The sequence below is a fragment of the Sminthopsis crassicaudata genome, chromosome 2 (assembly GCF_048593235.1).
Source record: "Sminthopsis crassicaudata isolate SCR6 chromosome 2, ASM4859323v1, whole genome shotgun sequence".
Taxonomy (NCBI): domain Eukaryota; kingdom Metazoa; phylum Chordata; class Mammalia; order Dasyuromorphia; family Dasyuridae; genus Sminthopsis; species Sminthopsis crassicaudata.
The window spans coordinates 523,392,903-523,446,539 of record NC_133618.1 but is presented as its reverse complement, the minus strand read 5'-3'; the positions used below and the strand labels follow the sequence as shown (position 1 = coordinate 523,446,539).

General features: G+C 36.1%; 1 protein-coding gene across 1 annotated transcript; it reads right to left on the bottom strand.

Moving 5' to 3' along the window:
- Window positions 1-9,051: 9,051 nt before the first annotated feature.
- TMOD2 (tropomodulin 2) lies at window positions 9,052-50,833 on the bottom strand. Its single transcript, XM_074294521.1, has 10 exons — window positions 50,643-50,833; window positions 43,640-43,822; window positions 40,648-40,804; window positions 37,675-37,797; window positions 34,806-34,892; window positions 31,909-32,039; window positions 25,011-25,118; window positions 24,291-24,434; window positions 18,476-18,620; window positions 9,052-10,650 (listed from the first exon to the last, which is right to left on the bottom strand). Exons 2-10 carry the CDS (start codon window positions 43,763-43,765, stop codon window positions 10,616-10,618), a joined length of 1,056 nt encoding a protein of 351 aa, XP_074150622.1. The 5' UTR covers window positions 43,766-43,822; window positions 50,643-50,833; the 3' UTR covers window positions 9,052-10,615.
- Between the last annotated feature and the right edge of the window lie 2,804 nt (window positions 50,834-53,637).

The following is a 53,637-nucleotide window of genomic DNA, read 5'->3' as shown; positions in this document are numbered from 1 at the left end:
CCCAATTGCCTAAGCAAAAAAAAAAAAAAAAAAAAAAAAAAGGAGTTTTGTCCGGGAAAAAGTACAAAGATTACCCTATCCCACCTAGCCCAGATACATTTATCAGGCAACAAACAAATCTACATCTATAATCTACAAATGAATAGGACCTGGACACCCTAAGGGCAACAGGAACTTGATTTGGATTGAGTGAGAAATTGGTCTCCACCTGGATCTCTGCCTTATTGTGGTGGAGAGGAATGTCCTCAAAGAGATGGGAGTGGATCATTTTGTCTCCTGGAGAACCTGTAGACAGGCCAAGAACAAAGAACCAAGAACCAAACTGATTGGAAAAGGAGTACAATAAGGCTATATCTCATCACTTTATAGAACTTACATGCAGAATAGATCATGCAAAATGCTGTATGAATCAAAAGCTGAATTAAGGTTGCTGAGAGAAATAGCAATAATCTCAGATATACAGATAAAACCACTCTGATAGCAGAAAGTGAAAAATTAGAAGCCTCTTAATGAGGGTGAAAAGGGAGAGTGTAAGATTTTGGCAATTTTGCCCATCACTTCCTAGCAAATAGAGGAAGAAAAAAGCTCAGTATCAGAGTTTATATTCTTGGGCTCAAAGGGTAGTGCATGCAGTTACTTCAGAATGAGAATATACTAAGAAATAGAGATTCCCTCCACAACAAAGGTCCAGATTAGTTAAAGTTATGATCTTTCCAGTAGCATTGTATAACTATGAGAGCTGTACTATAAGGAAATTTGAGCACTCCAGAGTCAATATTCTTGAATTTGTGGTGCTGGAGGAAACTTTTGAGAGTCCCTTGGACAGCAAGAAGTTAAAATCTTAAAAAAAGGTAATTCAAGCTATTCACTGAAAAGTCAAAAACTGGAGCTGAAGCTTAAATACTTTGGCAGCATAAAAAGATGGAACTCAGTGGAAAAGCCCCTGATGGTGGGAAAGATTGAAAGCAAAAAGAAAAGAAAATAGTAGGGGATGAGATGGATAGATAATATCATGGAAACAGTGAATATGAACTTGGATAGTTTTCAAGAGATAAAGGAGAATAGAAAGGTCTGGCATTTTGTGGTTCATGGGGTCATGAAGAATTTGAAATGGTTGAACAATGAACAATGACAATGTGGTCATGCTATTTGGGGCCTTTAGGAAACCACAAAGCTAGTTGGCACTGGAGATTTGAATGAGCAGTAAACAGCCAGGAAAAAGCAGCTTTGACCAAACCTCTGAGAAAGATCTTTTTGAATAGAAGAGAAATCTTAGCCTTGGCCTCCTTCCACCATCTTGGTTAAAGGAGAACCCTACCAGCGTCGAATGGCATGGGGGAATTGGTACTTCCCACCTTTCTGTCAGATCCAGCATCATCAGTCCTGGGGCAGTTGTGGCCTGCAGCAATGTCTGCATCAGGAGCCAACAACAGAACAGATGCAATATAGAAAGGCAGTTTTAAGGCTCTGAAAGGAGCCCAGTAGAAGTTTTGTAACATACTTAAAGGTAATTTCATAAATTCTCCACAGAGGGAAGCCAAATTATAAGTTAATTGCTCATTTACTCCATGAAGTCTCTAAGTCCGAACTCTTTTTTACTTTCCCTTATTTACATGCAAAAACAATTTTTAATATTCCTTTTGAAAACTCTGGGTTCCAGATTGTCTCCTTTCCTAACCCACCTCATTAAGAAGACAATTTAACACAGGTTATACATAGGTAGTCAGGCATAATAGTAGTGCTGTGAAGGAAAACATAGACCAAAAAAACAGACCATAAGAAAAACAAAATTTAAAAAAGTAAACTTCATTCTGTATGAAGACATCATCAATCCTTTCTCTGGGAATGGATAGCATTTTTCATTATAAGTCCTTCAGAGTGTCTTGGATTATTGTTGCTGAGAACTGAATAATATGTAGTTGGATGGATGGTTCATTACCCTTGATTCAGAATTGAACAGAAAGAATAGACCTGGCTAAATTTCATTTGGAAAATTGTGATGTACTTTAAATGACTCCAAGTTTTTCCCTAAAAGAAAAACATTGTTCTAAGTCATACTATTTGTCTGTGAAGCGTGGGACAGAACAATGATCTCTGAAAAATCAAAATTTTGAGTCATCCACAAGATGATAAAAGATTGTATAATGAAAATAAATTTGCTGCAGCATATTACCAATGGTGACTCACATGTTAAAAGTAGATGGAAAGATATACAAAAGATATGTAACCAGAAAAAGAAATGAACTAGTTGATGTCAAGAGCAAGGAATAAAATGGATATTCAACCTAAATATAAAAATTCATATCATAAAAAAAATCAGAGAAAAGTAGAAAGAATTGTATTTTATAATTATTGATAAGTGAAGCATTGTCAACTAATCAGGCAATAATCATAAGACATAAAAACTTTTGTACAAAGTAAATGTAGGTAGGATAAGAAAGGAAAATGCTGATTACGACCTAAGACTTTGTCTTACATTTCTCTGACAGAAATATCTGAGATACAGAGTATTTATGAATAAAGTTTCCCCCCTAAATTGCAAACAATTTCCTCAGAAGATAGTATATTCCCCTTTTTTGGTGAATTTCAGGCAAAGGCTAGAAAATCACATATGTGGTATGTCTTATTTAAGGAAGTGTGAATTGGGTAAGGTAGATATAAAAACAAAAATACCTTTCATTTATATAACACTTTACAATATACAAAGTACTTTTGTGTTAATTGTATGGAAGTGCCATGGTATCCCTTGGGACTCTGAATCCAACAATGTTTGCTTAAGGAAGATGTGATACAATAGGGGAAAATAGGCAATGACTCTCTGGAGTCAGCCTGCAATGCTCTTTCTCAGCTTCCTTTAATTCCCAACTTAAATCTCATTTTTCCGCAGGAAACCTTCTTTCTGTTAATTATTTCCTATTTGTCCCGTATAAGGCTTGCTTTGTATAGATTTACATGCTGTCTCTCCCTTTAGATTGTCTCTTTGAGAACAGGGATTGTCTTTTTCCTTTTTTTGTTATTTTCAACTACAGATACATATTAAGTACTTAATAAATGTTTATTGAATTGAATTCAGATGCCAACTTGATGTCTACTGTTTACCATCTGTTTAACTTTGGGCAAACTACTTAACCTCTCTGGGTTTCATCTGTAAAATGAATGCAAAACATGCCCTTTGAGGTTCCTTACAACTGAAAGCTATGATCCTATTTAGGTCTTGTAAGCTAGTAAAGGCAGAGAATTCCATTTCCACCTTCTTGTACCCCACATACTTATTATTCAAATAAGAAAACTGAAGTTCAGTGAAAGAAAATGATACAAAGTCATCCAACTAGTATGTAATAGGATTCTGATCTCTAGTTCCAGTCCTTTCTACACAGAAATCATTCCTGCCCTCAAGGAACTTATATGGACAATTAATTAACATACCATTTCACATTTTGTTATATACAAATACAAAGATAAGCCTTTATTCTCATATGGGCATTTTATTTGGGAAAAAAGAAGAAATAACATGAAATGATATATACAAAGATTATTGAGACACACCTGAACTTTTGTTTTATTTTTAAAGGATGTTAGTAACTCCAAATTTTCTTTTAGTTTTTATTTGGAACAAATAAATACAATATTAAACTTTTGATTGTAGAAAGACTTGGATCAATCAGTATTCATATTCTGTTTAGCATTGCCCTTGGTTAATGCCCTAATGAGTTATAAAAGTGTTAACCTGTTATAATTAATTAGAATTTTTCTTTTTAAGATAATTGATTTGATTTATGGATCAGTTATTTCAGTAGTATAGGCACTTTCTCCATGCCTCTTGTGTGGTTCTCATCTACTGTCTTTCATAAACCCTCCACAGTTCAAACCAATGATTTATTTCATTCTTTTTACATCATACATTTGTTCTCTAACCTTTGTTTAGTTTCAGGACTAATGGAAAAATGGCCTTTAACTCATTAATGACCAAAATCAGTTGTTTATGTAAGATGGGACAATATTATAACTGAATTAAGGAAAGTGAGATCCCATGGATTTTCCAAGAGTGAGCCAGCCCAACAAGAATACAATCACACATCATTACTTATGTAACGCCAGACAGTTCACCACAGTACCATTCCTTTGTTCTGGTCAAAAAAATAATAGATTTACATTGCCATATATCACAAAGCAACCAAACTGATTATACTATTACAGAACAGCATGCATATATTGATGGCTTAAGATGTGTCACATGTTTCTCTTGTTCTGATGAAGCAAATGAAATAGGACCGAAGGCTTGATTAAAAATAATTTCAGGAATAGTGTTACAGATTTTAAAGAAATTCATGCTGAAGAAAACAATTATTTGAAGTTGGAATAAATATATATATTTAAAATTAAAGATTGTCACTAGCAATATTTGGTTTGAAAACAAAGATTCCTTATAAGTATGTTTCATACACATACCATTTTCACTATATAGTTTATCTAGGCTTTCTTCCTTATTCCCTGCCCACCATCCCATAACCCTACCATAGTCAATGTGTGCTCAGGACTTGTAACATAATTGATATGGAAGAGAGATTATAGAATATGTTTAATTGTAATGGAAATTTTTCTTCTTACACAGTTTTAAATCTTTTCATACTGCCATACTATCTTCTAACTTGGAGAAAAATTACTTTTTTTTTTTTTTTCCCCATGCACATGATTTCCCTCTTGGCAATGTGCTTGTTAAAAATCCCTTCAAAGACTTGGTAAAAGTCATAGTAGAGGGTTAAAAGATCCATTTTCATTGAAAGAATGTCTCTTGGCCACTTTTAAAATTTTGTTTTCTTATCAAACTTTCAGAGTTCCTACTAAGAGGGAAATGATGCTGTATTAATGGATCAGGTTCTCCTAGATTCCCTTCTTTCCAGAGAAGCAAAGCAAATAATTAGAAATAATCAAATAAAAGCTGGAAAGAATTTAAATTCTATTTTAGTTCATTTAACAGGTAAGGGAAACTGAGACCCAGGCAATAGGCTGAAATGTGGTAATACTAGGATTAGAATTTGTGCCACCTTAATTATTAATCCTCTCATATAGTAACAAACATTTATTTCTGCTAGGAAAGGAATAAGAGGACCTATGCAAATAAACATGTTAGTGAGAAAGGTAGATTTGTTACAAAAATATAATGCATCTTAACTAAATACCATGCCACCTTGCATTTGTATAGCATTATTTTTAAAAGCATTTTCACATTATTTAGTGATAAAATATCTATTTAAAAGGGGAATTGTGTGAATAAATAAGGTGATTAGGAAATTAGACATCTTTGAAATAACTATACAAGCCAAGTAATGTAAGCACTATTATCTTCCTTTTATAAGTATGGAAAGAATATTTGCATTATTTTATATTTTGTTATCCATGCCACTGCTTCTCCCCTATTAGTGTGAATAGTTAATTATATATGCAGGAAACAGTAAGTATGAAAGCTTCATCCTTTTATTATTGATTGCACTGATGATTTGAACCCCAACTTAGAAGTAACTTTGTTTTCTGACTTGCAAATAATCACTATTTTCCCTTCTTTTTCATAGACTGGTGATGGAATACAGCTCTTAGGAGAGGGCTTTGGGTCATAAAGGTTCCTGATAATCTTGATGGTGGTAGAATACTATCACAACCAATGCTTGCCTGCTGGTGATAATGAAATGGCTGCTATGATAAGTGAAAACCTAATCTGATATAAAATAGTTAAAATTTTCCCTTTAGCACCAGAACTAGCACCTGTAATGAGGCTGCTGGGTAAGGAGAACTCCCTAGGAGCTTGATAACAAAAGGAGGGTAATAGTACCACATTACAGACTATTTTATGATTCTCCCTTCTCCTCAGGCCCTTTCTGTTCTTCTCCCTAACCCTGGGCCCCCGGAGCCAAATTCCTGTTATGGCAGTTTTCTTCCTTCATCTATTAGAATGGGGTTCATTCTAGGCAGATTGATTTTAATACCATATGGAAAACAAAACCAGATCAAGGATAGAAAAAGGAAGAAATGGAGGAAGTGAATATCTCCTTACCCTATTCACTCCTAGAAACCAATCACACTTGGGAGGAGTAGACAAGGCTGACAGGAGGATCAGGTGTACAATCACATGTAGGCCTTCTCTATTCAAAGTGACACAAATAATTATTTTAAAACCTCACAAAATATGTTTTATTTTTATTTTATTTATAATAAAACACATTACTGTATATATGTCTTAAAAGACTTCTCCCCCTAGAAAAACAATAGGATCTACTTATAGGCTTAATGTTAAATGACTAAAGTTACCAATTTCAACTTACCAAACAAAATCTTGACCTCAGATGAATTTATCCTCATCTATCTTGACTTTATTTAGCCTCAAAAATGGACAAATTCAGAGATTAGGAAGAGGCCCCACAAGTTGTAGAATAAGATAAGAGAGTTAAGAGCCTGACAAGATCTCAGAGATTATCTGATTCATTCCTTATTCACATCATAAATTTAATCTGCATTCCCAAAGATTGAACATTCAGTTCCCACTTTTGAGACCTACCATGATGGGGAATTCATTGTGGCAGCTGATTCTGATTTTGGACAACTTTAATTGTTGGAAAATGTTGGAAAGTGTTTCCTTATGTCTGAATTGAAATCAGCCTCCTTTGCAAATTCCCACCCATAGCAAAGTCTGTGTTTAGGAGCCGAGTCTAATTCTTCTTCCATGTGACAATGTTTCAGATATTTGAACCCAATTATCTTGCTATGCCCTCTTCCTTCCACCTTCCAAGTCTTAAATATTCCCAGTTTCTTTAAATAAATCATACCAGTTCCCTCTACTCTCACTTATTCAGGTCAACCATGCTCGATAAGTAATTCACAGTGTTTGGGCTCAAAATGAAACGATGTTGGGATTCAGTTTTTCCTTTTTTTCAGTGCCAATGAGTGAAAATGAGAAAAAGGAGCCTTTTGCATATTTTTGAAGGAGAAATGCTCGAGATCAGGTTGCAAATCTAAAGTTTGCTGTTCTTAGTCCCTTTTTCACTGATGGTGCAATAATAACTGTTTGTACAGCAGGCAGGAAATAGCTCAGTGGGGAGTGGAGTTGAACTGCTATTAAGTTTTGCCATTAGGCAATTAACCTTCAGTTCCTCCTCCTTCCCTTCAAATACCCCCAATCAGTTTTTTAAATATACAAAGCACAAAAATAAAGAGGTTCAAGGTTGAAGAAAAGGAAAGGAATGGGGGTGGGAGTGGTAGCTAACACCTTTTATCTCCTGCGAATGGATTCAAAACATGTCTTTAGAGACTTGCCAATTCACTAGCAGGAGGCCTAACTTTTGTTAAGAATTGGGTTCCTACATCTCCTTATCAAGTTTTGGTAAACTTCCTTTGGAAATGACACACCATTGTTTTTCCACATCTGGCATCTTACGAACTTAGGTGTTTTTGTTTTTGTTTTGTTTGTTTAGGAGGAAGCAACTGGAATATCTAAAGCAGGAAGATTTGCTAAGAGACCAGAAATTCTACAGAATTTTGATTATTTTCTCCTGTTTATTGTTATGTAAAATGGATGGCATAGTTATTATTAAGTATTTCTTTGCCATGTTCAACTTTTTTTGCTTACTGGTTATTTATATTTTTCATGATGGTTTTCTAGGTAAAGATCATTTTAATTATATCCTGAGTTGATATTTTGCTATAGAGTGTGATAAGGAGTAGAGGGGAAGTCTGAGGATAATCGACAATATAAAATTCAATTAATTTAAACACCCCACTTTCAGATAGGCAATTGGAGGATTTCCTGGAGGCCCAGAGCTTTATGAATTTTATGAATAATTTGTATCTTTAACCTTTTTAACTTTGCAGAGAAAAAAAGCTATATATGGCTTATCATAGGCTACCCCCCCCCCCCCATGAACTAATTGAACAAGGGGCCTTTGGGCTTTTCTATCACAACTTCTCTCCCCACCCTCTGCTCCTCCACACACAGGAGAGAGCCAAGGATCTTAAGTCAAGGTCACAATCTGAGTCAGTGCCTGGGTGAAGATAGGTGTGGTTGGGAAGAGTAGTCCACAGCTAAACTATCATCTATAGCAATACCTGCTGGGTATCAAGAATATAGCTAAATTTCAACTAAAATAAATGCAAAAAGGAGACATTAAAAATCAGTTGCATTATGGTGGGAACAATACAGAGTGTAGGTAAGGCACAATCCCTGCTCTCAGTCTGGTCGTTCTAAAGTGTTTCAACAAGTCCCCATTTCATATATCCCCCATTTCTACATCCGAAAGACTTACAAAGAAATCCACAAGTTCTTTTAAGACTAAATTGCAAGTTACTTGGGGGTGATGCTGTGTATTTCTGACAATGCTTAGAACATAGGAATTCAGACTGTTTTTTTTTTTTGTTTTTTTTTTTTTGAGGCTGGGGTTATGACTTGCCCAGGGTCACACAGCTAGGAAGTATTAAGTGTCTGAGACCAAATTTGAACTCGAGTCCTCCTGAATTCAAGGCTGGTGCTCTATCCACTGCGCCACCTAGCTGCCCCCTGGAATTCAGACTGTTAATCTGAATTTTTAAATAAGATCATCTTGCTAAAAATGCATTAGCTCATTGATTATAACTTGTTTCAGGGCTGCCTAGGGAATAAGTGTGTCTTTCTCAATTCTTCATTGATGAAAAGTTGGTCTGAGTGAAGATTGATTTTTGTTGTTATTTGTTTTGATTTTTGTATGAGGGTAGAACAAGGTGACAGCATATGATATGTGATCCATAGGAATTGAAAGGGATACAATGCTTTTAAGGTTTATTCACCTCACCTTAAAGAATTGAAATACAACTGCCTATAGTGTCTATAGATTTCAGCACATATGCCAACCATAACCGTCAATGTATAAATATTCTAGAAAAAATAATTTAGGCTGTTCTGAAGATCCAAATGTAGGTAAGGATAACAACACAAGACATAGTAATTAGAAATACTTCATTTTTTAAACAAAGACTGTACTAAATGTTGGTCTAGTAGTCTACAAATTAAGAGCTGTAACACAACATATATTCATTTTCTCATTAACTTATTTTAATGCTGCTGAGAAAAATTGGGTCTACATAGCAGAGATAATTGGCCATAGAATTTAACTTCTGAATTTGGTCTCTGTGTGTGCCAGCTGGTATACTTCAAGCTTAGTTGGGAAATAAGGAAAAATTAGGAAGAAAGGAAGGAAGGAATGAAAAGAAAAATAAAGTTAAGGAGAAAAATAGGAGAAATGGGAGACAGGAAAATATTAGAAGAAAAAAAAAAAAGAAATATGCATATAGAGAGGAGTTGCAGAATATCTCAGATACCACTAGGTAGCACCAATGCCCAAGGCTGCCTACTGTTGTTGCTGTAGCATGCTTTTTTCTTTCTTTTAGTACTGAATGATTAGGTTAAAAACTTGTGCAGATTCAATATCCAGTTAAGTCACTTGTATTCTCATAGGCTATGTTTGCACTATGAGAAACATTTGATGACAAGTGAAAAATCCAGTCTGAACTGGTTTGCAAATGAGGAGACCTTCTGTAGTGGGGAGACAAAACAGGTATACAGAACTGATCTGATTTTTTCACTTTTCATTCTTATTTTGGCACTATGTAGACAAAGCCACAGAGGTTTAAAATTAGTTCAAACAATGCATTTCAAAAGTGCAATTAAAAGAAAATCTTGATGAACAGTAGTATGGTGAATTTAAAATGAATTCAGAACTCCAAAAATCTCTTACCTTTTTGTTAAAATGTTAAAAACGATGTTTGAAAAATGCTAAAAACAGCCTTTCAAATGGTTATCATTGCTTGATAGTAAGAAACAATTTATGCTGGACAAGTAGTGAAAGGAGCTTTAATTAATTTCACTACCTGTTGATCTCTTAGCTAGTTAATATTATATTTTGGGCTGGTAAATACTTTGTAGTTATTTTCCTAAGGCTGTTAGAAAAGGTGATGCTCTTCCATATGTGATGATAATACTACTGGCCCGCCATAAGTAGGGTGTGTTCTTCCAATAATTTTCCAGTCCCACGGAATCCATCTATACTGTCACCCAATAGAGGGTTGGCAATACTGGCACATTTCTTTTGCTATGTCAGCAGAATGTCTCTGTGACAATTAGCCTAACTCAAAGCAGTGTATGTAAACAGAGCTAGGGCTTGATAAAAACAACTATACCTAAAAACATTACCTGATGTACTAAAATCCTCTTTGTGGATAAAAATGATCTTCTGTGGGAAGTAAAACACAGCTTGTTTACGCTGAATAAACTGGGCAAGAAATCTCTACATGAAGGCAGTTAATGTCATTCCTGATGGTTGCCACTCAACTAAAATCTATATCAATCCATTGTTCACTGTGCATGCCAGAATCACACATGATGAAAATAAAAATATGTGCACATTATTCATCAGAGGGAAATGATATCACACACAAACAAAATAAAGTTAACAGTATTAGTGGTGTGAATAAAGAGGGAGCAATTAACGGAAATGAACGACCTTTGTAAAAATGGTCTCGCTGGGGCAAGAGTTTAAGGTTGCAATCTTAACAGCTAGCTGCCTTAAGGCAGAGCGGCACTTCTCCGATGGCTGCGTTATCGCCGGTCACCTTCTACTCGTTTCTTGCGAACTGGCCAAAGAGAAATTAAAATAAATAAATAAAAAATAAGATTAAGAAGAATAAATTTACTATTGACAAAACATTTCAGACTTTAAATGCTCACACGCAAGAAAGTAGTTCCATATATATCCTACATATATTTAGAACATAGTGATCAAAACTCTCAATCATCTGCATCTATGGATGGGAATAGCATCATCTGAACATTTAAAAAAAATGGTCTTGGGATACATTTTGGCATTTATTCTTGAATTCTGGTAATGCAGAATGCTTCTTACTACATTTCCATTCAGCAGGAGCCAGAAGAAAGGGCTAGCTTCTCTATATTCTCGCTAAACTGCTCTCAACTCAATTTCGTTTTGCTTCCCACTTCAACATAGAGAAGATATATATATATATATATATATATATATATATATATATATATATATATGTAAAGGGATGGCATATTTCTGAGACTATGAGAACTAAGCTAAACTAAGCTAAGCTAAGCGAAGTTAAATGTTTTGTCCAAGCAAAGTAATAAAAAACAAGTCAAATCAAATCAAATGTGTGTTTTAAAGTCTTTTCCTAATAAGTATTCCCACCATTCTCCTAACTTTTACTGGGCTATGACTCATTATGTCAACTAAAGAGTTGTAAACAAAGTGATTCAGCCCCAAGACCACAGATCAAGGCTAAAACATAATTTTACTATACTATATACTATTGCTAAACTGTATAACTGTCTTTTACTCAACACGATATCAATAAAAGTAGCTTGTCTTAAGTTTCATGCTTATGACATCAGAATATTTAAATATCAAGTCAAGTCAATAAACATTTATTAAGCACCTACTATATCCCAGGCACTTTGCTAAGTGTTAGAACAAGGTTCTTAGACCCATAGACCAGGGGTCTATGAACTAATTAAATATAATAGATTTTCTTTGTTATTCTATGTATTTAAAGACATTGTTTTGAGAAGAGGTCCATGTGAGGGCTTCATCAGGCTACCAAAGGGGTCCATCATGACACCAAAAAAAAAAAAAAAAAAAAAAAAAGGTTACAAATATCTGATCTAGATGCAAATCTTACACAATTATCATTATGAGTGCTTGGAGTGGAAATTATAAAAGAGAAACTAGGATGATATTAACAACTCTTTCCCTTACTGTAATTACCTAGTGGACTTGTCACCAGGCACCAATTTTGACAGTTACATAATAAATTACTGTCATAGGGTCACTGAATATTTATTAGTGATCTTCTGAAAATTAAGCTTGATTAAAAAAACATTTGAATCAACAAAACAAAATATAGTTTAAAAGACTTTCTTACAATAAAGTGTTTTGTATATATGTGTAACCATCATACAAAGGTTTACTTAAGGGACATAATCACAGAGATAATTTAGTTTAATTATTCACTGATTATGTGTATTAAATAAAGTAAAAAAAAAAACCAGGGCATCTAATAAGTCTGTTCTGCCTATGGTGTCAAATTCAAATAGAAATAGATGGGGGAGCAAAGTGACTTAGGAAATCAGAAATTAATATTATCTATGTTGTGTTATATTTTTATGTTGTTACTCATTGACCAATTATATTTTAATCTGGTTTGGTGGAACTTGGAGTTAGGTCAGGCCTGAGGTTGACCCCTCTCTTGTAGAGGGTTTTTTGGTACCCAATGTACAAAAGAAACAAAGATTTCTTTGATGCTGAAGTCCAGCAGATGATCCTCCTTTCAGATAACATCGGTTGATTGCATTTAACTTTGGAACACTATGTGATTTTCTCAGTGAAATCTGCAGCTGTTCAGAAGAGATGAGCCTAGTAATTCCCAAGGAAAAAGCAAGGATGTAATACACTGTTTATACCATTGCAAGCAGATGTATTGACAATTCATTGAATTTGGAAATCAGGACATATATCTTGGATAGATCCTAAAGATTAATCATAACCTGGACTAGGATTGACTGAATAAGGGAAGGACTGCATGGTGTTTGTAAAACTGCATGGTACTTTTAAAGACCCCAAGTTGCTGTGATTTTACTAAAGGCATAAAGAGCTTTCTTTCTTTTCTACTGAAACCTCTATCTGATGTATATAGTCCCTAGTAATTTCAGATTGTAGATAACCTGCAAATTCAGACTGCTTACTTTTTGTAGAGCCACTTGTCTCAGTAAGTTCATCATCTACTTTTCTGGGGAAAAATAGTAGAACTCTTAAATAATTCTTTTTTTTTTTTTTGGATGAGACAATTGGGATTAAGTGACTTGCCCAAGGTCACACAGCTAGAAAGTATCTGAGATCAGATTTCAACTCAGGTCTCCTGACCTCAGGGCTGGTGCTCTATCCACTCAAATAATTCATAATAATAAAATTTTGGAGAGGCAGATCCATGCAGAGTAGATAACAAACCTATATGTTATCTGGTTTTTAAGATTTAGGATCGACAAATTCTGTGTATGCTGGGTACATTACATTCAACAATCTTCAAGGTAGGGTTATATCTTTTGGTAAGAGAAAATTGCTACATCTTTGGTCTATTACTGATTAAACAAATTAATATGTCCCTTGCAGGGAGGAAACACAAGCTAGGTTTGAAGCTAAGACTAGTCTGACCTGGGTTACATTATGGAATGTCATTTCCATTCATACCAATTTTTCAGCTTCTATCATAGACGTAGGATTCTTAAAAGGACCTTTAAGAATCCAAATACAGCCTTGCTCATTTTATTGTTAAAAACTGAGGTCTAAAGCTTAAGGTTAAAATGACTTGTCCAGGTCCCCAAAATAAAGTAGACCAGCCATAATTTCAAGCTGGATCCTCTGGTTCCAGACCAACACTTTCTACTCTAGCAGGCTGTCTCCTTTAAGGGAGCCAGAGTTAGACCACACCAAGGGAGCCATTTCTTCTATTGCTTGTGATAAAGGGCAGGACACTAAAAATTAAGTAAAAAATTTAGAATCCTAAGTGCCATCCTTCCGTGTCTTTTGAGAAACCTGCTATTCAAATTTGCCTCAACTTTTCTTTTTCTCTTTAAATTGTAGTCGGCCAACTTTATTCAAGGATTTTGAAAATGTGGAACAAACAACTAACTCTAGTCAAAATTACTTATTGTGAGGTTTAAAGAGACATACTGTTTCACTCTTTGAAACCAACTGTAGCTATAAAACTTCATCTACTTAGAGAGAGGCTAGGTTTCAAAATGCCTTACATGTAAATTTTTGCCTCAGGCTTCAATTAATACAGATTAAAAGAAGAAGAGAATGGCTAATCAACAATCTTTTGCTTTCAATCAGTAAGTTTAGTGCACACTTGGCAAATAAGGTTTTTTTTTGTTTGTTTGTTTTGTTTTTTTGTGAGGGCCCAACTATAAAGTGCAGATATTAACAGCATCTACCTTTCATTACCTACCAAATCAAACGAAGATAATATTTGTAAAGCATTTCGCATAGTAACTAGCATATAATAGGCACTATATAAATGCTTATCTTTCCCTTTCCCCCATGGAGCATGTCAGTTATCTATCAGTTACTCTTCCTACAGAATTATGGAATAACCAGATTCCAAAGAACAGTTGTTAGTGGTTCAATGATAATCTAGAAGGTCTCCAGGGGATTTCTCCAGAGATCTGTGCTTAATCCTGTGTTGCTTAACATTTCTATCAATGACTTAGAGGGAGGTAATTATATATGTGTGTGAGTATATTTATGTTTATGTACATATGTGTATATCTGCATATATACATATGTACATATATAATTTTCTCATCAGATTTGCAAATGACACAAAGTTAGGAGGGATAGCTAACACACTACATGACAGGATCAGGATCCAAAAAAGTCTTGACAAACCAGATTATTAGGCTGAATCTAATAAGATAAAACTCAGTAGCAATAAATATAAAGTTTTATACTCGGGTTCAAAAAAAATCAGTTTCCTAAATATAGAATGGAAGAAGCATGGTTAGACAGCAATTTGTCTGAAAAAAGTTCTGGTTTTTTTAATGGACTGCAAACAGTATAACACAGCAGTCAAAAATCTAAAGTGATTCTGAGTTGAATTATTCCAGGAATGAGGAGGTGAGAGTACTTCTATCTTCTATCCTGGCAAGGCCACATATAGAATACTGTGTGCACTTCTAGGCTGTAAGGACTTTGGTAGGGTCCAGAGGAGGGCAATCAATATGGTGAAAAGTCTTTCATTTGAGGACTGGTTGAAGTCACTGGGGATGTTTAACCTGGAGAAGAGAGCATTGACAGAAGGAAAGCATGATAGTTATCTTCAACAATTAGAGGGCTTCTACAATAAAGAGGAATGAGGTTTATTCTGTTTGGTTCCAAAAGACAGAACCAAAAGATATGAGTGGAAGCAGTAAGGTATCTTTAGTCTTAAGCTGAGGAAAAATGTCCTATGGTTCTTTTTAACAATGAGATGATTGAGGCCAGTCAGATGATCTTGTGATGAAGAAAGGAAACTGAGGGTGGATCACAAAAAGGAATTTTCATTTTTTGTTGTTGTTAACTTGCATTTTGTTTTCTTTCTCCTTTTTTCCCTTTTGATCTAATTTTTCTTGTGCAGCAAGATAATTGTATAAATATTTATATTTAACAATTTATAGTTAATTGTATAAATATTTATATTTAACATATGCTTTTTATTGGATTTAACATATATTTTTACTATGTTTAACATATATTGGATTACTTGCCATCTAGGGGAGGGGATAAAGGGAAGGGTGGAAAATTTGGAACACAAGATCTTGCAAGAATCAATGTTGAAATGTTATACTTGCATATTTTTGAAAAAAAACTTTAATAAAAAAAGGAAAAAGTCCTAATAATTAGAGTGGCTTAAAAATGATCTGACTTGTGAGAGAGGGTTACCCTTCACTAAGGGTTTCAAATAGAAGTCAGATGACCATTTGTTATTATTGTTCAGTCATTTTAGTCACATCTGATTATTCATGACCCTCTTTACAATATTGGCAGACATAATGAAGTCATTTGTATTTCCTTTCTCTAGCTCATTTTATAGATGAGGAAACTGAGAAAATAGGGTTAAGAGACTTGCTTAGGGTCACACAGCTAGTAAGTGTCTAAGGCTGGATTTGAACTCACAACATGAGTCTTCTTGATTCCTGGAGGCTCTGTGCACTATGGCGTCCCCAAGCTGCCTCACTATTTGCTAGGGGTATTATACTGGGGATGCTCTTCAGATATTATTTGGACTAGGTGATCACTGGTGATCTCATTCAACTTCCAATTCTGTGATTGTGTGAAGGAATCTTGTAGTACTTCCAAAGGAGTGCAAGATGTATTTAAGGCAATATTTTTATTCTAGCATAACAAACGCAACTTTAGAGTTAAATGGGGCTTCCTTGTCTTCTTTACACTATTCAGACAACTCTATGACTGTAGAGATATAGTCTACTCTAGAATATTGTTTACAAGAACCTGACTGCTCCCTTTTGGTGCCTTCATCAAGGTGGCCATGGAGATTTTTGAACAGATAGCAAAGCTACAGATGAGCTGATAATGATGGACAAGTGACTTGGAACAAGCAAGATTTTTATGGTTTCATTTTGTAACTGTAATGGTCATGCATGTGTGTTGTTACGAAAGTAGGCTGACTCAGAACTATGGTCTTGGCCACATGAAACATGCTTGAACTGATTCTGTGGCTTTAAAAAATAGATATTAGTCCAAGGAAAAATGGAAAAGTTACAGTTCTTAAAGAACACACTTCACTGACTGCTAGAGTCATTGCAGCAACTGTTGGTGTGAAAGTCAAACATTTCAAAGATCATTTCAAGTCCACCAAAAAACAGGATCATTTACACAGGACAAAGGAAAGTGCACTCTAAAATGAAGAACACCACCAAGAGCTAACAAAATATTGTTAAAAAAAAAACCTAGTCAAATAACCCTTAGAAAATAAGGACTTTCAGAGAAACCTGGCAATTGCAGGGGCTATTACAGATTCATCTATTGTGTTGTATAGGCTTCTTGAAGTTGGAAGAGGAAAAAACAAAGACTAGTCAGAAAAATCCAGTCCCTAAGTTTTATAAACAAAAAATGCTCACAGGCAAGACTGGAGAATAAAAATTGAGAAAAGGCTGATGAAATTCAAAGCGATACTAAAACCATTGTCAAAAGAAGTTTGAGCCTGTAAGATTGTAAAATCTGAGTATCTTTATCAAGATGCAAAAAAAAAAAATTGGCAGAGTTTTGACTTCAGTGGACCTAGAAGTCTTGTCCCCTTGAGAGAATGATGAACTCTGATGAATACATTTATGTACCAAGAAGAAGAATTGTTCCGAATTTATTCAAGTCAGTAGCTAGTTCAGTAGCTAGAGTGTTGGGTTTGCATCAGGAAGACTTGAGTTTCAATCCAGCATTGGATAGTTGTTAACTGTATAATCCTGAGCAAGTTACTTACTGTCTGCCTCAGTTTCCTTAATTGTAAAATGGGAATAATAAAAGTATCTACTTCACAGAGTTGTAAAGATAAAGTGAGATAATATTTGTAAAATTAATTAGCAAAGTACCTGGTTCATAGTAGGTATTACTTCCCTTTCCTTTCCCTTTTATATTTTCATGTAAACACATCAGGGACTATGAAGTTAAAATTCAAACATGTTTGCAAATTCCTGTTATTACCTTAAAAAAATTATCAGTGAGAATGCGGGGAATTCTGGATCTTATAGTTGATCTAAAATTGACTTTAATGTTAGCAGCTTTTTGATTCTCTAAAACTTCATGGATCAGGAACAAAAGTTATAACCCAATGAACTCTTCTTTTTCTTTACCATGGTTTATACTATGCTTTCCTTTTTACTTCCTTATGACATTACACACTGTTTTAAAAAACTATTTTGATTGCTAATCTATTCTAATTACACATCACAGAACATCAAGAGATAAGACCTAACTTTTTAAACAAAAACTGATTAACCTTACCAATTTTATATAAGATATATTTCAGATACTCAACAAGATTAAAGGAAAAAAGAGAGTAGAAATATTTCAGTGCTCATTAGCATCAAAGTTGTACTATACATCTCCAGCATTAAATGGAGAACAGGAGACTGCTTGGAAGATCTTACTAACGTTTTAGATACTTCTAAATTGAGTCTTCATGTGACTTTATAGTTTTGTTTGGTAATCTGTGAATTCCCCAGATTAGACATAGCTATATTCAAATGCAATACAAATATGAATAATAAAAGTCAAAATTTTTTATAACTTCCTATTCCTCTCTTTTGACACAGATAGCAAAGGATTATGTAAAAATGTTAATGATTATTTAAATTGATTCAATAAACATTTACTAAACATTTATGAGGTAAAATTAAATAAGAAATTAAAAAATAAATTAAGACAAAAAACAAAGGCTTTTTGATAAAAGGAGATGAAATTCTCATTTTGATGGAATGGTTTAAATTAGAAATTCTTAACCTTTAGACACTTTAGGGAAGCTTACAAATTCTTTCTCCAAATAATGTTTTGAAATGCATATAACACACTACATTGAATTACATGGGAAAACAATAATATTAAAATGGTAATCAAAATATTAGAAAAAACCACAAGTTCATGAGAACACTTGAATTAGATGAATCATAAGCATTGAGTACTGGGATAATTCTATTAGAAATGAATTTGAATTGTTACTAGATGAATCTGAAGATAATAGAAATGGTTATCCGTTAAATTATATATCTGAAATGTAAAGATGGAATTGTTTAAAATTGACCATCATGCTCTTAACATCCTATCATCCAGTAAATGCAAAGCATCTAAAAAGCAACACAATAACCATTGTTATAATTATGGTATTTTACCTAAATCGTTATTCTTTGTGATAGCAGCTGCTACCCTGGTTCTTGGACCTTGTTTTGTAAACTGGTAACCAAACTTGAGAATCACTGAGTTCTCTTCAAGCATCTGGGCAATTTCCATTTCTACAGCCGTTCCCAACTGCTGTCTCTAGTTTGTGAACCGACATGTACAAACATACATACATATATGAAGAAGACAAAACAAAAAAAGAAGGGGAAACATTTACTTTTGTAAGATATAATTCAAATCACTGATAAACTTAGCAAAAGTAGGTATATTTTGGTTTTTAAAAGAATAAAGGCAAAAAAATTGGTTAATTTGTCAATCCAACTGACAAAGATTCTGCTTTAGATAATATCATCTGGGTCATTCTCATCTGTAGCAAATTTAAAAGCGAAGATCAGTTAATGTGCACCTGCTATGGGACCTCTTGATCTTTTCAGATTAAAGAAATTGAGCAAATTATGAAGAAGGAAAAAGTGAAATGGAAAGAAAATTAAAACAAGGCTAATATTTGGTGCAGACAGGTGAAGTGACTTGCACAATGTCACATAACTAGTTAGCATCTGAGGACAGATTTGAATTCAGATGTCACTGACTCTAGTCCAATACTCCAAGATCCCACTGAATTTCCTTCATAGCTACTGAGCTTTCCCTCAAATGATTTTGCATTTTTAACTATTTACTAATACAATGAAAATTTCTCAAAGGCAGGAATTAATTTTAATTTTGTCTTTATAGGATTTTTATGTGTCTTATACGGAGTAGTTATTTAATAAGTGCATTTGGTTTGAATAATACTTATACTGAAGGTCACAGTTATAATCTGATTATCTTCTGATTGCTTGTCACAATTGGTTGCAAGTCCAGATGAATTACTTAATTGGACATCACAGAAATCACTCAACTTTTAAAAAAGTTGTCAGCATTTTTGGACTGAATTAAGAGGAAACATTTTTAGTATCGAGGAACAAGATACTTAGTGATGGGTTGGAGGAAATTAAAAATAGGAACTTTTTAAAAACTAAGGGTAACAAGCTACCTTTAAAAAGCTATGAAACAAATAACGAAAGGCCTATCTAGAGTCAGGTGTGTGTAAGTATGCGTGCATATGTGTGTATGTGTGTATTAAAAATATTGTCATTGTATTTTCTCCTCTAGCAACTAATATTTAAATGTGTAAATAAAGTTTTCCCAACATTGTTAGAAAGAATTTTAGAAGCAGTTTTTGGAAACGCCACAAGATGGAGACAGTACTCTGAAAAATGACTACTCACAGAAAATGTAGATTAATTCTGGTCTGAAAAGGTTGTGGGTCTCTCGCCACCACCCACCACCCTCTAAACCCATTTCTGTGTATTCACCTTCATTTTGTATCATTTTTTATCAACTTTTTTCAAAGTTTATTCATTTTCTTCACTTACAGGATTATAGCTTATTAAGGAACATATTATTAAATAATTTGGGTCATGAACACTAGGATTTCACTGCTGCTATTCAAAGCAAATCTACTGCCAATGATGTGAATATTCCATTTGGACAATATGCCACTTATGTTTATACAGTACCATGCAGTTTAACAAACATTTTCACATCCATTATATCATTTGATTTTCCCCATAACCTTATGAGGTAGTCAGGGCAGATATTATTCTTATTATAAGGAAACTAAATGTCGAAGAGGGCATGTGATCTGACTAAGATCAAACAACTAATAAGAGGCAAAGCTGAATCACACATCTAGATTTTCTGATTCCAACTTTAGGCTGGAGAATCATGCTGAGTCTCATTTACATAAAAATACTGTTACTTTCCTATTGAAAGTATTTTGTTCTGAATGTTTTCCAGTTATTAAAATGAGATTTTATCATGGCGCATAATCCTTTTGCAAATCTCTAGGTTTCATATTCTTGGCTCTGCCATTTAATTGAATTTAAGAAATTAATTTAATCTGAGCTTCAGTTTCCTCATCTATAAAATGGGGATGAGAATAATACTTGTATTATTTCATAGGTCTCTTGGGAGTAAGATTTTTTTCTAAACAGAAAAATAGAACATAAAGGTAAATTTATTTTTTAGAAAGGTTCCACTTCCTACCCTTAAATAGCAGCACTGAGATTCCAAGCCAGGTCCTCTGATTCCAAACCAGAGCTATTTCCACTTTACTACACTGTTTGATTAATCTATTATGTGCTCCCTTGAATTTTCTATTTTTCATAAGTGATGTGTGGTAGAATTATAATAAGTAGAGCCTTACTGATTCTAATTTATCTGGTGCATTATTTGTAAAGGGCTCTGGGCCATTGTCCAGTGTATTCTCAGTAGGTGTGTCTCTGGTACCTTTATCTACTATTTACCATGCTATATTAGTTTCAGTTTTCAATTATGCCTTTGGAACAAAATTACAGTGCAGTCCAATACTGGATTTCTGTACTCTAGTCTGGATTTCCGTAGCCTATTCTGGACTTCTGTATCTTATTCTGGATTTCTGAAATTCATTCTGATTTCTGTACCCCATCTGGATTTTTGCACTCTATTGACTTAGCCTAAGCTCTTCAACTAAACCAATAATACCCTTTCCTTCTTCTTGTTGTAAGGAGAGAGAAGTACAACAGGGAAGTCAACTATAAAAATTTGGTAAATCCATTCCAGGGTTTCTTAAAATGAACTATGAGCTTAATGACTTGAGAGGGATTTGAAGTGGCAAGTATAGACTGTGTGTTCATCTTTTCAAAGATCAAGTAATAGAAATTTTGAATGGTCCAGATTATTAGGTAGATTTTAAGAGAGGGGAACTTCAAAGTAATGGAGATTTTTGGGTATGGATTCTGGAATGGGGTTTTGAAATGACCTAAGGTACCTCACATGCACAAATGTAAATATAATTTGAAATAAACAGGTCTCAGATCTCTTAGCAATGTTTCTCTAGGGCTCTGAAAAAACCTCTCCCTGAATTTTTCATTACTTCATAATTGCTCTTAGCTTGTTCCATTTAAATATCCAGCTAATCTATTTCTTCCTTATCTTCTCTTTTACTTCTCTTAATAGCCTCCTTTCTTCTAATGTTGTCCCAGGTAGCAGCAAAAAACAAAATAGGGCTATGTATGGGCTAGCGTAGTAATTTATAGGAAACTACCCAAAGAAAGTCCCTAGCTCATAGTCCTGAATTTGACCAGACTGAATCTGAGAAGTTGGTTCCATGGGTATTCTAGGGAAGCAAATTGGAATTGGGCTAGAGGTGAGTGGGTCCAGTCTCAGTCCTAGAGCTGTACAAGTACACAAAGGAGGATTCTGCTTTGCCTATTTTCTTTTCCACTTCTTCCTACACCTTGAATGAATTCTACACAGTTCAGGAGGAAGGCTGAGGAATAAAGAAGTTTGAACTGAACTAGGCTGTTCAAGGCTCTCCTGAGCTGGGACAATACTGAGAAATGCTACAGAACCACACCACGGACATCCCTCCTCCCGAACTTGCCCTGCATCCTTGAGCCTAGCTGGGGCAGAAGCCAGATCTAGCAAAAGGTATTCAGGACACTTCCCGATTAGACCTTGCTCCCAAGATGGCACCCTGGTCTCTCTAGCAGATTTTCCTTGATGTCATTCCTCCCCCCCTCTCACTAATCTTTATTCTCTCCTTGTTTACTGGACATGTCCCCATCTCTCTCATCTTATTTGCAGCGTCCATGCCTGTTGAGTATCTTCTGGTATGTCTCCTCCATCCATCACTCCATAACAAGACCATCTCTAGTTGGTGACTCTACTTCTCTCCCTCATTTCTCCACTTTAAGCCAGCCATCTGGCTTCCGAGATTTGTATCCAAGTGAAATTGCTCTCTTCGAAGTTACCCAAGTTCTCTTAAATGCCAACCTGATGGACTTTTCTCAGCCTTCATTCCTCTCCTCTCTGTAGCCTTAGACACTCAATCAACCTCTTCCTTCTCCCAACTCTCTCCTTACCTGTCTGACTGTTTCTCAGTCTCTTTTTGGGAGGGTCTTCATCTAGGTGCTGCCCAGGAAACATAGGTATCCATTAAAATTCCGCTCTGAGCCTTTTTCTCTCCTTCTATATTAGCTTGCTTGATAATCTTATCAATTCTCCCTTCCTTCCTCAACACTCTCTAAGTTTTGGGGACCTCACTCTTTCTTGGTTCCCCTCCTCCTTAACTGCCCATTCCTTCATCTTTGCTGTAACTTTATCTAAAACACTCCCCCTAACTAGAAGTGTCCCACAAGGTTCTGTTCTGGTCTCCCTCTTCTTCTTCTATACTACTTCATTTGCCATCTTATCCCTCTCATGGATTCAATTACCATCTCTCTGATGGTGATTCTCAAATCTACCTTTCTTTCCCCCAATCTCTCTGCTGAACTCCAGTCTCCCATCTCCAACAGTTTTTCAGATATCTTGAATTAGATGTCCAGTAGACTCCTAGATGCAACATGTCTGAAACAGAACTCATTATCTTTCTCCTTACATTCTCCTTGTCTCCTAACTTCCTTTTTACTGTTCATAATAACACCATCCTCTCAAATTCTAAGACTCTCAAACCTAGGAATTATGCTCAACTTCTCACTATCTCTTACCCCTCTCCATAATGCAATCTACCGCCATAGCCTATTTTACTTTTGCAAAATCTCTCATCTATCTTTCCTTTGACATTGCTCTTACTCTAGGGCAGACCCTCATTACTTCACTCCTGGATAAATACTGGTGAGTTGGCTGTCTCAAGTCTCTTTCCACTCCAATCTATCCTCCATTCAGACACGAAAATGTTCCTGAAGTGCTACCCTATCACCCCCCCCTCCTGAAATAAACATTAATGACTCTCTATTGCCTCCAGAATCCAACAGAAAATCCTTTGCCATCATTCAAAGCCTTTTATAACCTAGAACCCTCCAACCTTTTTAGTCGTCTTACACTTTACTTCCTGACTTATAGTCTGCAATCTAGTGACACCAATCTCCTGGTTGTTCCTTAAAAAAGATACTTTACCTCTCATCTCTATTTTTTCTGGCTGTCATCCATATATGAAATGCTCTTCCTTCTCATCTTCAACTATTGGCTTCCTTCAGAGTTTCAACAAGAATCTCATCTGTAGAAAGCCCTACTCAATCCCTCTTTTTTTGTGTGTTGTACTTTTTTCTTTATTATAAAATTTAATCCCAATCCATCTTAATTCTGGGGTCTTTCTTCTGTTGATTATTTCCTATTTTTCTCATACTTGGCATTTCAGAACATATATATTTGCTTGTCCTCTCCCCCATTAGATTATAAATGGGAATTCTCTTTTGCCTCTTCTTGTAACACAAGCACTTAAATGTTCACTCACTGACTGTCTGAACTTAGAATAGGGATCTTAGGGCTTTTGTGACTCTGAATATTCTCTCCTCACAAAGTGGCAGGCACTGCCAGTCATATCAAGGAAAGGGGGAGATTAGACAGAGGAATTCATCAGGGAGTCAATTTATTAGGTCTGTTGGCTTGTACCTGTTCACCCTGGAACATGGTTTATACACATTGGAGATAATAGCAATATTTTACCAGGAAAAAGAAGCATTAAAAAAATAATATCTGAGTTCTTGGCTGTGAAAATTTTCTTTCTCTTTCTTGATTAGGGTAAGATTGTGGAAAGTTTAGAACAAAGTTGGACTGGGCTGGGTTGGGTCTGGGGCTCTGCCTTTAGGAGAAAATAATAACAATGGTTGCCCATTACTACTTGCCTTGTCTTTTCAAATGATTCCCCAATGCTAGCCTAATGAGTATTTTCTCCTCACAACATCATTCTCTGACAGCAGAAGTAGTTACAGGGTGGGAGCTTACCTGGTTGTCTATCTTGATCTCTGTCAGGGTCTCATTTTCTTTCAGGGCATCCACTACGGCCAGAATCCCAGTTCCAGTGATAAAGTTGGACTCAATATTTAAACTTTTCAATGTTTTGTTTACTTTTAACATATCTGCAAAAGCCTGAACATGTAGAGAAGAAGACTCTGTGAGCATTTCTTAAGGTTTCTGCCCAGAGCATTTAGCATATTGAATACAGACATTTGGTAACCCCTTCATCAAGAAAAATGTGGGTCTTCACAATCAATTCCCCAAATGGGGGAGCCTCCAGGGCCTCAAGAAATCTGGAAATGAGAGCATCTTTACAGCAAGGAAGATAAATTCTAAATACTTCTTTGAGCTTCCTATCTTATCTCTATGTTCCCTCCCTCTCAACTTTTTTTTTTTTTTTTTTTTGGCTGAGGCAATTGGGGTTAAGTGACTTGCCCAGGGTCACACAGCTAGGAAGTGTCATGTGTCTGAAGTCAGATTTGAACTTGGGTCCTCTTGAATTCAGGGCTGGTGCTCTATCCACTATATCAACTAGCTGCCCCCTTCTTTTTTTGTCTACATTCTGTATTAGGAAATTGTCTCTCCTTGAGGACAGAGATTGTTTTCCTGCTTGTATCTGATTCCTAGTACCCAGTACCTGGCACATGATAAGCATTTGTTTCTAATGAGGTGAGTTTTTAAAGTTACATTTTGAAGAGTGTTACTTACAATTGCCACAGGGTCATTGCTGCGGGTGGCAGCCAGGCTGAACTTTTTCACATGGGTGTTGGTCTCCAGAGCCTTTGCAAACTCCTTCAGGGTTGGAATTGGAATATTCTATGATGAGAAGGTTTAAGATTATCAGACAAGCATCCTGAATCTCAGACTCCTGACTTACAAAAGATCCCATTCATCTAAAGCACTAATTTCCAACTGCCCATTTGCACTCTATTATTCTTCTCTGGAAAAGGACCAACTTAAGGACAGATTGCACCAACTCTTTGACCTAATGATTCTTCCTTTCTATCACTTATCTCTTAAATATAGCCTATCATTCCTCTCTCCTTAATTAGCGAGTTCCTACATCTACTACTACTTCCACTGCTTATATCCAGTTAATTATAGAATAACTGATTTTAATGTTGGAAAAGACCCTAATTGCCATCCATTTCAAACCATTTCTGAAAAATAATTTCCTTTAATACAGTACTTAATAAATGGGCATCTAGCCTTGGCATCTGACCTTCTATTATGGAGTAAACCATTCTGTCATTGAATAGCTCTAATTGTGAGTTTTTCCTTATATCAAGCTTTCATTTGCTTATTTATAACTTTCACAAATTGTTCCTATTTCTGTTTTTCTGATGTCAGGGAGAACAGGTCTCATCTCTTTCTCCATGTGACAGTCCTTTAAATACTTAATAGAATTTCCCTCTAAATCTTCTCATCTTCAGGATGTAGCTATAGATATAAGTAGATATAGCTATACCATTTCCCTTAATCAATGAAGGAAGGAATCAGTGCTAACTGAAACTCAAACTTAGGAAGAGGTAAGGCATAAAATTGGGAACTCATATAAATCCTAGTTGACTACTTAATACATTCCTGCTCATCATTATCTAGGCACTTAATTGTGGTGATCAAAAATAAGTGTAGAACTCTGGAGTCCATCTTCCCAGGATCAGAGTATGGTAGGAGTATCAGCTCCTCATTCCTAGAAGCTAGATGAATGTTTTTTTTCTTTTTTAAACAATAGCTTTTTATTTTCAAAATATATGCAAAGATTTTTCAACATTCATCCTTGCAAAAACTTGTCTTCCAAATTTTTCCCTTCTTTCCCTTCACCCTCTCCCCTAGGCAGTAAATAATACAATATATATTAAACATGTACAATTCTTCTATACATATTTCATAATTATCATGCAGCACAAGAAAAATCAGATCAAAAAAGGGAAAAATGAGAAAGAAAACAAAATGAAAGCAAACAACAAAAAGTGAAGATACTATGCTGTGATCCATACTCAGTCCCCATAGTTCTCTCTCTGGGTGCAGATGGCTCTCTTCATCATTAGATCATTGGAACTAGTCTGAATCACCTCACTGTTGAAGAGAACCATGTCCATCAGAATTGATCATCGTATAGTCTTGTTGCCGTGTACAATGATCTCCTCGTTCTATTCACTTCACTCAGAATCAAGTCATGTAAGTCTCTCCAGACCTCTCTGAAATCATCCTGCTGATCATTTTTCATAGAACAATAACATTCCATAACATTCATATACTATAACTTATTTAGCTATTCTCCAACTGATGAGCATCCACTCAGTTTCCAGTTTCTTGCCACTACAAAAAGGGCTGCCATGAACATTTTTGCACATGTGGGTTCCTTTCCCTCCTTTAAGATCTCTTTGGGATAGAAGGCCAGTAGAAACACTGCAGGGTTAAAGAGTATGCACACTTTGATAGCCCTTTGGGCATAGTTCCAAATTGTTCTCCAAAATGGTTAGATCAGTTCCCAAATTTGCCAACAATATATTAGTGTCCGTTTTTCCACATCCCCTCCAACATTAGATGATTTTCTTAATAAAGTCTAAGTGTGGTCCTAATAATACATTTATATTAAAGAAAGAGAAGCTATAATTTTTTTCCAAAACATCAAGCTTTATAAAGAATCAGTATCATCAATCTCTAAAATCCTTGTAATTACTCAGAAATCCCTTTTAGAAAAGCCACAAGAATCTCATTCTTTATCTTCCTATAATTAAGACTATTTTCCCTCAGGTACTAGCTTTTAAGACAAATAAATCACTGAAGTTTACTGTTTTTCAGTTTTATCCAATGAGTTAACTTACTAATACTTTGACAGTATTGTTCCCTGGTACTTTTCATTGCCAACATATAGTATTTTAGCTATATTATGTATTAAAATGTCTTTTATTATGTTAATAATCCATAATGACATTATTTTTTTTAATTATAGCTTTTTATTTACAAGATATATGTATGGGTAATTTTATAGCACTAACAATTGCTAAGCCTTTTGTTCCAATTTTTCCCCTCCTTCCCCCCCACCCCCCTCCCCCAGATGGCAGGGTGACCAATACATGTTACATATGTTAAAGTATAAATTAAATGCAATATATGTACACATGTCCAAATAGTTATTTTGCTGTACAAAAACATTGGCTTTTGAAACAGTGTACATTTAGCCTATGAAGGAAATAAAAAATGCAGGCGGACAAAAATAGGGGTATTGGGAATTCTATGTAGTGGTTCATAATATGACATTATTTCTATAGAGGAATGTAGTCTGCATTCCAAATAATCAAATAATGTACAAACTTTTGGAATAGAATTCATTATATTGAGACCACCCAATGGTTATAACATATTAGGTGCTTAATATTTGTCAATTAATTGTCATACCATAAAAATTTGTATTGACAACTATATTTCCAGCTTCCATTCAATTAAAGTTTCATAGTGCAAGTCTGTCAGCTAATTTTCAGCTTCCATTTGGTTAAAGTTTCACAGGGCAAATTTATTTCTACTGGCCCTCAAGATGCCAAATCCCCATTGGTGTTATAGATGCAATTCTGGGCTCTATTGCCTAGAATGAATGAGCCTCCCAACATCTCAAAAGAAATATAGGTTGGTGAGTTTTTTTCCATTTATGATCAAAAGGATATTTTAAAATCAGGAAAAAATTGAACAACCTCTCCTAAAAGCAATGTATTTTACTGGGACATGATAATAAACGAAGATTGTAAAATCATAAATTTAGAGCTAAAAGGGCCTTTGAGCCCAATTATCTCATTTTTCAAATTATGAAATGGAATCTCAATGAGGTTAAATGATTAGTATAAGGTCACACAAAGCAGAAATGGGATTTGAAACTGAATTTTTGAAGAGGTTGGACAAGAGAGTCTTTGGAGTTCTTTCCACTCTGCATCTAGAATCATTTATCATTCTTTGAGTTCAAATCCATTATTTTTTCCACTGTATCACAATGTAGTTTGAAAAGTAAATTGTTTTAATTACTAATACCATCATGTGCATCTACAGCTCTGCTAGGGGCTTTAGCTATTTACAATTTAATTGATCTCATAACTATTTCTTAGTCCTCATTAGCACAATGTTCTTACATCTAGCTACCATTTGCCCCCAAACAAGCTTTGGGTCAAATGTGGGAATCTGTTTTGCTTGACTACACCTGTTTTTAACAGAGAAATTTGCTTTTCTTGCTTTCTGAGTAGAGGGTGGGGAAACAGGAAAGAAGAAGTGGATCTTCATATGAAAAAAATTTTTTTAATTAAAAAAAAAAAAGCTTTTGGCTCTAGAAAAAATTTAAGTGGGAGGAAGCTACATTAAACCTATACTTATTAGTGTAGAAGTGACCCTGTGACCTGAAATTGGCCTTACCATACTGGAAAAACAATGTATGGGGCTGAAGTTGGACTGACTATATTTGATATTTTGGAACCAGCCTAGCAAAATATAGAAAGATTCATTACCAGAAAGTTGGTTACCAGATGATTAATTTTTCAAACACTCATGAGATAATAAGGAACTTTGATCTGCACTGATGGAGGAAGTACTCTCACCGATCAAATTATGGAGTTTTGTTGAAGTAGCAAAGAAACATGAAAGATGGAGATAGATATGTTCAAATGAGGCTCTATTCGTACAAAATTCTTGTATATGACCTTGATGTCACATATTTTATCCAGCATGCCCGTTCTTTGGACAATTTTCTTTTAGAGTTAGAATAAAGAAATCTGAGAAAAGACGAACCAGGAAAGCACAGTCCTACCATACTTATGCAAAGACCAATAAACATACAAGGAGAAGGAATCATAAATTTTATGAAGTCACATCAATCTATTTTGTACAGAAAAGGAAGCTAATTGTAATCTTTGTAAAGCCTGATGAAAGACAGGAACCATTAATGGTTACCCTGAATGATTATGCAGATACTATAAAATGGGAAAAGAAATAGAAGGAGCAGCTAGGTGGTGTAGTGGTTAGCTCAGGAGTCAGGAGGCCCTGATTTCAAGTCTAGCTAGCTTTTGCTAGCTTTGTGATCCTGGGAAAGTCTAATTACCTCCCAAAAAGGTCATTAATAGAAAAAATTTTAATTTAGATTAAACTTAAAGTTATGTCGCTCATAATTGTTGTTGCTTTTTTAGAGACTCTGTTGTTAAACATTTACCACCATGCCACTTGAGTCAAAGCATTTTCCTACTCACATAGAGCTCACAGAGAAAGCTCAGACTCTACTCAATGTTGACTACTGCAATATTCTCCTAACTGTTCTTTTTCCCTCAAGTCTCTCCCCATTTTTATTTGTCCTCCACCCAGCTGTCAAATTAATATTTTTAAAGCACATATCATTTCACTTCCAAAAAGGCTCTACCTATGAGTTTTTAATCTCTTTTGTGTCATGGACCCTGATAATGCCTATGAACTCCTCATAATAATATTTTTATATGTGTAAAATTAAAAAGGAAAACAATTATACTAAATAGTGACACAAACACATGTATTTTAAACCAGGTTCACAGATCACAGTTTAAAGATCTCTGTAGATTTTTTTTCCTTTTGGATAAAAATATAAATTCCTCTATTTCGCATTTGAAGATCTTTACAATCTGTATCTACTTTCAAAAAGTCTACATATTCCCTCTTTTGGAATTCCTTCTGCTATTTCTATGTCTTTGGGACATAGGTAGCTTTCCATGCCTGGCATAATTCCCTCCTAATCTCTGCCTTTTAGAATTTTGACTTTAAGGGGCAATTCAAGGGCTACTTCCAACTTCACCCTTGTAGCAAGTACCCTCACATTCTCACCTTTCCAATTAGTTTTAAATTTACTTTGACACATTTTGAGCTTATAATGATAACTAGTGTTTATAGACAAACTTAATGTTTGAAAAGTGCTATAAAATATTATCTCATTATATCCTGACAACAATTCTGGGAAGTAGGTGCTATCCCCATTTTACAGATGAGGACACTGAGACAGAGAAGTCAGGCAGTCTCCCTGAATCCAAATCCAGGGTGCTATTCACCAACATGCTTATGACTTCCTGATATAGTCAACAGTAGACTGATCTTTGACACATATTGTGACCCTAGGGCCTAGGCAAATCATTTAACCTGTGTCTCAGGCAGTTGCCTAAAAGTGTAAATTACAGATGTTACTCATTTGCATTGATGAAGGGAATTTCCCTATAAGGAGTTATTTATACCTCCAAAAATTAAATGTTCAGATTTTTAAAAAAACAGATTTGTTTTTACTTAAGTCTGTAAATGCCATTTCCCCATAATAGGATGTGTGCTCCTTGAGGTATTTGACTTCTGTCTGTGTATCTCCATTGCCTACTAGTATTATCCCAAGCACACTGTGGTTTAACATTTGCTTATGAATTGAATAAGCACATATGTCTAATATATTCATTTGTTACACTTGACTATACTTGTTTGTTGGAGAAGGAGAGTCGGTGGGAAGTAACAATGAATTTTAATGGAGAAAATAAAACATTTTTTAAAAAATGAACTGAATGAGGAAGAGCCGATAGTCAAGAATGATTGATTCCAAGGCTGAAAAGTAGTTGTTTACTAGAAGGATAGCATATAAAAGAGTGAAAAGAATACTGACTTGGAAACCAAAGGCTCTGAATTAAAATCTCACTTCTGTTAATAATTCACATCCCCCTACAAAAGTTGTTTAAGGTCATTGGGCCTTGGTTTCTTTATCTATAAAAGGAGGGAATTAAAAGAGGGTCTCTGAGGTACCTTCCAGCCCTGGTTCTATCATCTTAATGGTGACATTCTCAACAAAAGCAGAGAAATTCAGAGGAGTAAAGGATGTTGGGGAAAATAAATCCAGCTCCATTTTGCACTTGTTGTGTGTGAAATGTCTCTGGAACACCCTGTAGAATTGTAAATCAGAGAGTTTGAAATGCAGGAGTAGAGAAAAATTAGGACAGTATATATTGATTTGGTAAGTCATCTGTACAAGAGGTCCCTATACTCCAATTTTACCATTTAAAATCCTTCCCTTCCTTCAGGGCCCATGAGAGATAGGGTAAGAAGGATAGATAATCCCTTCTGGTCCAGAGTACAATGCTTGAACTCTACTATGCTTGAACTCTGCCTGGTCCAAACCTAAAACCGTGGGATTTGACTATCTCTAAGTCGGCTTCCCAAAAAGGAAGGGCTGTCTTGCTATTGTTAATGAGAACACTCACACTGGTATACTTTGTGCTCTACTGGATTATGTTCTCTCACTCAGTGGGGATGTTTAGCTTCCCTGGGGTCTATTTCATCCTTCAACTTTCATGCGAGGCTGAATAATTTAGGCTAAGAATGGAGTCACCATCTAAATAAACACACATTTTAAGTTCCTTCTGTATTTAACTCAAGGACTGAGACTTCTTTCAAGGAACCGTGGGGACCACATCCCCCTTTTTTTCTTCATTTTACCAGCGCTTCTCACAGCACAGGGAAAACGAGAGGCATTTGAAATAGGTGTAAATTGATCAGCAAGCAGCTAACAGGTTATCTCCAGCACATTTCCAACCCTTACTGGTGCAGTCAAGTGACTGCTACTGTAATTAAATACCTTAATGTTGTTGAGGTTTACTTCCTGAAGGATGGGATCATTGGCTTTCAGCTGCTGCAAACTTACTTCCACATTTGTGGGATTGGGTGGTTCCTCAAATATTGGCTTGACCTTTTCACCTTTGACAACATCTAAAACACAAGTTAATATTGTTGTAGAATTTAAGTTCTATTCAATCATGTGTAATAGAATAATTTGCAGTCAAAGATAGTTTCCCAAAATGTCATTTCTATCATCAATTTCAGAAACCATGAAATCTAATATAAAAAATAATCCAGCTTTATTGGACAAGCAAATGAATTGTGTGGCTTTACTAATGATTAATTAATTTTGCCTGGTAATTATAACTTGGTATTTCTCACCTTCAACAGCTATGTTCAGATACAAGTATAGGAAGTAATCAGGTCCCTGGACTCATCACTAAAACAACCACATCAGAACTTCTAAGAAATACTGTTATGCAGCGACCAACTTAGGCATAGGTTTTGTGGTCTATTTGATGACTGATTGCTTATAGAGAACCAAATTGTACAACAAATTGTACGGTACCTTCTCCAAACAGCACTTGCATATAAAGATAACTGACACATTACCATAGAAAAACATATTAAATAGATGTATATACATGTATACACACATACAGCAGAATATATAAGTATACATGCACATGTTTATATAAACACGTGGTTGTCTATGCATGTATATCTACAATACTAGGTTTATATACATATATATATATACACACACACATACACATGAAGTTGATTCTCAACTTTCATGGGGGTGATGTTCCTAGAAAATGGAGCAAAAGTAAAAAACACAAATGTTGATACATTGAACCTATGGGAAATAGGGAGTCAGCTTTCAATGATCAGCAAAAATCATAATCTTTTGTTAGAGACTGCTGAAAAACACTTTTCTGTACACAATTCTTTATAACAAAATGTTAATTAAAACTTTTTTCCTAACACAATAACTATGAAATAACCCATAAAATACAGTACATAAAATAAGTTGATAACAATATTTTTTTCTTCTAATTCTCTAGAATTCTGTGAACTTTTGTACTAACATCTCAATAGCAAAAACATTTTTCAGACAATATTCATTTTTCATAATACTTGAAATCATTGATACAGGAAATAAAATTCTTAAAACATTTTTTAATGTTTTAAAATATTTTTGCCCTAGCTTCCTAAACTGTGGGTTATATGGGGTTTTATAACTAAATGTGGAGATAAATTATGATTTATTAAAAGTAAATGTTTGATTTGTATACCTACTTTATATTACCCATATACTCAGGTTCATGTAAAAATTTCTCAGGCAAAAAGGGGTCATGAGTGGCAAACTTTAAGAAGCCCTACTGTAAGGGATAGGAAATAAGAAACATAAAGAGACACCACAACAAGGATCAGAAATAGAATTTATTAGCAAAAAAAAAAAAAAGTAGGGTTAGTAATTGTTGATCTTAGAAAAAGTCATACTTAAAGATTCAATTAAGGGAGAACTCTACATCATATGTAAACCATATTATTATTGTTTTAGATCCATATCTACATATGGGTAAATGCATATACATACATACACAATTGAGGTCTTGGGGGAAAGGAATAAAAGGATAAAAAAAGAATAAAGTAAAAAGGCATAACAGAGAACAAAAGAATAACCTATAAGGAAGCAAAGAACACTCATGAATATAATTTTTTCTATTATTATATATGCTTTCTTGAAATGGAAATTTATTGTTATATATTTTGAATCCTTCCTGATTTCCTGGGTACATGACAATGTTTTGTTTTTGTTTTTGTTTTTTATTTCCCTTTACACTCTTTCTTTTTTTTCTGTTTTTTTCTTATTTTATAGTTAGTTCAATAAATAAATTGGGGGAAAAAAAGAAGCTCTGTTGTATACTATATTGCTATAAACGTCTTTACCTTGGCTGCCCTTTGAAAACCAAGGGAGAAATTGCTGGAATTTCAGATGCAATGTAGGTGCTATTATTATTCCCATTTATAGTTGGGGAAACTGAGGCAGACTGATCTTCTAGATCATGGGGCAACTGAGTGACAAAGTAAATAGTGCCAGGCCTGGAATCAGAAAGACCTGAGTTCAAATCCATCCTCAGATATTTACTAGCTGAGTTTGGGCAAGTCACTTCACCCTGTTTGCCTCAGTCTACTCATCTGTCAAATGAGTTGAGAAGGAAATGGCAAACCACTCCAAGATCTTTGTGGAGAAATGGAATCATGAAATAAGACATGATTGAACAACAAAATGAACTTCCAGACTACATTGTGCCAGTCGCTTTTAAAAAGATATAGAACTTTCTTCCTAATTAGTCTTTCCTCCCTCCTCCTTTTCCTTCATCACTGACTTTTCTAATAAAACACATATCAACCTTTGGGTCTTATATTTATATCCACAGTTCCTTTCAATCCACAGTCAGCAGCTTCCCCCAGCCTCTGCCTAGGTGTTCATTACTTTCTTATCTTTCCCTTCATGATAATGTTTCCCTTCGTGATTGGATACTTTTGCTATACTCTGAATGAGAGCTTGCTAAAAGAGTTCATCTGCCCCTAAGCCCAGTTTCTTAAAATGTGGTAATTAAATGTGGCAAATGTGACAATTAAAAGGAGAGCAAGATATTAGAATCTAAAACTCTCTGTTAGTGAAGGAAAACCTTACATAAATGGGAATGGGGATCAGAAGTTTACAGGGAAAGTGCTTGGCGGGGTAACATATTGTAACTGTAACATAAAGCTTTTTGATAGCCATTTAATACTGAATATTCTGGTACATGCAATGGACCAGCTGATTAAGAAATCTGAATTTATCAGTAGCTGACAAGTTTCACAACCTTTGCAATTCTCCCTTTTCCCCAACCTTTTACTTACTTCTAGGAGGGCTTTTGCCATTATCATTACTGGCTATTTCTTCAGTAAACCGTGGATTATTGACTAAATTGTGAACTCCAAGAACAGCTAAAAAACAAAACAAAACAAAACAAATAAAAAGCTATTAGCATGACAGGTACTGTATTCAAATTCCAAATTTTTAGTCTGTTTCTTGGAAAAATGAGTCTTCATGTACATTATTCCTATTACCCAGCCACTCATTTTCTCTCCTATCAGTTGGTCAATAAACATTTATTAAGTGCTTACCATTGTGCTATGCAATGGGGATATAAAGATAAAATGAAACAATCCCTCACTGCAGGAAGCTTATATCTTATTGTATTGTATATTGTATAATAATATTATATCTTATATAATGACACATGCTATTTTCAGATACTTGGCAGATGTTACAATAATAACTGATATTTATGTAGCAGTTTATTGTTATACACATCATATCCTCTGATACTATGAAATAGTCAGTTTTATCCCCATTTTACAGATGAATAAACTGACGCTCAGAGACCTTAAGTGACTTTCAGGTTTACATAGTCAGTATTTGAGGTGGGAAAACCTGAGTCTTCCTGACTTCCAACTTTAGAATTCTACCTATTACACCACAATGCTTATCCCATTCTAAGATCACACTCCCTATTTAACCCTGCCTCTCAGAATTCCTAACTCTCTTCAAAGTTCATCTAAAGTCATCTGCTATAGGAAAAAGTCTTCTGGCCACCCTTAGTTGTATGTCTTTCCCCTTCTTAAATTACTGATTTGTACATAAATTACATCTCTTGAGGAGAATATAAGTTCCTCGGGGACATACATTCCTCATTACATTACTACTCTTTAATTATCACCCATATTTTTTTAAGAAAGCAATTTAGGCTCAGGGGCAGAAACAAAAATAATTAAGAGTTTGCTGCATCTGCATCTCTAAAGCCTGGAACAGCGTCTCTGGTGGAGTAGCTAGAAACTATTAGAACGACCAGAATATAAGAATATCTCAAAGGAACAGGCACATTTTTGTATCAGTTGACATATCTGGTCCTTCAAGTGTTCAAAGTTGTTTGTTCAAATGAAAAGAAAATATCTAATTTGAGGACTTCTTTCCCAAATAACAACATTTCTATAATTGATCATAATAGACTATGCAGTCATGGGTCCATATTACTGATTACTTGCTTAGGACCCTTAAAGTCTAGCTCAAAAAAAGCTCTTCACCAGAATAGGTTAATTGTGATCCATAAGAGAGACTGTAGGAACCTCTAACATAATTTCGGAAGCTTCAAGGAGTAGAAGAAAACCCTGGTTTCCAAACTCCAAGTTTCCTGGAATTGAGATGGATCAGAAGTCCTCCTCCTAATGGAGAATCTCAATGCCCACTTTTCTGTAATAGAGAATTTGGTGGATGCAAGTAATGAGACTTTTTTCAACGCTTCAAGAGCTATAAAAAAGACTCTTCTTTCTTTTATTCCAGAGATCTGATGTTAAGAAATGGGGCCAGACTTGGTTATTCTCTCCCTTCCATGTTGCCTTTTCCACAGAGAAAAAAAGAAAAATTTAGTGTGTTCTGGAATATGTCTAGAAAACTCACATGGACTTTTGGATAGAACTACAGCAGCCCTAGGTCTTTGGTGTTTCTCCTGTGTGATACCCATATAGGGAGCATTCTACTAGTATTAATGCAGGCCACAGCCCCTCTAAATTTTAAGCAAGTGAATTTCTGTGGCTGAAAAAATCCATTGCTTGGAGAGCAAACTGCTGATGGTGATTCTCTGAACTCAGCTAGACTGGTCTTTAGATGACTGACACATAATCTATCACTACACCTATTTTCAATGACTTTCCAGTTGGGTAGGACCTGACTTCAAGAACCCCAGGCTACTTCTATAATGAGATTAAGACTTTGGTATAGTCAACACAGAATTCTCACTCTTTTTGTTGTTGTTTGCTTGCATTTAATTATCTTTCCCATTTTTTTCCATTTTTGATTTGATTTTTCTTGTGCAGCAAGATAATTGTATAAATATGTGTGCTTATGTTGGATTTAACATATATTTTTTATTATGTTTAATATATATTGGATTACTTGCTACCTAGAGGAGAGGGTGAGGAAAAGGGAGGAAACACAAGATTTTGCAACATTTTAATGTTGAAAAATTACCCATGCATCTTTTGAAAATTAAAAAGCTGTAATTAAAAAAAAGACTGGTGTAAGACTTTATTTAGTTCAGGAAAATACATAGCAATAAAAATAATAATTGCTAGCATTTATATAGTACTTTTATGCTTGCAAAGTATTTAACAAATATCTCATATACTTTGGGAATTGGTGCAATTATTATTCCTGTTTTATAGATGAGAAAACTGAGGTAGGCAGACATGAAGTGCTTTGTCCAGACTCGTACAATTACTAAGTGTTTGAAACTTCATTTGATTCAAGTCTTTCTTCCTCCAAATCTAGCACCTTATTGTTTAGATGTGTCCAACTGTTCCTGATCCCATCATGGATTTTTTGCGGGTCTTTCAGACCAGAAATTAAAGAATAGTTATTGATGTGCATGGACAGAGGGAGTTTTCTCACTGGGGAACTCCCTACATTGATGAAATAAGTCTAGACCAAAAATCAAGAAGTCCTTATGACTTCCCAGTCTCATTGTTAGGCTCAAATGAGATAAGTATGTAAATTACTTTGCAAGCTTTAAAGCATTCTATAAATGTTAAGTTGTTAAGGTACTACAAGGATATTGACATGTCACATTATTTTGTGGTTTATGGTCTAATATGAATAAATATTCATAATATGTAATATTTAATTTAATTTAATAATAAATTTATGAAAAGAATCCAGCTAATTACCAACCTGCAAGATCATAGAGTTCAGTATCAGAGGCGCTAGCTAAAGCTTCTTCCAGTTCTGGGTCAAGAGTCACTTTTTCTTCTTTATGAGTTTCTTGTAGCTTTTCTTTGGGGATAAAGATCCTTCCTTTTAACAAACAAACAAAATTAACTGTAAATTTCTACTTTATTGATGAAGGAACTGATTGACATAGAGGATGTAGCTTCAACAATCATTTGTTGAAATCACTATTACATGTATCCAATTTATTTCCCTACTAGCTAGCTGAAGATCAAACTCCCTAATCCAGAAGTCATCAGAAGTGGAGCAAAATGTTAGTGTGGGGAGAAAAAGAAACCTTGTTTGTCTCTCTGTGCCTTATAGATATGGGGCAAGTAGAACTCCAAAAAATGTAGGGGGCTGCTTGATTATTCAATAGGAAGCTGAGGAAATAAAGAATTAGGAACTTATTAGGAATCCTTGTGGAAGGATGAAATCTAGGATAAATCGTGTTTAAGACAAGATTCATTTTTTACTGTGATTTCTTTTTTATTTTATATGAAATGGATGCTTAAAAAATTTTTTTTTTGATCTTGAATCTATCTTTTTTACTTTCGTGCTATTCTATTTGGTGATCTCATGGGCTCCCAAGGATCCAATGATCATCTCTATGCTAAAGATTCTTAAATCTACTTATTCAGCCTTTAACCTTTCTGTTGACTCCTCCAGTCTTAAATCTCCAACTGCCTATTGGACATGTCAAAATAGATGTTCTGCAGACACTCAAACTAAACACATCCAAAAGTGGATCCATTATCTCTCCGCCAAATATTCCCCCTTCCAAACTTCCCATCAAGGAGAGGGTGACATCAAGGGTGTCCAGGGCACCATTTTGTTGCCCAGATTTGAAAACTAGAGGGGTCATTCTCCTCTCTCACTTCTCACATCCAGTTTGTTGCCTAAGCAATCAGTTTCACCTTCTTCACTCTTCTTGAGTGTGCCCCCTTCTCTTTTTGGGCACTGCCACCACCCTGGTGCAGGCCCTCATTGCTGACTCCTAGACTGTTAGTCTGCTGGGGTTGGTTTTCCTGATACAAGTCTTTCCCCACTCTAGTCCATCCTACACTCAGCTTGTCAAAGTGATCCTCATAAATCACAGGACTTACTATGTCACTCCTACTCAGTAAACTCCAGTAGCTTTTTCTTGTCACAGCTCTTCTTAAGACATAGCAATATGTCTTCATTGATCTATCTATGGCCAAACTAACATTTTTATATCTGGATTCAAAGTCCTTTACTAGTAACCTCAAAATATCTCTTACCATATCTCCCATCTGATTTCTTTGTTTTTCTTGATAGATTTGCTCTTTTATTCCTTACAATATGCTACTTCTATCTCATTTTCCTCTCCCAAATTATGCTTCATGCTTGGAAAACCTTTCTACTCATGCTCTTCTGTTCCCTAGTTCCCCTATTCCACCAAGTTTTCTCTATCACTTAGGTAGCTCCTAAAATTCCAACTCCTCCCCAAAGCTTTACAGAATGGATCTGAAATGAAGCAAATGCTTGATATTTGATTAAAACCCTTCCCTTTTTGATGTGTCTCCTAAAATTTTGCTCTAGATATGAAATCTTTTTTTCCTCTTTCCCAATTAAGTAAGTCACAGCTACTATGGAAACCAACCAATTTTTCCATAGTAATCTCTAATTATCTGCTCAGTTCTTCACGTCTACTTAAATTTCTTAAAATGCCATTCTAAATATTACTTACTCAAGCCATCAGTTTTCATATGAACAATTCTGAACAATTAAAGGCAGGAGACATCTACCACTACAGCCATAGTGGTAGTACTCTAATTAAGCCACCCTGGAAACCTAGATAGTAGTGTCTTGGTAGACAGAAGCTCAGAGACCCTTCTAGCTGCAAGGCTGTTGAGTATCAGAGTAATATACCCTTGGCTCCAGTTATTCTTTGTCTAAAGAACTTCCACAGGCTGCTCTCAGCTCTGGTGTGTGGGTGAAGAGATGGATTAGTGCTGGAAATAAGGGACTCACAATCAGGGGAGCTTTTCATTTGTTGGTTTAGTGTACATCTAGAGAGATATATATTCTGTTGATATGTGAACCAACCTATAATGTCACTAAGTTTAGCTGGTCTGTTGCTTAGAGCTGCTGTGTGTGTGTGTGTGTGTGTGTGTGTGTGTGTGTGTGTGTGTTTGGGGGGTTTAACATGAAATGGGCATAAAGGAGAAAAGGCTTTATGAGAATTCTCCAGCCCAAAGCTAAGGGTCAGCATAAGCCTGAGTGACATGATCAGAAAGCATTGGACCTTCTTCCACAAACTACATTTATACTTTTCTGAGATCTCAGAAACCCTAGGATCCAGAGTATGCTATAATTCAAATCATGGAGTTGATTATTAAATTTTTCAAGGGAGCAATTATACCTTGGAAATCAACAAATGTATAAAACAGGGCTTGATTTATTATCTTGATTGTTTAGAATTTAAAATGTGATGGAAGAAATGTTTTTGCAGATTAAACTTAAAAGCATGTCATGAATAAATTATCTTTTTTGGGGGGGAGGTAGGGCAAGCTGCTTATTAAACTTTTACTAGCATATGTCATCATTTATGTGTGTTCAATTCCTTTAAATGACACAGTCATATACTGGCTGTGTAGTTGTGGGTAAGTCTTGTAAACTCTAGGTAGTTTTAGCCAACTCTAAGCAAAACAAGTGATAGTTCTGCATTAATGTAAAAGAGTACTCCCTGTCAACCAAATCACAGGTCTGGTCCAAAAAGAAGAAACAGGAAAAGAAGGGAAGAAAAGTACATTTGATGAGCAAATAAAGATAAGTGTTTTTTGTTTTTTTTCCTGCTCCCACATCTTTTTTAGGTCAGACCCCATTCTGGGCCTGAGTGAGTGAGGCAGTAAACAGCTGGTACCCAGGTTGCATTGTCTGGCCATTCAAACCTAATTAAAACTCAGACCTTACCTTTCTTTTCTCCAGTGAAGGGTACAAAGTCTTCTCTGTCTTTGTGTTCCAGTGCTTCTTTTTCCAAATACGAAAGGAGATGCTCCCGGTCAAAGGGGCCTGTGGCTGCTTTCTGTGTCTGGTCTTTCTGCCGGAAACCTGCTGGCAGAAGCGCGCTCTGCCAAGTAATAGGTTTGTTCAGGTGTCAGTGACAAGATAGGTCGTCTGCCTGAGGTTTTGTTTGCTGTCCCTGTCCCCATTTACTACCATATCAGGTAAGCATAAGCTTTTTGTCCAATTAACTAAGGTTCTGTTCTCTCTTAGTGAGTGCAGCAGGAGAGCATTTGCCCATCCTGGCAATCCCCAGGTACCCTCGTGAAGCTTGCTACGGGATGGTGAAAGGAGTTGGTCTGAAAGACCCAAAGACAAGTGCTGCTGTAGCAGGACCCTTGTCCTAACATCCTCAAACAGGAGGAGTAGGTGGTCTATCTGGAATACTAGGAGATTACTCCTATAAAGAAACGCAGCTGGGCAACTCCTGGTGGGCCCTCTCAGGCAATGGCATGGAATGGGGACTCCCCAGGATATGGAACAGATCCTTTTGCCTATCTCCCTTCCAGAAACCTTCCAAGGTACTCCAGGTCAGGATGACAGCTAAACACAGATCTGAGTCATTTCCCTTCCTTAAATACTCCCTCCAGAGGCTCCCAATTATCTCTAGGACAAAAGGCAAACATGTCATTTTGGCTCTTAAGAGTCCTTCATAATCCTGTTCTAAGCAGTGCTTCCAGGCTTGGTATGCCTTACTCCTCCTTTGTACCAAATTGACTACTTGCTGTTCTTCATATAAACATTCTGTTTCCTATCTCCATAACTTAGCTCCATTGCCCCCTCACTCACCTCCGCATTCCCATGCCCAGAATTCATTCTCTTTTTACTTCTAGGGCTTCCTTGATATTTAGGCTCACATATTTTTCTCCTACATGAGGCCTTCCCTTGATTCTCAGCTGTTAATTCCTCTCCACCCTCTTTTTATTTTGTTTAGATATTTACACATATGCATATATGCTGCTTCCCCTGGTAAATATAAGTTTCTTGAGGGAGGAGCTGTTCACTTAATACTGTGCCTGTTTGTCAATTGACTGACAGCTGGTTTCCTTATCTTTTGAGTTGCAGAAGCAGTTCATGGTTTTCTGAAACTCTCTTGTGATCTGGTGGGACAACGCCAGGAGCCAGGGCTCAAATTTTGAAGAGTGTCCAGAGTGCTCCCACAGCCATTAAAGACAGACATTCAGGGTTACAGAAGAAAACAACTACATCCTTATTTCATTTCACATTTAACAATTCTACCTTTGGTCTGATGTGGATATTTGTAATTATTCAGTCTTGTCCTAGTGTTCATGACCCTGTTTGGGGGTTTTTTGGCAAAGATACTGGAGTGGTTTGCCATTTCCTTCTCTGGCTCATTTTTCAGACTAGGCAACAAGGCAAATAGGGTTAAGTGATTTGCAAAGGCTCACACACTAGTAAGTGTCCAAAGCTGGATTTGAATTCAGGAAGAAATAAGTGTTCCTGATTCCAGGAATCACTACCTAACTGTCCCATGCAGATATCAGGTAAACATTAAATGTAAGGCAGGAGAACCTCATATATATTTAGTTAATCAAAGGATTAGGGAATTTTAGAACCAGAAGGAATATCTTGCCCCAAATTTTCACTTTGTTTTACTTTGTTCCAGACATTTGTTTTCAGTTAATTTTTAATTAAATTAAATATTTTCTTTCCAAGTAACTTTGCATTTCTGGTAGTCACCAAACCCTGTATTTTCTATTCCTACTCATCCTTCTAAAAACTGAAAAAATAGTGAGTATATCTCCTTAACCTTAGAAAGGCCTTTATCACTAGCTATTTTATTATTTGTTGTTGTTGTTATTTTTTCTTTTTTTTAAAGTTAGAGTAGTAGAGACAATATTTTCAATTTACAGATGAAGAAATGGATTTCTAGAAAAGCTAAGGGATTTTTATACAGTCACCCAGAAAGAGGTGGGCCAAATCTCCTGACTCCCAAGTTCATGATATAATCATATGCTACTTCACTGAACATTCTTTATTAAAAAAATAAAACCCATCTACTGGAAAAGTAAATGCAGCAGTCAAAGTATCAGTTGTGCTAAAATAATTTATAAAACATCTTAGACTATAACAAAATCATTAGTTTAGCTTCATCTAGTTATAAAATTGTGTTGATTTAATCAGGGACTCTTTTAAAGTCCAACTTTGCACTATGAAAGGCTTTACTGAATAAATTAAGAGTGTCAATAAGATTTCAAGGAGAATATTCGCGCTATTTAATAACATAAACTTTTAAAGAATCCTCAGAAAAGTTAAAAACAACTATTTTCTTTATCATTCTACAAACATTTAATGGTTGCCACATCAAATAAGGCATCATTCTTGACTAATCATTATAATATCTCTCCTATAGACCTCTATGAAGTAGTGCTTTGTTATTTAACTCAAATTATTTTATGTATTTGAAAGTAACAAAAGCGTTAACATTGATCAAATATCTGACTACCCCCAATTTGGTACAAATTCTTGAGATGTTATTGTGTTTAGACTTCATGGGCTGCCAACAATTATAGCTTCCATATTCTTAAATTAGCCATTCATTAAAAGTGAGCTCTGCAGAGGCATAAAAAGCCCCACACAACAGAGTTGTCATAGGATTGCGTAAAAATCTACCCTTGAGTTCAGGTCATCCTGAGAAGGAATGTGGAATCATATGAGATTCTTGGAATGTGCTCTGGGTTGAATTCAGGACTCAAGAAAAATTCCTTCTATTTGAGGATTGGAGAAATTAAATGACTTTCTAATGTCACAGAGCTACTCAGGAGGACACTCCTGACTTGGAATTTGGGGCACAGACTTGTAGTTGGTAGCTCGGCCATGAAAGCAACATTATTACATGGTTCTCTCACTAAACTCTTTGCTCCATTTCCCCCTCACTCACCTCAGGATCTAGGTCATCAAGAACATTTTCCAACTGTTTTAGTTCCTCTTCTGAGAGTTTACCAAGAAGTTCATCTTCATCAATGTTCTTGTATTTCTCCAGCTCTTTTTGGAAAGGCAGGGCCATGATTTCTCGTTCAGGGTCTGGACACTTACATAAGCCACCTTTCTGATCTTCAAAAGCCTATTAATGAGAAAGAAACAAATAGTATCCCACCCCATTTGATACATCAGGCTTCCAAAAAGTGCTTAGTTAATGGTAGTGTTCTAGTTGACTCTTGTTCATTTGTTTTCTTGGCAAAATACTGGAGTGGCTTGCCATTTCCTTCAGCTCATTTTACAGATAAATAAACGGAGGCAAATGAGATTAAGTGATTTGCCCCAGCAGACACAATATTTGAGGCATGAATTCTCCTGTCTCAGATTCTAACCACTATACCACTTAGCTGCCCTAGTAAACTCTATTTATTTTAAATTGTTCTAGAAAAAAATTATTTTATTCTAATCAACTGAGATTGTAAGTTTCTTGAGGATAGAGATTATGATTTCCTCTTTTGTTTCCTCCAGGATCCACAGAGTGCCCTGTACAAAGAAGATGTTTAATATATGTTTGCTGAATTTGTTATTGAATTTAGTCAAAAGGTGAGACTAGAAACTACAAGATGGGTCTTGGAGAATATGGACTTGTAATAGAAAATCATTTAAAGAACATTGAAGCAAGTTAAATATTGTTGAAAAAGACTATTATTCACGGAGGGAAAGATGAAAAGAATAAAAAATAGAATTCATTAAGGATGACAGATTAGGATAAAGCTTCTTAAACTGTGGATTTTAACCCACAAGTAACTGAATGTGGGAGACCATGAAAAATTTGACAATAATAGGCATCAAATATTTTCCCAAAATTTAATTCTTTATGTAAAAATAAAGATAAAGAAGTATATTCATCTTATTAGTATGCAAATTTGCTTTTGTCTTTAATAAATGTTAAAATTATATGTATACCAAAGAATTATTTTGAAATTTATGATTTATTTTCAGTAAATATTTGATTTGCATGTGTATTTTATATATCTATATACCTGAGGTAGTGTGAAATTTTCTAGGATGAAAAGGAGCCATAAGTAGAAAAACTTTAAGTAGCCCTGGGTTAGAAGAACTTTAGTGGGGGACATGGGAAATAGGTAAAAAAAGGATAACATAAGAATGAGGAAAAAGGTAAAGAAAGAATGAAGAAGAAGAGAACCTAAAATTTTTATAATTGCTAAGTTTCTCTGCAGAGCAATTCCCAAGCAAACTTTTTTTCCACAGGTTCAGATATTTAAAAGAAAAGTTCTTCTGACATCAGCATCTCAACTAAATTGCCTCACTTGACTATTAAAGTCACCTGGGGTATGCTGTGGTTAGAAGTGAAGGATCTAAGAATAGAGGTGAGATAAAGAAAAGTAAAGTGAAAGAAAGAAACTCAGGTGTGCCCTTTTTTCTGAAGAACCAATATGCAAAGATCTCAACTTACCAAATAGAAACAGGATCTGAAAAAGTATTTAATGATTATCTAATCCAACTTCCTTATCTTATATATATATCAAGAAGCAATTTCATTTCATCCAAAGATAACATAAATCTTTGTGCCACAAAAGTATTCACCTAGTGTTCTTTTAAGAAAACAAATTCCTTCTATGTTTAAAATACTATTATGTTTTTAAAATTCCACATACAAAAAACTTTTCAGGAATATATCTAGTGTGTAACTTGATCCACTTTAAAGCATGTAGTCCAGGAATTATTAGTTTTAACCTCTGCAAAGTTGGATCGGAATGGCAGCTGTTGTGTTATTATGCCTACCACTGGCCATATGATGGATAAAATTTCTATCTCCAGGCAGAATCTGCAGGACATATGAACATCATTCAGCTCTCTTTTTTGACAGATTTTATGTCTAAGCTCTGGACACATCACATATCTGAACACCTGACTTCATACCCACAGGTAGATACCTAGAGGAACAAATATACTGTGGGAGTCCCTGGTTGCCTATCCCAGGGCCAAGACCATACAAATCACTGATAAAAGTAAGAAGTATTAGACCATCCCAGCTGAACATCTATAAACATCCTAGAGCCTTACCTTGTTTTTAATGCTGTACTCTCTCCCACACCTAACTGTGAACCTCACAAAAGATGGATGACTTAACAATCATATACCAGCATTGAAACCCACCTAAGCACTTGCTTTAATACTTTCTCTTCTTGAAACCAGACATAGCTCAAGTCTTTAGAATTCATTTCCTGTTTGGTTCTGACTCCCTCCTACCCTAGAGTTTAACAGTATAAATTATTGCCTCTTTTATTTGAATGAGATACTTTACTAATCTGAGAAAGATATTCCAAATGAATTAATAAAATACCTACAATATAGCAAAGCTAAATAAATATTTAAATTGTAGCAAACTTCAAGGTTAGAGGCAAGGTAGTGGATATAGCACTGGGCCTGGAGTCGGGAAACCCTGAGTTCAAATGTGACCTTACAAATGTATTTCAGCTGTCTGAACCTGGGCAAATCACATAATCCCCTGGATAAGGAAATGGCAAATCATTCCAGAATTCACACATCTGAATAAATTATTTTCAGGGAGTTTTTAGAGGGTAGCTAGGGGTCTTCTAGATATAGCACTGGGCTTAAAATCAGAAAGATTCATGTTCATAAGTTCAAATACAGCCTCTGATATTTACAAGCTATATGACTAGGGGGAAAACCCTATTTATCTCAGTTTCCGTATCTGTAAAATGAGCCAGAGAAGGAAATGGCAAACCACTTCAATATCTTTGCCAAGAAAACCCCAAATGAGGTCATGAAGAGTTAGACGTGACTGGGAAAAAAAAAAAAAAAAAAAAAAAAAAAACATTGAACAGCAAACACATGCAGGCTTTAGAGTCAGATGACTTAGGCTAAAATCCCAGCTGGGATACTCATTACTTGAGGAAAAGTGTTTAATCTTTCTGGAGTCTCAGTTTCCTTATCTGTAGAATGAGGAGGTTAGAGTAGGTTGATTCTAAGGTTTCTTGCAATTCTAAATTCTATGATTTCTGTCATTTTTTAAGAGATGATAGACATAAGCCTGGTGGATTTTAAGTCAACAAGAACTGAATAAAAATTTATCGATGGATTCAGCATGACTACATACAAGCTTATTTCACCAGAGCCCTTCTCCCTCACCAATCATATCTAATCAGTTAATCCATTCTGTGGATTATATTTCTACACTTCTTGATTCCATTCCCTTCTCAGTTCCCACAACCATCACTCTAGTATAGGCCAGAGGCCCTTGTTGCCACTTAGTGATATAATATCTTCCTTATAGGTCTTCCCACATACTGGTATCAGATTAATCTTTCTTTAGTCTTTCATGCCATTCCTCTATTCAAAAAAAATCTTTAATGTTTTCTGCACTGGCTACAAGTAGAGATCTAAAGCTTTTCCATCTGTTGGTCAGGGCCCTCCATAATTTGGTACTACTTTACCTTTCTAGCTTTATGCCATGTTATTTGCTTCTTCAAACTCTGTGCTAGTCACAATGGACTACTTGTGTTTTCTCATTCTCCTTTCCCTAGCCGACATATATTGTGTTCTCAGTCCTCTATGTTTTTCTTTGCTCACTCTTTTTCCTATTCCTAGAATGCTTTTCTTTACCTGTCTTTGCATGCTGAATTTCTAATCATTCTTGAGAGCCCAACTCATATCTTACTTTTTCCATGAAGCCTTCCCTTATTTTCTTTATGTAGTTCCAGCCTTCTGCCACAAATACTGGTATCCCCCCACATCATAGAGCACTTTGTTTTGTAAACCTCTATGGATTCATCAAACAAATGATGGTATTTTAAAATCTTGTAATACCATATCATAGCTATTAAAAATGGCAAGCTTGTGGACGATATTATACATAGGAAAAGTGGCCACGAAAAAAATGTTAAGTCACAAAAAGGGCACAAAATGGTAGGTATACACTGATTCCAATTTCACATGTGAACTTGATGACTGTGCAAAAAAGGAAATTAAGAAATATTAATTATGTACTCCAGTAATTTTTTGTAAAGTTTAAGTTTAAATTTTAAGGTTGAATTATGCACAATCAAAAATTTTGTGAAATTTGAATTATATATCTGAAAATTATATTATTTTACCTATCACTGACATTTTCTACTATATTTTCTCTTTCACTGAGAACTATCCTTTATAATAAAGGATGATAAAAGGATGCAAGAAAAAATTATGCAAAACTGAATAACAACTAAAAAAAGCTGACATTTTAAAGAATATTCTACACTCATAAGTCTTCTGCAATGAATTGGAGGAAATATCTTCTGATATGGCTCCTTTGGGGTCAAGTTTTATCATCATAATTTACTACTATGCAGTTTTGATTGTTTTGTTATTCTTTCTATTTACACGATTGTTGTCTTTGTTTATAATATTGTTTTCCTGGTTTTACTTCATTTTGTATCAATTCATATGTCTTTTCATGTTTCTCTATATTGATCATGTTCACAATAAAGTACAATAAAATTCCATTATACTCATGTACCACAATTTTTAGCCACTCTCCAAAGAACTTCTATTTTATTTCCAGTTGTTTGCTACTAAAAAAAGCTTTTTTTAAATTTTATTTTTTTTTATTATTTTTTTTTAATCACTGATCTCCTTGAAGTACATACCTAGCAGCAGAATCTCTGGGGCAGGACCCTTTATTTTTTAATTTTATTTTATTTTCTGAGGCTGGGGTTAAGTGACTTGCCCAGGGTCACACAGCTAGGAAGTGTTAAGTGTCTGAGACCAGATTTGAACTCGGGTCCTCCTGAATTCAAGGCTGGTGCTCTATCCACTGTACCACCTAGCTGCCCCCCCCCCCTCTTTAGTTCTTAATAATGACATTTCAATTTGCTTTCTGTAATGGTTATTCCAACAATAATTAGTACATCTCTCTTTCCACAATCTTTCCACTGACTATTCCCATCTTTCATCATCTTTGCCAATTTGCCGGTTATCACCTCTATTAATGTCCACTGATATTGACAGAGTTAAGACATAGTTACAAGTATGCCTATCCTTTTTTTGGATGCAGAACTGTGGTTTCACAGAGATGGGGAACTCCTGGTGATAAAGCTCCTACCAGTGCAGCTGAGCAACTGCAATTATAGTTGTATTACAGAGTTGACAAAGTCTCTGAGAAGTTGTGACTCAAGGCAGTGTATGTTAAAGGCAGGATTTGAAGGTAGGTCTTTCTGGCAATTCTCTACTTATTTCCGGATTTTGTGAATAGGAATTCTCTTCAAGAGACATCCAAAGGTCCCAATGGATAAAGCAATGGGGTCAACTAAGAATCCTTAATCTGCAAAATATAGGGATTGGTCTAGTAGTAGTAGTGATTCTTGACCTTTTTTTCCTTTTATAGACCCTTTTTTGTAGTCTGATGAAGTATTATACTGACATAAGTTGTAAAACTATATTGTTTATAAATAAAGTTTATAGATCCCCGGTTGATAAGAACCTTAAGATGATCACTAAAGTCCCCATGCACCTCGAGTCTAGTTTCCATTGCCCTGACATCTTATTACTTTGGCCATGCTCCGCCCCTGGCACCTTTCTTCTTGCGCCGATACTCTATCACTCTCCTATCACTTCACTCCCACCAAATAAAACATAAGATACCAATTTACAAAGACAATTCAGAGGGAATAAATGAAACATAATTTAATATGGTTATAGCAATAAATAAAATCGCATGTTTTCTTCATACCTGGTCGGGGAAAAACAGTATTGAATAAAATCTGAACTGTACAGACTGAGGAAAGCTATTCTACATCAGTAACAACAAATAGCAGCAAGTACACAAAAACCCCACTGAGATGGTGTTCCTCTGTCCCTTCACAGGTAGATAACCTCTCTGATCTCCCCTCACAAACAAAACAAACACCCCGCCCCCAACTTTTTCACCTCTCCAGTTTTCTGAATGAGAATCTTGAGTCAGGGGGAAAAAGTAATGAAAACCATGCAATGGGCACAAGATGGTGGGCTGCGGAGTTCGGGCAGGGCCAGCCTTAGGCTTGCTAGCAGGGAAGGGCTCGGAATCGCTGCTTTGCACTTTGGGCAGAATTTCCCCCCTCCCCCCGTCATAGTTAAGTATAATAGCTCTCTCTAGCCTTCCTGAGCCTGGATTCTTATGGACTACGGGAAAGTCTAAAGACGGAGGGTCGGCACGATACTTTACTTCAGTCAGACTACGTTAAGGGCGGCAGAGACCCACCCATCAAGCAGCCTTTAGACCCCCTTCGTGGATGCGGACATTTCCGTTAGAATGACAGCTCAAGTTATGGAGTTGTTATTGTTGTTTTGAATGGCCCCAAGTACTGGGTTTCCGTGCTCGCTTTCACGAGTCCCGGAGATGGTTAAAGCCCCCCACGTTTGCAGAACACGGACGGTAGATGAAGTCTGAACAAAGCAGGGCGCTTAGGAGCCCCAGCCCAGCCCTCCAGCACTGCGGAGGACACTGGGGAGGGGGAAATCCACCTCGGGCGCCCCCTGCACTGCAGCTGGCCCCGGGGCCCGGGAGCAGCGCAGGGGGCGCGGCGTGGGACCCCGCCTCGAGGACCTCGCGCTCTCCCCAGGGAGCCGGGTGCACAGTCTTTCCCAGGCAGGGTGGCACCGCACGGAACTCATTCTGGAGGACCGGGCGGGGGCAGAGCCAAGAGGCCGCCGGCCAGCGGGCTCCATCAGCCGCCCGCCCCGCTCTGCACCGAGAGCATCTTCAAGCCTGGGCTGCGGCGGCCCCGACAGGGAGGTTGGGAAGAAGGGTGCGGTGCAGCCGTCGCTGCTGCGGCTGCTGCTGCTGCAGTCCCGGGGACATGTCGAGCAGCAGCGCCTGGAACAGCGCCTCTCCCGGCAACCCGGCGGAGACCGGGCTCGGCCGAGTCCCCACCCATCCCGGGAGAAGCGGAGAACCGCCTTACCCATCAGTGCTTCCATCCCCGAGCTCGCTCTCAGGGTCCAGACGTCAGGCCGCCGGTCCGCAGGCCGCCGGTCAGCCGAGGCCGGAGCTAGGTGGGAAAAGGTGGGGACGCAGGCTGGGGAAAATGCTAAGCAGGACTATCAACAGGCTAGTCAATTAGCCTGGAGGCGGCTGCGCGACCTCGATCCAGGCTCGGAGAGCGGGGCACGCCGGGAATCGTAGTCCGGGACCAAAGGATGTGAGATGCAGGATCGGAGGCGGGACCCCAGGGCATGAATTATCTCTCCTCCGGCCTTTCACTCGTTTCTATCTCTTCCAGTCCGCCTAATCTTTCCTCCCCCTCCCCTCCCGATGTGTTAAATAACAAAATGCTCTGGAAGGTGGCGAAGACAACCCCTGTGGGATTTCAGAAAGGGACCCTTCGGGAATCACCGGGGCTGTGAACAGGAATATATAGAGGCGTTCCCAAACGGGGAAGAAATCGAGATGAACGAATCGACCTTTCCCACTCCTGTGGAGGCATCATAAAACTGAGAATTCCATTCTAGTCCGAGTCTCAAAGTCAGCATTAAGTTTCAAGGAGGAGTTGAAATGGATGACTTTGGGAATCTCAGGGTTATACGGATAATGGGGATAGAGGTTTTTCAAAGCTGTGAAGAAATCGGGAGGAGCGCCTAACCACCTTCCCCAGCCCAACCCCAAATGAAGGCTTAGTAAACGGTCTGGTTCTAGTCTGGGTTCCAGCGGTCATCCTTTGGTGACATTGACTCGAACGGGAAGTATTCTTGGGGGGGGGGGATTGAGGTTTGGGGAAAAGCAGGCAAAGGAGGGAATAGGAGATCAATAAGAGGGAGTCTGAGATCGGGTGGTATCTCTAGATAGGCCCGACAGATTGGGTGGGGAATAGGGTAGTGGTTGTTGCTGGAGATCATGTGGATTATTTTTAAAACTGAATGATCTGGAGGCGAACTTCGTAGTTTGGCTGAATGTCGTAGACCTAACAATTGGAAGGGAGCTTAGAAACAATTGAATACTACCTCCTTCTTTTTACAGATGAGGAAACTAAGAGAAATTAAGCGACTTGGTCCACATTACCACGTCAACACAGCAGTCCTCCATTCTTCCTTTACCCCTACGTCACTCTCCCTTGCAAGTCATGTAACTAAAAATTATGGTGGATAGGGCGTGAAATGAGTAAAAGTCATCTTTCTGAGTTCAAATCCCACCTCAGGCATTTGCTAGCTGTGTGGTCCTGGATAAATCACATAATCCTGATTCCTTCAACCATAAAATCAGCTGGAGAAGGAAATTGTGAACAGTATCTTTGCCAAGAAAACTCCCCAAAAGGGATGTCATGAGGAGTCAGATATGACTGACATGACTGAACAACAACAATATACAGCAAAAGTCTACATAGTACTGCATGCCCTTGTTACTGTGCCTGAATATGTGGTCCTAACATTAAGGTTATCCTCTCCCCATTTTACAATTTCAACTGTAACTTGTCTAATATCACAAATCTAGGCTGAATTTGAACATAGATCTTCCTGACCTGCTTTCGTTCTATTTAACGATCTTAAATGCACACACACAGCATTCAGCATCAGTTTATGTAAGTCTTTCCAGGTTTTTCTGAAATCACTGCTCATCATTTCTTAAAGAAGAATAATATCCCATCACATTCATATGTTATAACCTATCCAGTCACTCCTCAATTGATGGGCATTCACTCATTTTCCAATTCTTTGTCACCACAAAAAGAGCTGCTACAAACATTTTTGCACGTGTGGGGCCTTTCCCTTCTTTTAGGATCTCTTTGGGATTCAGATCCAGTCATGAGACTGCTGTTTGAAAGGATATGCACAGTTCTATAGCCTTTGGGCATAATTTTAAATTACTCTCCAGAATGGCTGGAACTGCTCACAACTCTACCAACAATGCATTAGTGTCTAAAAACAGTTTAAATTTTCTGTTTAAAATTTCTATTTAATGTTGTTATCCTATCACATGTAATCATAATGATCAAGCTTGTCCCTGAATAAGAAAGGAGAAAATGTTGCCTTTTCTTTTTATCGCAAAGTGTGAACCATTGGTGTAGAATATTGCATATAGTGATGTGTTACTTGTGGTAATTTACTTTTTTCACCCTTTTATTCTTTATTATAAGGAATGAATAATATTCTAGGAAGAGGATGGAAGAAGTTTATAAAGATTATGTTAAAACATTTATTTTACTAATAAAATTTTTAAATTATTATTTGAAATGTTCTGTTCTATACAAAGGATCTATGAAATGATTGATGTGGATTTTTGCTTCCATGTCTTTTTGTCTTGTGCAGTTCCTGTCTATAACCTTTTATAAATTCTCCAGAGAGAGTCTTTTCAATGTCCTAGAGCCCTTTCTCTGACTATTTTTAACATCCTCTGGGTCCAGTACAGGCATACTAATTTGTAGACCTCTATTTATTCCTTACTCTTGATACATAATCATTGTCACTTACTTTTTCTGATCATACCATTTCCTTGATGATATTTTTGTATCAAATCTCGAACCCAAATCATTATTGGCAATTCATTATATTTACTCCCATTATGATATTTTTTTTCTCATAGGCAGCTATCATTGCAAAAGATAGTGATTTGTTCTTGGGGTCAGGAAAATCTGAGTTCAAGTTTGACCTCAGACATTTCCTGGCTAAACCATTTAATCTTTGTTTGTCTCAGTTTCTTTAACTTTAAAATGGGAATACTATTAGCATCTATTTTGCAGGGGCTCAAAAGTGAGCAAAATCATGAAACCATGTTATTGTGACAGCCTGTCACATAGTAGCTTAGTTCCTTCCCCATTACCTTTTTGGGCTACACACAATCCTTTAGACTTTTAAATTTTATCTTTGTAATCCTAGAATCTAGCATGATGCTTTGTATATAGGTTCAAATATAGAGCTAGAAGGGACCTCAGAGGCCATCTAGTTGAATCATAGTAGTGACTTGTT

What these genes read in the sequence shown, in the direction of transcription:
- TMOD2 (XM_074294521.1), bottom strand. Translation starts at nt 43,765, where the DNA reads ATGGCCCTGCCTTTCCAAAAAGAGCTGGAGAAATACAAGAACATTGAT. An exon ending in GCAATGACCCTGTGGCAATT is followed by an intron (nt 24,435 to 25,010) that starts GTAAGTAACACT and finishes CTACATGTTCAG; the next exon opens with GCTTTTGCAGATATGTTAAA. An exon ending in CACAAAGAATAACGATTTAG is followed by an intron (nt 10,651 to 18,475) that starts GTAAAATACCAT and finishes CTCTTTGGCCAG; the next exon opens with TTCGCAAGAAACGAGTAGAA.